The following is a 69,287-nucleotide window of genomic DNA, read 5'->3' as shown; positions in this document are numbered from 1 at the left end:
GTGCGTGCACATCTGTGCACATGTGTGTGCACACGTGTGCATGTGAGGCTGAGATACAGTTATCCGTCTCTCCATCTATCCATAATCCAGCCTGGCCATGATGTCAGCATGAATTAAGATGTTTACAGAAATGAAAAAAAAATGCTTAGAAGTTAATCTCTATATGGGGGGTGTCCAGCTTCAGAAGGTTAATATCTTGATTTTTTTAAAATCCCTTTTCTGTTTTTTCAAAGAGGATTTGGTGTTCTCAGTCACAGCTGGGAGCTTAAGAAAATAGAACAGCATTTCTCCCTGCTGCCTTTCCCTGCAGCCCTAGGCCTCTCTTGCTGCAACTGGGGACAGAGATGCTTGGATCCTGGCCTTGGCTCAGGCCAGCTCGGTGCCTCAGTTTCCCTCTGTATACAGATGCATGGGGCTTCCCTCTCTGTATCCCTCTCCCCGCTCTTAGGGAAAAGGTTGGTCCAGCCAGAGAGCAAAAGGGCTCAGACACAGGAGGTGAGAAGTGGGACTTACAAGTGAAGGAGCTCAGGGGACCTGGCCTGGCAGCTGAGGAGAACCACAGGCCCCGAGGGAGGCTCTGGAGGTGTGTGCAGAGAGAGGAGGAAGATGCACGAGCTGCAGTGTGTTGTGGGGAACAACCCAAGAGTCCTCTCTCCCGCCTTTACTGTCTGGGTGGACCTTGGAGCATCCTTCTTCCTGGAAAAATGGAGATGACAATGGGACCACACATGCACTGGAGGTGCTCTTAAAACTGAGTCTTAGGGCAAACAGGACAGTGTATTTTGGGGGTCACCTTTGGTGAGTGGACAGAGGCCTTGGTGTGGCCATTTGTATCCCTCAGTCAAAGCCCTGGAGGTCAGGTACCTCCTGGAGTCCCAGCACATCAGACCCCATAGCTCCCTGGCCCAAAACTATGGGGAGAGAAGCCCCCTCTGCAGAAGGCTGGGCCCTCAGGGTAGCAAGAGGTGAGCTGCAGCCCCACGCAGGGCTAGGATTCTCAACAATTTTGACTACAATAAAAAAGCAGGTTCCAGTTTCTTCAGATTCCAAAGGTCAACACAAGTACCTCTGCTCAAGTGTGGTGCCCTGGCTGTTGCCTAGACCCCAGCATCTCTTTGCTAGGCCGAGATTTTTCTTATTAGGAAACTGCACAATGGGTTTCAGACTCAACTGAGACCCAAGTGCTGTCATCACGTTGCATGCCCTTGGTCCTTCCCCTCTCTGGGCTTCTGTTTCCTCACCTAAGTGGGAATTTAGACCAGATGACCTCCCCGCCACTACACACACACACACACAAGTTCCCTTTGGCACTCATTTTGAGACTCTAAATTTCTACTGAATCTCTGCTGAGTGTCTTGCCTGTCTCTAATTAGCTCAGTCCTTCCAGGGACCTCCCACCCTAGGCCAGACACCTACCCCCACCCAACCCCCACCCCCCTTATCCAGGAAGGAGGGAACAGAGGGAAGGGAAGGAAGCACTTCCCGTATCACATGATCCTCCCAACCATCTTAGGAAGGTAGGTTATGAAGCCGGGCAGGGGCAGGACCCACTCAGGGATGCCAACCCCAGAACCTACGCTCTTTCCTCTGCCTCACAGCTGCCTCCTTAGATCCGCTCAGTTGAAACAGGCAGAGTTCTTGGCCAGGAGGTTTGTCTGACTCAATTCATCAAGTCTTTATTAATAGACAAGAAAGCCTTGCTTGGCAAGGTAGTAGGGAACAGAGAAGGTCCACGGAGCCTATGGGGTAATTCCCTTCTGGCCTCTGGGCTGGGGCTCACTCCCTCCCCCGGGCCAATGTCAGGCCATCATCAGACACCCCTGCGCCTCTGGCAGGCGTTTTCTCATTTGTCCTTTTGGATCCAGCAAGTTACAGCTCATTCCTTTGGCCACATTGTTCCTTGACGACATCACTTTTTCCATCTCCCTGACGGCTCCTTCCGCCTGAGCACTGCCTCCCAGCTGATCTCCATCTCCCTGACACGCTGTGGGTTCCATGATCACCGGACTGCGCCATCTCTGGGTCATCGAGATCTGCGCAGTGCAGAGTCCAGGTACCCAACTGTGCCTCCCCATGGTGACTCAGTGCCAGAACCAACCCTCTTCAGTGTGGTTGGAGGATCCCTTCCCCTTCAGATCACTTGGTGCGCTGGAGACACTGTCCTTCTCCCAGGCACCCAGCTCAAAGCGTCAAAGGCATCCCTCAATCTGTGCACAGCTGTGGGGACCCCTCTGAGTTCCTGCCTGGGCTGGGTGACTGGAGGCCATGCTGGGTCTAGGCCCTGAGCAACTTGGCCTCCTCCCTCATCTCCACCTCGATGGGTCTCCAAGTCCAGCTAGTTCATGACAGTCCTATCTTCCATCCCCTTTGCCAGCTGGAGTCACTTGGCCTCACCCACAGTTCTGCCACGTTTCCTACTCAAAGTCGAGCATCTGTTCCTCCTGTGGCAAGCGCAGGTGCTCGGTCCTGGGCCCTCCTACAGCCTTCCTCTCTGAGCTGCTCATCCATTCACACAACCAGTATTTTTTAAGCTCTAATTATGTGCCAGGTCCTGTATCGATGGCACCTTCTGTTCTGTTCCCCTATTGCTGCCTAGCTCTGCCCTCAATCATTTTCTAGCTAGGGATTGAGGCAGAAGAGTGAAAGCAAAGACTCTGGAGTCAAACTGATCTGGTTTGAATCCTGGATCTGTTTATTTACCTGTAAGAGCTTAGACAAGTTGCTTCCCTGTGAGCCTCAATTTTATCATCTGTAAAGTAGGAATGCTGCCATTGCCAGGGCTGTTGGGAGCACTAAGTACAATTATATATGTACCTGGCATAATGTCATTTCTGGCAGAAAGACAAGAAAGAGCCTGGAGCATTTGGAGGAACTACAAAGAATACAGAATGGCTAGTGCAAACAGCCCTAAGCGGAGCAAGGGGGATAAGGCCAAAGAGGCAGGCTGGGCAGATCGTGTAGACAGGAGGCCATGCCAGGAATGCAGGGCTGGCTCTGGGGGCCGTGATCTCCTCGTGGAATAGCTCTGCCCAAGCACCTTTCAGGTCCCTCCGCTACCTCCACGTAGCAGTGCAGGTTTCTTAGACTGGCACTTCAGGCTTTCCAACAGCCTCCCGGTCCAGCCTTCTCTCTCACCACTCCAGGAATAATATGGGGAATCAAGTGGCTTCTTCCTCATAGCCTCTCTCCTGGCAAATGATTAATGTGAGGTGCTGGGAGGCAATCCAGGCCTGCTTGGTGCTTCCCCTCTGCACACACCCTAGCCTGCCTCCCTCCTTCTCTTCCCTGCCAACCTGATCCAGGGGAATCAGCTCCCCTCAACCCCAGCATCTGAATCCAGATTGCTTCTCCTCCCCCCTACAAATGCCCAAAGGTTGTGCATGGCCTAGCAAGGCCGCTGGCTGCCAATCAGCACCAGGGCTCCTCTTTGAGGACAGACCAAGGCTTTGGTCTAATTACATGGGCTCCAGCCATCTGAGATCACCAAGGCCAGGGACAGCTGAAGTCAGGTGGCCTCCACGGTCTGCTCCAGCAAGGCCATCCTGCTTTCAAAGCTACAATCATGAAAATCAAAACAGAGAGAAGGGCTGGGTTGGAAAGGGAGACCTGGGTCTCAGCTATCAACAATAACGTTCTCATTTTTGGAGGGGGCATACAACTGATGTAACGTTGTATTAGTTTTAGGTACACAACATAGTGATTTGATATATGCATATATTACAAAATGATCACCACAATAAGTTTAGTTGATATCCATTACCAGACAGAGTGACCAATTTTTTTCTTATTATAAGAATTTTTAAAATCTACAGTATTGTTAAATACAGTCACCATGCTGTACATTATATCCCCAGGACTTAATTATCTTATAACTAGAAGTTTATACCTTCTGACTACCTTTACCCATTTCACCTCTTCCTTACCCCACCACCCTACCTCTGGCAACCACGAATCTGTTCTCTATATCTGCAAGTTTAGTTTTTTTAAGAGTCCACATATAAGTGAGATCATACAGTATTTATCTTTCTCTGTCTGATTTATTTCACTTAGCTTAATGCCCTCAAGGTCCATCCATGTTGCAAATGGCAGGATTTCCTTCTTTTTTATGTCTTGGCTATTGTAAATAATGCTGCAATGAACATGGGGGGGTGCTGATATCTCTCAAGATAGTGATTTTGTTTCCTTCAGATAAATACCCAAAAGTGGAATTGCTGGACCATATGGTAGTTCTATTTTTAATGTTTTGGGGAACCTCCATATAGTTTTCCATAGTGGCTGCACCAATTTACGTTCCTACCAACAGTGTTCAAAAGTTCCCTTTTCTGCACATCCTTGCCAGCACTTGTTATCTCTTGTCTTTTTGATAATAGCTATTCTAACAGGTATGGGGCAATTTCTCATTGTGGTTTTGATTTGCATTTCTCTGGTAATTAGTAATGTTGAGTGCCTTTTCATATTCTGTTGGCCATTTGTATGTCTTCTTTGGAAAAATGTCTATTCAAATCCTTTGCCCATTTTTTAATTGGATTGTTTGGTTTTTTCCTATTGAGTCGTATGAATTCTTTATATATTTTGGATGTTAACTCCTTATCAGATATATGATTTGCAAGTATTTTCTCCTGTCCTATAGCTTGCCTTTTCATTTTGTTAGTTTTCTTTGCTGTACAGAAGGTTTCTAGTTTACATTCTCACCTTTTAATACAATTAGTTAGTCTTAGTTTCACCTTCATCTCACTCGGAGTCCCCCAACCACTGTGTGAGGGAGGCTATATGGAGATTGCTGTCCTCATTTTCTCACAGTTCAGAGGTGGACACTGAGGCTCACGAAGGGCTATGGCTTGCCTGGTTCTCATAGCTGGTCACTGCAGAGGTCTCCTGCCTGCTGGTCCCTTCCACTAGGCTGCCTGTCTGGTGAGTTGGGGTCACGTCAGTTGCTTGGTACCAACTCAGAATCATAGAGTTTCAGTGCTGGAAGGGAATTTTTTTGAAATGCCTCCTCAGCATCCTGACAGTGTCCACAAATCTTTCAGGGAGTTCCTCCTCTGGGAGAGGAGCAGCACAGATAGAACAGACACTGTTGTGGCCCAGGGTCTCATCTGTCTCCATCTTGCTCATCACCTCCTCATTTCCAGGAACATCCTCTCCTATTTCTTCCTACTCTAACATAACTTCTCGGAAAATCTGGGACTCAGAAGCCACTAAATCATGGTTAAAAAAAAATCATGGCTGGTTTTGGGGGAACACACGTTTCGTTTAATTTCTAGAGGAAAAAAAAATACCAGGAGGACATTCATAATTTTAAAAAATATGTTATTTCAGTTATTTTTTAAAGCATAGACTGAATAATTAGATTCTGCAGCATGTATTTCCATCTTTGAGTATTTCAAACAGGTTCTTCTGTAGCTGGTCAGCTCAGTTTAGCCTAGACTAGAATCCAAACCAGATGAACCAGAGGGACTAGCATTTCCGTTTTTTGGTTTTTTTAAATTAAACCACATTATTGATGTATGATTGACATACAAAAAACTGTACATATTTAATGTATACAACTTGATGAGTTTGAAGATATGTGTCTGTGAAACCATCACCAAAATCTGTGTCATAAACATATCCATCACCTCCAAAAGTTTCTTTCTGTGCTCTTTATTTATTATTATTGTTATTACTTTTTATAAGAACGTAACATAAGATCTTTCCTCTTAGGAAATTTTTAAGTACGCAATATTGGGATGGACTAGAGTTTCAAACTTGGCATGGATACTCTCTAGTCCATCCTACTCATTTGACAGATAGGGAAACTGAGGCTTCGTTCAGAGAAGTGCTCTCCCCAACAAATTTGGCTCCTTAGTGGTACAGCCAAGTCTCATCCCAGATCTTGGAATCCCCATTCGGTGCTGCATCCACCATGCTGCAGCCCCGCTGTGGCCTGAGATCTGGGCAGCCTGGGGAAGGGGCCAGGTGACCCCTGAGCAGCTCCTGGTCCCAGACAGCCTGCCCAGGCCTGCTCAGGCTGCTTTGATACTCCAACTCACGCATGTGTCTGGCTCAAACGGTCGTCCCTTTGGACTGCTGCAAGGGGCTGATTAGATGTAATTGCTTTGCCTAGAGCGAGCTATCTGCTTAATAGAATCAGCTCCCAGTAATTAGCCTGCCAGAGGCCCATTTCCCTTGCTGGAGTCCTTGGGCCTCCAGGCCCTTACTCCAACCTGTGATTGTTGAGCCTCTGCAGGCAGCAAGGTGTAGGATAAAGGAAGTGGTGGGGGCAGGGACTTTGGGCAGGGTTGGGTGGGGAGCTGGGAGAAAGCCATGCTGGGAAGGCTCAGCAAGGACTCCAGGTGCAGCCTTCCCTGGGGAGAGGGGATTGTAGCATTTCAGCGTTGGAGGGACAAAGACCTTGGCACAGAGGGACTGCTCCATAGATGTTGAACTGAGCCCAACTGAACCACAAAGGGGATCTAGTCCCGCCCAAAACTCAGTACATTCAGTGCTCAAGTCAAAAGGCATTTCTTGCAGACCTACTATGTGCCCAGCACTGTGCTAACTCCTTAGATCCTTCTAAAACGGCCTCAATCCAAGGGGTCAACCAGGCTGTTCTTACATACCTCCACTTATTACACCCTGGACAGCCCATTTCTTCTTCAGAGGCATGGAGAACGTTCCATCTATTTTGAGCTGAAAGCTCTTTCACTGTAGCATCTCTCCATAGATCACTGGCCCCTCCTAGACCACCCAGAGCAAAGCCAATCCCTCCTCTCTGTGACAGCTCACATGTCCCCTGTATCTTTTCTCCAGGCTGAACATCCAAAGTTCCCTTGGTTGTGTTATGAACATCATTTTGGTGAGGCCCCTCATTAATCTGGTTGATAGGCCTGGAACCTGCTCTGTTCATCTATTCCTCTCTCCCAACACGGTCAGGAGTCCAGCAGCCAGACCAGAGGGGTCAGGATTCCTCTCCCAATAGAAGGAACTGCAGGCCTCGCCAGATAAGGACACTACCCAAGGAGTGCCGTGGTGGCAACCCAGCCCCTCCACTGAGGGAACGACACCCAAAATCTGCTCATTCGGAGTAAAGCATCACCTCTTTTGCCCTCTCCCCAGCCCTGACACCCTGACACACACACACACACTCACACCGCCATGCACGCTCACAGGCACCACTCGATACTCGTTGGCTGATTAATTACTGCAAGTGTTATTATTATTATTGTGTTTGGTGCTGAGCACAGACTGCCTTTGCTTGCTTCTCAGAAGCCATAAACCAGCAAAGAAGGATTTCAAGATTTGTGAGGCTGTTGACTAGATCGCCAGGCTCACTGTTTTCCTTAGCAGCAACACATTTGTCAGGGAATACAAGTCATGGCCACTCCCGAATCTCCGCAGAGCACAGGCTTATGGGACTGAATTCTTGCAATGGGAGGGGGGCAAGTTTAGGGAACTTATCTTGTAGCCAAAGGTTTGGAAGGCAGGGTAGCTGAGCTCAAGTCCCAGCTCTGATGCTCACTCCCCTTGCCGAGCCTCAGTTTCCTCATGGGTCCTGGGTAGTCTAAGGTTTCTTCCAGGTTTAATTATTCTTTCAGCCTTAGCCAAATACAGAGAAGAACGTGTGTGGAGGAGAAAATAAGAAGGACTGGGAGTTAGAAGAAGGAGAAAAGAGGAGACTGAGACTAAAGCCTCCTACGCACACACATGCACACGCACTTGCACACACACACACTTCCCCCGGCCTGAAGAACAGTGGCTGGTTTTCTCCAGATCTTGCTCTCTCATCACCTGCTGGCCTGCCTGAGACCCCAGCAATGGGTGGATCTGTCCACTGCCCCTGCCCCAAGTGTGGGGAAAGGGAAGGTGATGAAGAGGGAAGGGAAAAGGAAAGAAGGGGAAAATAAGCAGAAAAGAGGAAGACATGCAAATGGCGAAAATAGAAAAGTAACTCCTCCCAGTGTCGGTGAGGGCCAAGCGGGCAACCTCGTGCACTGTTGGGGAGAGTGAAAACCAAGACAGTCACACCGAGAACAGCCAGCAGGGTTTAGTGCCATGCAGTGGGCACATGCACTATGACACTTCTGGGTATGTGCCCCAGTGAAAATTGCCTGCAAGTCCCTAAGGACACACATAGGAGGATGCTCATCTCAGCATGTATTCAGGATCAGAGGTGGAGGCCCCCGAGGAGGCCCTCTCTGGAGTAAGGGATCTGTCAAATGTGGTGGCTGCAGACTTTGGACAAGGGCATTCTGCTGACGACTGGAGCAAGCCTGACCCCCACAGCAACTCCTTGAAGACCGATGGTTCTCACTGTCACTAGTAGGAGCCGCGAGTCTGTCTCCCCGGATGGTCACCCAGCTCATTTAGGGCAGGACAAAGAACACAGCCAGGTGTCCACCTCCCAGCGCCGTGCTCTCTCCTCAACAGCTCCCAGAGCCTCTCCTTTGTGAACAGCTGCCTTTTGTGTTTGGTTTGGGCTTGAGATGTTAAACAAATAGTGTCTCTTGACAAATGCAAGCCGGCTGCACTGGGACCGGGTATGTTCTCTAAATCCAGACTAATCCTCCATGTCTCTCCCCACAGAGATGCACCAAGAAACACCTCAGTCGTACCCTCAGCACCTGGAGTCCCATCAACCAGCCTTCAGAGGCCACGGTCCCTGGTGTAGCTCTTTGTGTCAGCCACTTCCCCATCTTTCTGCTGCAGCTCCTGGGCTTACTAGGCCCCTCCCCTTCTCCGGCCTGCCCAGGGCTTGATGTTGGGAGGGCTCTGGACACTCCTTCCTACAGAGAACCATGGGCTCCAGGCTGTGTCAACCCTCCTAGCTCAGCCAGGCCTCCTGGAGTGGATGGAGGAGGGTTCACACAGTGCCTTCTGTCCCAGGTGCTGTACCAAGGGCTGTGGGGCACGGACATGAGTAAGGCCCTATTCCTGCCCTGCAGGAGCTTATGGTCTGCTCTAGACAGTATGGACCAAAGTTTCACATGAGGCTCTGGTCCAGCTAGTAATGGATACCGTCGGGTCTGAATCCTGGCTAGTCTGACTCAGGGTCGGCTCTTTCATTCCCTATGTCACTGCCTCCTGCCCCCATCCTCCAGCCAAACTGGCCAATAAAGGGGACCAGAAAGCAATGGAGAGAGAAGGCTCTGGGCCCCTCATCCTTCAGACCACATTCTTGGCCATTGTACAATGAGTATTGCTGGTCACTGGACCAGGTCTGTCATTAACATCAAAGAATGTCAGAGCAGGAAGGAACTTTTCAAGATAGTCAACCCTTTCACCCTGTAGGAAAGGAAACTGAGGCAACCTATAGAAAAAGAAAGAGATGCCACATGACTCTTGCAAGTCTACCCAGCTAGTTGGGAGTTGGCGGCAGCACGGGGACTCAGCTCCAGGTGTCCCAACTCCGAGTTCAACGCCCCCTCCACATGCTTCCTCAGGCCTTCGGACACTCACATCTGTCTTTTTCCTCCCCCGCTAAACTAGGAAGGGCTTGCTCCAGCTTTAGAAGGGTCTGTCTGCAAAGAGTCACAGAAGCCAATTGCCAGGGTTTTCCTGCCTGCAGACTCTGTGGTCGTCTGTACCACTGTGCCCACTGACACTGCTGGTGTCTAACCCAGCAGGTGTAGGACACTTTAAGGCCTTCACTTGTGCACTGAAGACACAAGGAAATGTGTAGAGCAACTCTGACGAGCAAAGCACTGTGCTGCCCACTGCAGGAGGCATAGCATGAGTAAGAACGGTCTCCACCCTGGAGAAGATAGTGAGCCAGTGCAGAAGACAAATGTTAAAGAGCCAACTAATTTACTGGGCAGGAGGAATATCTACTGAACTGAAGCTTAGACAGGGTGCTGTGGAAGCACAAGGGAGCCCATGGTTCTGATTGGAGGCAACTGAGGAACGCTTCATGGAGGGAGTGTCCTTTGAGTTGAATCTTGAAGCCTGATTAGGACAGAAAATGGAGGAGTCAAGGAGCTACAGGCACCCCAGCTTAAGGGAGCCACATGAGCCAGGAATGAAGCATGATAGTACTTGGATGTGTTTAGAGCTTAGAGGGGAATGGAGTGGAAGATTATAAAATAGTATGTGTATAATGTTTAGTGCATAATAATATGCAGCAACTAATGATAATTAAACTCTGTGCCATCTTTCCTAACTCTGATTGTGTCCTTTTCCTCACAAACTAAAGTCTTAAAAGCAGCGGCTAGACCCTCTTTTCAACTGATTCTTGGAAGAACCATGGAAGCAGAAGCAGGCCAGGAAGCTCATGGGATGTTGTAAACGAAGGTAGCATAGACATGCCCTGGTCCAAACTCCTCCATTTATGGATGTGCGAACCAAGGCCCAGGAAGAAGGAGTGACTGGCCCCAAGTCCCTCAGCAAGCAGGCAGCAGAGATAAGACCCCAGCTGGGTCTCCTACCTCTCCACCCTGTGCTCTCTGTAGTGGACAGGATTTCAGAAAATCATCACACAGAAGGCTGACAGGATAACGATTTGAGGGATGTAAAAATCTCTCTCTACCTGGCCCAAAGCTTCCCTCCACTGGAGTCACCCAAGGATTCAAAAAAATAGAAGAACAAGGAGAAGCCACAGCTGAGCAGTTTTTATCATTTCTAACAGACAGGATTGACAGAGATGCTTTCGGACACTTGGCCCCAGGCAGAGGGTAGGGCATCCCCATCAGGGGATGGGGAGATACAGGCAGGTCCCAGGAGTCCCGGATGGAGGGGAGAGGGATAGGCTTTGAGGCCTTTGGTATAATCCCACCCAGGTCAAGGTTGGGCCGGTGGGACTCCTGCCTGCGGGTCTCAGGGGCTACTCAGAAACCTCGATTGGTTTCCCCCGACCAGTCCTCCCTTCTTAAAAGAAAGGAGGGAGGAATGGCAAGAGGAGGAGACCCAGGCTGCCCTCCCGGGTTCCAAGGGCACTGTGGCTGTGCTGTGCTCCCCCACTGGCAAGTGTCCTGATCTCATACATAATGGGGGCTGCAGGAAAGACCCCAGCTACGGAACAAGAGTCCTGGCCCCTCCTCACTCACTATGTGACCTTGGGCATTCCCCTTCCTACCCTCTGGGCCTCAGTTTCCTCTTCTGTAAAGTGAGAGGGTTGGGCTAGATGATCTCCACAGGTCCTTCCAGTTCTGAGTGCTGTGAGAACTAGCTTCGTCATAATTAACAATAAATGCCCTACCCCTAAAGAGAGCTTTTTCGCTTTTCCGAAGCTCATTCACCTTTCATCTGCACAGCAGCCTGGCCTGCAGCCAGAAGTGAGCAGACCTTGGACACACAGCCTTCCATGCTAAAAACCAGGTGTAGCGAACCACTCACTCATCTAGACCAGCTTTGGGAGTATTGGCTTCTGAGGTTGTTGGGGCCAGAAGAACAGAACCTAATTGTACCCCCAGCCCTGAGAAGCCAAGAAAGGCAGCGCTTTTCTTCCAGAGAGCCAGAAGATGCCAAAGGGGAAAGCCTGCAATAGCATGTGTTCATGGCCAAAGGAAAGGGCCGGAAAGTGTGTGTCAGATCAAAGAATCTGACAAGATCAGAAGATCTTCGGGGAGGTAGGGACAAGATGCCATGAATCAAGGCCTGCCCATCAGGCTCTGGTCAGAGACCTGAGTCCCAGGAGGGAAGAACTCATTATAGAGCCTCGTAGTGCCGGATTTGCACATGTGTGATCTCCTTTGATCCCTTACAACGATCTGTTCAAGAGCTAGTATCATTAGCTATCCCATTTACAGATGAAAAGAAATCGAAGCTCGAGGAGTCACTATGGAGAAGAGCGTGGGTTTGGGAGGCAGACCGAAGTCTCTTTCCAGCTGAATGAACTTGGGCAATTCTCTGCACTGCCTTGAGCCTCAGTTTCCCCATCTATAAAATGAACATAAACATACCTACCTTTCAAGATTGTGGTAAGGACTAGAGATAATGAATGTAACATGCCTAACCTGTTACACAGCACATGCTTGATATGTACTTGTTGAATGAATGGTTGAAGGAAGGAATGGGTGGACGGCACTCCTGGGAGAAGCAGCATAGTGTCCAGCAATGACAGGTCAGTGCAGGATGTGGGCAGATGGAGCTCCCACTTCTGGCTGGCTGCCTTCTGAGCCTACTCTCAGTCAGGGACCTTGGGGCCTCTTCCACGTCTCTCCGCGTGGCCATTCCAGGGTCCCGTGAAAGACTTTTTGACCCTCCTTGGCAGTGGGATTTACATTCCGATCATTCTGCTCACTCAGCCCATCCAAGTCTGGAGTTGTTTGGAGCTAAGCGAGGCCTGTGGGATCATCTGCCATGGCACCTCATCGGGGAGATAAGGAAGTGAGACTCTGAGAGGGGCAGTGACGCCTCGCCTGAGGTCCCACAGCCTGCCTCTCCTCCCCACCACTGCCACCATGTTTACAAATGAAGAAACTGAGGCAGAGGGAGGCCTTCGGTTTCCTTCAGTCTGTCAGCCAGCCTCCTGCTCTGGGCCTCATCTGACCTATTTCAGCTGGATCCTAGTTCTGTTGGGGTGCCCCGTGATGGTGTCTGGTGCTGTCTCTGGCAGCCCAGCCTGGCCCACTTGTGCAGGACTGGGGCCATGGATGTCAAGACAGCTTGATAGCCCCTGGGGAGCAGAGTGGAAGACCCTGGGACTGGTGCTCTTGGCCTCAGCTACCAGCCTGTGCCTTCTCAGCCAGTTCCAGGGCTTTCCCTTGGGCGTTGGCCACAGGTCCACAGCTGTGCCCTCCTGTTTCTAAGGCAGCCGGAGGGGTGTGGCCTGGGAGGAGGGAAAGCTTGGCTGAGTCCTAGTGCTGGCACTAACTCACTGTGTGCCTTTGCATGTCACTTAACCTCTCTGTGCCTCAGTTTCCTCATCCACATAATAAAGGGCAGGACAGCAAGGCCCGAGGTCCTTCCAGTTATGGAGTGCTGTGACTGTGGTGGAGGGATGCAGGGGGCGTGGGAGTCGCTCTTGTTCCTTTTCCCTTCCTGGCTTTTCATGTCGTCGTTTTATCTCCAGCTATCCAGGTCTCCAGTCTCATTCTGCCGCTCTTTCTGTCTCCATCTTTCACTCTCTGCCTCTCTCGCTCTGTATTTCTCTGCCTGCCTCTTCTTTTTCTGTGTCTGAGTCTACCTCTGGTTTTATCTCCTTGTCTGTCACACCCCCCCTCTACCTCTTTTTCTCTCTCTTCCTCTGTAGTTATGTGCGTTTCTCTGTCTTGTTATCTCTTTCTCCGGGTCTCTCTCTCTCCGTCCTGCCCGGTCTCTCCGCAGCTCTCCCGCTCGCTCCCCCACCCCTCCCCCTCCGCCAGCCCCCCTCCTCCCTCCCTCAGCGCGTCTCCCCAGTCCTTATTTGGCTGGGCGGGAGGGCTGGCGGGAGGAGGCGGCCGGCGGCGGGGGGCGGGGGGCGGGAGCGGGGCCGGGCGGAGGAGGGCGGTGGGTGGTGCTGAAGGGACAGCTCCGCGGCGGCGGCGGCGGCGGCATTGGAGGCGGCGGCCCCGGGGCGCGGAGCGAGAGCCCGGCGCGGGGAGCAGCGAGCGCAGCCATGCCCCAGGCCGCCTCCGGGGCAGCAGCAGCGGCGGCCGGGGCCGGGGCGCTGGCCGGGGGCGCCGGGGGGCCGGCGGCGGCCCGGGCGGGACGATGAAGCGGCAGAACGTGCGCACGCTGGCGCTCATCGTGTGCACCTTCACCTACCTGCTGGTGGGCGCCGCGGTCTTCGACGCGCTGGAGTCGGAGCCCGAGATGATCGAGCGGCAGCGGCTGGAGCTGCGGCAGCAGGAGCTGCGGGCGCGCTACAACCTCAGCCAAGGCGGCTACGAGGAGCTCGAGCGCGTCGTGCTGCGCCTCAAGCCACACAAGGCCGGCGTGCAGTGGCGCTTCGCCGGCTCTTTCTACTTCGCCATCACCGTCATCACCACCATCGGTAACTACTCGCCAGGCGGGGGGCGGGCACCCGGGGGCTGGGCGCCGGGTCCCGGGGTGGCCCGGAGCCGACCAGGGCTGGGGGGTTCCGCCGGAAGGGGTCTAGGCGCCCAACCCTGCGCTCCCAGAAACCCGAGTTCAGCCTGCCGTGTCTGCTCCGCAGGGACAGGACTCGGGGGAGGCGTCGATTCCTGGCTCCGGACCTGACTCTCCCGGAGGGCCAGCCCTAACTTGTCCCTGCCAGGCTGCGCGAAGGCCCCAAGGGACTCTGAAGTGTGTGAGAGGGGCAGGAACGACCGAGGAGGCTGGGGAGGAGGGGTGTGGCCCGGCCAGGCCCTGGAGCAGGGCGCTGAGTGTGAGCGGCGGGGAGCGCGCGATTCCTCCGTGTCCCTGAAGATGGGCTTCCGCACTTGTCGTGTCTACACCGGCTAGGGCTCCTGGGAGATGTATAGGTGCAGGTACTCGGCACTCCACGGCGCTCCGGGCCACTCTGGGTGCCTGAAACACCCTGAAACTGGGACTGTGAGTGCCGCTTGGGGTGTGTGTGTGTCCAGCTTGGGGAGTTTGGGCATCGCCAGCCAGTGACTTTAATTTTCTTACGGCAGCAGAGCTGGTACTGGAAACCAGAGCCAGTCCTGTCCGCTGCCTTCTCTGCTGTCCCAGGAAAACAGTCACCTCACAGGAATGGCTCCAGTTCTTTTCTCCAAGCCAGAGCAGACTACAGTGCAGGAGGCCACACACACTCAGACTCTCTTGCAAGCTAGGCACAGGCACACACACACAGGTGCACACACCAGCACACACAGGGCATACATGGGCACACACACAGAAGAGACACAAACTGTTGTCCAGGAAAGGAATCTCCAGTGAGGTCCTTGATGTGCTATCAAACTGTCCAAAGAGGAGTAAACAGCTTACCCGTTCCCAAGATCCTGTGATTCCAGCCCAGTTCCATCTCTTCTCCCGCTGTATGACCTTGGGCAAGTCCCTCCCCCTACCTGGGTCTCAGGCTCACCTCCAGAAGATGAGGGGTGGTGGAAGTGATCTCAAGGGCTCTTCCCAGTCCTGACATGCTCAGATTCCCAGATTGGAAGCCCACCTTTACCCAGAGCCCATTGGGATGCCTCCAGGAGATGTTTCCTCCATCTTTCCCATTCTTTCTCTTCTCCCTGGTCGCCCTCCTTGCCTTGGCTGAGCTCCCAGGGCCTGGGTGCTATTTGGCATAGCCCATGACAAGATGGCAGTGTTTTCCTGGGAGTCAACAGGAGTTGAGGGCGTAAAAGGCAGGACTGAATGCTTTCCCTGAAGTCTGTCCCCTGCAGGACTCCATTCCCCAGGCTCCACTGTTCTCTGGGGACCACAGGGAGCTATGCTATGTCGTTTCTGCATTCCTCTCTTACAAGAGGAAGTAAAGGGCCCCAGGAGTGAATGTGGCTCAAGTAGGGGCACCTCTGGGTCCTGCTGACCCTGTGAGTTTAGGGCCAGATGGTCAGACTCAGGCCTGCTCAAAGAGAAGCCTGCTTTCCTGGGAAGGACCAGACCAGGTCTGGTCTGTGGTCTTCTCTCTTCTCCATCTCCCTACCGCCTGCCGGGGATTCAAGAGCACTGAATATCCTCAGGCCTTTCTTCTCCCTCTCCCCACGCATCATGCCCTTAGTTACATGCCTCCTGTCTTTCTCAGTCCCATGGTCCACAGTAACCTCCCAACTGATCTCCTTGTCTCTAACCTCGTTCCCCTCACAGGGCAAACTCCCCTGGACAATGCTGCCAGAAAGAATATCCCCAAAGCACAGCTCTGACCAACCCAAGACCCTTCTCAGCAACCCTCAATGGCTCCCCACTGTCTGTGAAATCTGGTCCATACTCCTTATCCCGAATTTTAAGGACCTTCATACCTGGCTCCAATCTCTATGTCTGCCTTCATTTCTCACTTCTTACTGACATGATCCCTCCACTGCAGCCAAACTGTCCCCTGAGAACACCTTAAGTGTAGCTGTTTGGCATGCCTTTCTCTCTATCTTCTAGTTATCCTGTCCAAGCCAACCTTCCAGGTCCAGCTCAAATCCCACCTCCTTCTTGAAGTCTCCCAGACCATCCCAGGCCAGAGCTCTGGCCAATTGCAGGATTACTGTCAGGATGACATGGGTGACACAGTGTAGGCTCTTTCGCATGGTTATTTACATTTTGGGGGATGTGTTTTGTCTCTTTCACTACACTGTAATTAACCTCCATGTGCACAGGGCCCCGTGGTTCCCATCTCCAGGCTCCCAGTGTTGGCACAGTACCCAGCGGCCCACACGAGCACTCAGAGGAGGCTAGTGATGGGTTTAAGGTGTGCAGAAATGAGAGGGCATTGTCCTCCCCTCCATCCCTGCTGTTTTCCACAGTGCTTGTAGTCCTCACAAGAGAGACACTAAAAGCTGGGGGTAGAGGCAGACAGAGTGCGGTTCTGGTGATTATTTATTCATAAAGTGCTGGGCAAGAGGAAAGACAGCATCAAAGCACCACCCTTGTTCTGGGGGAGGGGGCCCAGGCTGGCACAGCCCACCCCCTGCCCCACCCAACCATCCCGGGCTTTTTGTCACCTCTCACACCGGCTGGAAGCTGTCCAAGGGAGCTCTACTCTAAGAAAAACCTCTTTGGGCTGTGATCAGATGGCTGAAAGGGGCCCTATATTTGACTGATCTTGACCCCAAACCCAAAGGCAACAGCCTCTGTCCACCTCACCCCTTTGGGGACCCAAGTGGGTCTCCTGAGGCACTGGGAGTCCCATCAGGATAGAATAGTGACAGAACTTCCCATTCATTCAGTACTTTAGTGATCACAATGCACTTTCATCTCATCTCTCGAGTCTCAGCCTTCATAGCTCAGGGATGTTGCCAGGGCAGGTGTTGTTAGCTCCGTTGCACAGATGAAGGCATGGAGGCTCGGGAAAGGGAAGGGACTCCCCTGAAGTCGTGCAGCTGGTGAGCAGCAGAGTTAGAGCAAGAAGCTGGGTCTTTTGACTCCAAGCCCAGTGCTCTTTCCCCTGCTGGTCTCTTGGCTGCTTCCTCTACCTCCATATGCTGTGAAGCCCAGAGCCAGCCGGGACTGGCATGGCCAAGATGTGTTCAGTGATGCCAGCTTGCAGAGCGCTCACAGGCAGCCCTGATTGGTTGAGGGTCGGTAGGGTCTGAGTTAGTCATTCACCTGGTTAGTCACTGGCTGCCAGGATTCCTCCAGCTCCCTCATCCCTGGCCTGCCAGCCAGGAAACCCTTCCTTTGTGGGCCCTAAGTTCATCAAATACAAACAGAGACTCTTTTCTGGGAAAGCTTAACCTTTCTAGCTGTTGAGTCATTAAACTCCTCCGGGGCCCCAGCCCCATCTATTCATATCCTGGAGGCTGTCAGAGCAGGAAGGAGCCTCAAGATCAGTGGGTGCCGCCCCTTCCTCTTACAGAGAAGAAACCAGAGAGGTATGGGAGTCACACAGCCAGAGGGTAGCAAAACCTAACTTCCAGGTCCCCATCTATTATTATTATTAACAACAGCAACAGCAACAATAATAATAGCAGCCACCATTCATTATTTACTTTTTGGCAGGCTCTACACAAGACACTTCATTTGTATCCCCTTCTTTAATTCTCTCACCAACCCTTCAAGGTGGGCATTCTTAGCCCCATTTTTCAGCAGAGGAAACTAAGGCTCGAGTGTAAATGACTCACCCGTGACTTGAAAGTATGGCGCCTGTCCAGATTCAGTTGAACCTCTCTGACTCCCATGCCCTGGATTTTTTCCCAGTTCCTTCTCCACTTGAAGAACCCAGCCCAGATCCTTGTATCTCGAGGGCATCAAGTAGCCAAGGCTTGTCTTTTCCCCTGGCAAGTCCTCCCAAGAAGGAGAGGCCTCTTTCTCCAGCACACTACAGCCAGCCTGCTACTCCCCCACACCCGGCCCCTGCCCAGCCCAGACCATGTGCCAGAGCTGTGCCCAGCACCTAGCCCTACCTGAGACTGCCACGGGCTCACAGGTGCCCGTTCTCCCACTGTAGGTCCCCAGAATCCCTGTGGCTCTAAGGGAACAAGAGAGGAGGTGATTGATTAGCTGGTCGAGCTGGGGCGGAAAACCTTCTGTTCTGCTCTTTCCTCATTGTCCAGCCTGTTCTCTGCTGAGCACGGCCTCCAATCACCCGCCACGCGGCCTGGGAACCCTCAGACTGTGAACTCAAGCAGGCGGCTCATGAAGGAACCTGTACTTTTTACATCTTTCCGAGAAGAAGGAAAGTACAGAAGTGACTGGCCACCCCCAAAATCCCAGAGTCCTCAAATAAAAGAGTGACAGGAGACATTAGCAATCATTCAAATACCCAGAGAGGTGAGTGACTTGCCCGAAGTCACACAGCAAGTTGCAGATAAAACCCTGATTAGAACTCAGCCTTTGGGAACCCAGACTGGAGTTCTCTCCATCACCCAGACTGTTCCCCTCATGACTCACTGTCTCTGTTAGCCCCAGGCCTCGGGCTGCTTATCACTCCACTGTTCCCAGTCCTCTCTTGACTACTTGGGGGAATAGAGGGGCAGCCCAGCCTGGAACAGTCTCACTGCCCACTCTCAGTCAGCATCTCCTTCCTCCCTGCCCACAAGCCAACCCTCTGCTTCAACCACATAAGCCTTTTCTGCAAGATTGTGTAGGGTCATGGGTATTGGCTTAGAAGCCAGAGTGTCTGGGTTCGTCTTTACACTCACCCACCACCACCCCCACTAGCTGTATGACTCTGGACAAGTTACTTAGTCTCTCTGAGCTCAATTTGTCATTTACAAAATGGGGAGAATAATATCTGCCTCATGGATTAAATGGAATAATATAAAGAAAGTACCTGGTACAGAGTAGGCACTTTATAGAGTATCTGCAATTATTAGTGTTATTAATTATCATTCATGTATTATTACTGTCCCCACAGAAGGGAACTGCTCTCCCAGGGGTTACCATGGCCACTGCCACCTCTGCTCCTTTTTAAAAGGTGAGGACAGTGGGGTTGGGGACCATGGGCTGCCACATTCCTTCCCTTTATCCTCCCAATTCCACTACCCCACACCAGATTTCCCAGCTCCTCATCCATGCCTGGAGTCTGCCTAACATCCAGGCTTGGGGGTCAATGCTCTGTGCTCTGAGCAGGCAGGCCCTGCAGAAAGCCAGTCAGGGAGAATGAACGGCATAGTGGTAGGAGAGCCTACCCTGGATTGAAGCAGGAGGCAAAAGTTCCAGTTCCACTGAGCTTAACTGCTGGTTCTCTACAACCCTCAGTTTCCCCATCTACAGACTGGGTGCATTTGACCAGAGGTCCTTCTGACTGTGCCATGCCTCTGCCTACATGTCCAGTTCCCACACATCCCAGCTGGGAACTAGAGACATGGAGGGAGTGGGGGCGAGACTAGAACAGAAGTGGAAGACACATGCCTGGCCACAGTGGGGACAGGACAAACACAATAAGTATTTTCAAAGAAAACATAAACAAGCACAGATGAATGTAGTGCAAATCACCACCATAAACAGCGTTCAGCTGGCAGCACAAATGGTGAATCTGTGAGTTGATTTTGTAGTAAAAAAAAAAAAAAACATAAAAATGATTTCCCTGCAGTCAGCCAGCAGCAAGGGAAGAGACCCAGCTCTGACTGAGACCACTATCGGTTTAGGCAAACCTCAGCAGAGACCCAGGATAGGCATTCCCTCATGCCCCACTCCGGCCTTCGATGCAGGGAACTGACATGTGTCAATAACACGTCAGGCACCATCAGAGGCACTTCTCACCACCTGCATTCCCACAGCTGCCCTGGGAGGGCAGGCACTGGCATCCTGGTGGGTCAAGGAAAGGGAACTCGGAGAAGTTTGGAGGTTGGCCCAGGACCCTACAGATAGAAAATGACAGTGCTGAGGCTTGTACCCAGGGCTGTAGGGGGCACCTGTTCACAGAGCGGTGTAGCCCCTGTCCCCCATGGAGCCTCTGCAGTCCGTTCTGTATGACCGTCACGAATGACGAGGATGGGTGCCAGGGTCTGCACCGCGACTCAGCTGTGGCCTCAGCTACAGAATCTCTAGCTTTCAGGACTATGGACAAAGTGTTTAGCCCAAAGAGAAATCAGAACTTGAGTGCCAATCCTCTTGTTTTTACAGTGTGGAAACTAAAATTCAGATTGGAGAAGGGGCTTGCTGAAGGCCACGCTTACAGGTATCCTCAGAGCTGGCCTTAGGGCTGTGTTGACTGATGCCTCACTCCCTGCTCTTGGGCCCCCCACAGGCTCTTAGAGAAGAGAGCAAGCTGCCAGCCAGCCTGTTCTGCTTGCCATGGTCCTCTCCCTGACCCCTCTGTTAGCCTCTGGTCCTCAGAAAGCCACGTGACGAATGCATTTCACGGCAATGGAGAGAGCAGTCAACGTCTATACTTTCTCATTGTCCAGGACTGCCCTTGCTAAGGCAGATCCCAGGTGGCTCCAGAAGACCTGCCCCTCACCTGGAGCCACCCCACCCCAAACTGCTGCCACAGTCACATCTTCACTTTCCCATTCTCTAGAGCCGCCTCAGCTGCGGCCTAGAGCAAACAGCTCTGGTTCTCCTGGCCTGTGGCCTCTCTGGGGCTAGGCTCCCTGCCAAGCTGGGGCCAGCCCCCCAACACACCCTTCACAAAAGCCGGCTCCTTACTACCCCTGTTTCCCATCCTGCTTCCTCCAGGGACACACAAGGACCCCTTTGTGAGGAGGGCGCTGGCTGCTGGGAAGATGAGGCACAGCCTGGCCCCAGAGCTGGAAACTGGGCTCTTTCTCCCTCCTGAGAGGCCTTAGACAAATGGTTCCCACTCTCTGCTGCCCTCGTACTCATGAGAGGAGCAGACACTTCTCTGGTGTGCCTCAGTCTTGCCGCCTGTACAGAGGAGATGTTCCTCAGGGGGCACTGAAGAAGGCTGGCTCAGCAATGCGGGATTCTCTACCTTAATGCTTCTCAAGTGGTTAAGTGCAGGGGGAAGACCTGGTTGATCTGTTTAAATGCAGATTCTGAATCAGGAGTTCTGGGCGGGGTCTGAGACTGCATTTCTAGCAAGCCCCCGAGGGACGCTGATACTGTTAATCTATGGTGCATACTTTGAGTAGCAAGGGTCTAAATAACCTGGAGACCTGACTTCTGGGAATAAACATGTGGACTGTGGTTTTAAGAAGGTTTAAAGCTGAAAAAATCCTTAGGAATCTAGTTGTGGGCTGTCAGAGACAATGGCTTCAGAGCTGGCAGACCCTTCTGTGAGGCCAGAGTGGGGCTGTGGCTTGCCCCATAGGAGCCGGCTACGGAGCCGGGGTGGGGTCATGCGCTGTACCGTCACTGTGGTGGGGGAAAGGGAAGTGGAGAGGGTGGATAGACAGGGAAGAGAGCAGTAGAGAAGGGCTTGTCTCAGGCCGAAACCTGCAAATAGGAGTCCACTGGTCGTCAGCTGTCTTCCTTTCCTCCCCGTCTGCCAAGGAAGCTCATCAGATCCAAGGAGAATGGGTGCCCGGTAGATTAAACCTCAAAGTGGGAAACTGGCTTCTCCCTCGTGGCAGCTACCCAAAGTCCGTGCGGGCAGTATGGCCTCCAGCCCCCATTAAAAGAAGAGGCTCAGGCTCTTTCCTTCTTTCAAGAAAGGACTCTGGCTTCCCATGAGCTGGGATCCAGACAGCAAAGGCCCACAAAGGTCCCCAGGCCCATGGTCCTATGACAACCAGACACACTCACTCTATTGCAGGCTACAGTGTAGAATACAGGTGGCAGGACAAGGCCTGCTCTCTTCTAGACCTGTCAGGCCACAAGTGTCTGCAAACTTTAAGAGAGACATCGACAACTGGGGAATAGTCAAAGGAGGGGAGCAGTGTGTCAAATGAGGGACACTTGGCAGGGACAGGTGTGGAGAGTGTGAGTGCTGCCTTTGAATATGTGCTGGGCTACTACAGGGTAAAAGGGCCAACCCTGGGCTAATTGGGCACGAGGAGCTGAAGCAGCACCAGTGGGTAGAGTCCACAGAAAGACTGAATTAGTTCCAATACAAGGCAGAACTTGTCAGAGTGGAAGCTGATCAAAGATGGATTATGTTGCCCTGAGAGGTGGGAGCTCCCCATCACAGGAAGCATACAAAAAGACACTGGATAGCTGTACTGCAGAGGTCACCAGTATCAATCAGGGTTCAACCAGAGAAGCAGAACTATTAGGAGATAGATATTAAGAGATGTATTATGGGGAATTGGTTTATGAGACAGCAGTGACTGGCGAGGCAAGTCCAAAATCCATAGAGCAGGCCATCAGGAAGGGTGGCCGGAACTCTCTCCAGCCTGAGCTGCAGCTGCTGTCCACGGGCAGAATTTCTTCTTCAGGGAAGCCTCAGCCCTGCTCTTAGGGCCTTTCGACTGATTAAATCAGGTCTGCCCAGATCATCTAGGATAATCTCCCTTACTTTAAGACACCGGTTATGGACTTCAATCACATCTACCAAATACCTTCACAGCAACCCCTAGATTAGTGTTTGATTCAGTAACTAGGGGCTTTAGCCTAGCCAAGTTGACACATCAAAAAGATCATCACACTGCCCATGTGTCAGACTGCGGCCTGAAATCAATGTTTTTTAAGATTCTTCCCAACCCTGAGCTGTTTCGATTTCTTAATCCTCAAGGGGGCAGCCTAGAGAGTTAGAGTACCCAGAGTGGCTCTCAACAGTGTGCTGGGACCCCAGACCCTCCAGGTCACCTTCCAAACAGAACGGGCTTTAGCTTTCATTTCAGTTCAGTTTACCAAAAATCACTGAGATCTCCCGAGATCTCCTTAGTGTCAGGCACTGAGAGAATAGAAAACTAAGACCCAGATCCTTCTCCAAGGAGCCTCTGGTCCAGTTGAATCCTGAAGCCACAAGTTGAATGGTATATATGCTAAATCCTAGTGAAGTGACTCAAAATAGGGATCTGAGAAGGCTTCCTGGAGTGGGTGGTACTTAAGGGAAGCTTTAAGGAAGAGAGAGGACTTTAGTAGGTAAAGACTGGCAGTGAGAGCTTTCTGGGATGAGGGAACAGCATTAGACAGGCTGAGGGGCATGAGTGTGCCCAAGGAAAGGTGGCAGGAGCAGACCCGGATGGGCTGGATTTGACAGGCACTGGAGAGGGCAGTACGGACCCAATCTGTGTTCTCCTGCCAGGATCCTGACCAGGGGGTGCCCTCGTCACCTCAATTAAACCACTAGGTGCCTCATGACTCCTGCTGAGCCACTGGGGGCCTCCATGACCCCAGCTGAACCAGTCAGTGAGTGCCCTCATCACCTCAGTTGAGCTAGTGAGTGCCCCCGTGACTCCAGTTGAGCCAGAAGGTAAGGGCAACCTGGACCCTGACTGCCTCCCTTTGCCCTCTCCTGGTCACCCAGCGGACCTCAGCTGGCCCCCACAGAGTGCTTTCATTCCCTCTGCCCTCCACAGTTCCTTTTCTGGCCAAACCACTCTGAAGCCCAGATCAAACCCAGTCTTATGGGTGGTGTGCAGGAGCGCCTGGGACAGTGCTGACAGAGTTGATACTATGTGCATGTTTTCTGCGCGGACAACCCCAGGCCCCTGCTCTCAGATCCCCTTCATCTCTGCTCAAGGCTCCACCACTTGGCGGGGACTTGGTGTCCCTCTCCAGGAATGCGCAGGGCCTCTCCTGACCACAGCTCCAGCACAGACATAACCATCTCAGAAACATCCGGAGAGGCACATTCCAGCCCGCCTGCCACAGGACCACCGGGGGGCTCTCTCCAGAGACCCAGACTGTCAAGGCCCAGCAAAGCGGCCTGGAGAGATTGGCACCAGGCTCTCAGACAGGAGGCAGCTTCTCCTCGACGACGGGTCCATTCCTCCCGCCAGTGCAGGGGAGCTCCCTGGGACCTTGAGGGGCAGCGGGGGCAGGTGGTTCCAAGCAGGATTGATGCAACAGAAGGGCCTTCCCTGGGCTGTTCCATCCAGATCTTAGACCTCGCTGTGAAGCAGCCACTCCCTATGGAGCCTCAGGTTCCATGGTTGTGAACCAAGGCTGCCATTGACTGGGAGGCTCTCTGGGCTGAGCCCACTATGTGTATTACCTCTTGGAAGGCTCGCAGCCCCCCCTCTGTGCGCAGCACCATTATAATCCCCATTTTACAGGGGAGGACACTCAGGCGCAGAGAGGTTAGGGAATCCACCTAAAGTCACACTGCTGGCCAGGAGCAGAGCACAGATGTGTAGGGCACACACAGTGCTTGGCTTATAAAGCACTTGGTCACACAGTCTCTCTTTTGAGCCTTGTGACAACCCAGAGCGGTAGGCATCATTATTCCCACTTTGCCAATGAAGAAACTAGACTTGAGAACATAAGGTCACTTCCTGCACTCCAGAGCCAGGAAAGTGGAGGCAAAGGTCCAAGGTAGACCTTCCAACACTGAAACCAAGCTCTGCCCCTGGAAGAGGAGTGCGCTCGCCCTGGACAGTGGCTGAAGGTGGGTCATTCCCTTGGTATGGATGTCAGCCTATGGAAGGCAAAAAGGGCAGTGTTGCAGGAGACAGTTGTCACTGAGTGGCCTTATTTCATGCATTCATCAACACCATCCTTCTGAACAGGACGGGAACCTGAGACTAGAAATGAGAACAGAGTGACGGTTCTTAAGAGTGGCCAGTAAGTGAGAGAAGGGGCCTTGCTGGGGCCGACTTGGGTAACACCTGCTCACAGGTGCATGGGGAGAGGGCAGGGAAAGTGGCCCCCGTGTGATGAGTAGGAAGCTTGTCCCAGGAGCAGCAGTTGCTTGGGGCTGAGCCATGGGTGTCAGGGCCCAGCCCCTGGGAGTTATTTCAGTAGGCCTGTGCTAAGCCAGGAAGGCTGTGCGTTTTCACACTCCCCTGGTGAAGGGAATCTGCAGCCAGGTCTGGGAAGCGCAGGAGAGAAGGGGGCTTATGAGGCTCAGCCTCTGTAGCTGGGAGGCTGGGTCACTCGCTAGCCAGCCACTAGCATTTTCTCTCTGGGTTTCCTTGGTACTTAAGAAACATTCAAGGGGCAGCTGAGGAAGAATCTTTGGAGCCCACAAGCCAAAGCTCCTGGGGTGAGCCAGGTGTCAGAGACATCAGGAGTCAGTGGGTGGCCCCAGGAGAAGGGCAAGTCCACCTCCCCTCAGAGGAGCCGGGGACTGAGAGAGTCTCAGTGGGGGTCCTGGGGACAGGCTGTCTCCTTCACGGCTTTAGCTCTCAGCCTGCTCCCAAAAACCCCAGCAAAGGGGGTCAGCCCAGGGGAGGCCCCTCAGCTGTGTGAGTGCAACTCACCTGAGGGCAAACTGGGGGGCTCTAGCCAGGCTGAGCCAGCATGACCCACTCTGCAGCATAGACTTCCCACCACGAGGGTTGCACAGAGTAAGGTCCCCTGGGGTTGCTCTTGGTCCTCTGTCCACCTCCAGACGGGGCCAGAGAGAGGGAAACCTGGACCCAGACTCAGTGGCAGCCTCTTCCCTTGGGTGCCACGCCCAGCTCAATGCCCCAGAGTCCTAAGCATTCATTTTCCCTAGGCACCAAAGAAGCCTCAATGTTTCCTGCCTGCCCCTCAGCATCGTCCACTGGATGCACAGAGGCGGGCTGCACGTGCTTTCTCAGAGCCGTGACTGATGATTTAGTGCAGCAGAGCTAAGGAAAGTGGGGGACTCAGTCCCCTCCACTGTTTCTCCGCTCCTAACTGGCTGTGGGTCACATCCCACTCTCGCCTGACCTGGGAGACATTGGGCTGCTGGTGTCTGAGCCCCTCACAGCTCACACGGTCTCTGTTGGACCAACTCCCAGCCTCCACTTCCAGCCCCTCCTGAGAAGCACACCACCCAGGACTGTGCTCTTGTCCCCACTTCACCCCATGCTGGCTGAGCCCTGGAGGGACATCCTCTGTGTCCATTCCCAAGAATAGAGCTCTGCCAGGACCTCCAAGTCACCCCTTTCTGGAAAGAGAGCATTTCTGACTGTGGTTGAGGCTCCACTTATCAACAGAGCGAGTCCACTGCCCCAGCCCCTGGGACAACTGGAATGCAGGAGCCTCCCACCCAGAAAGGACAGCCGGCTCATGGCTGGCAGCTCCCACAGTAGACCGTGGATGGGGTGTGGGAGGGAGCATTGGTGCTGAGAGCAGGCTGACCCCAGCCAGTGCTTTCTGATGAGGAAATAGCCAGGAGAGCACTGTAGACAGAGTCTTTCTTCCCAGATTGCCTCTAGACCTGAGCCAGCCCAGGGTGAGCGCACTGATGACCAGTCCTGCAAACCAGGGCCCTGGGAGCTAAAGTCCTGCTCGTGGACCAGCCTTTGACATCCCACCTAGACCAACGACCTGCTAGATCTCTGAAGGGTCAGGGTTAGCCCCTTGGATCTTCACGATGGTTTGATATCTCAAAATGTTTACAGGACATTACATGATTATCCATTCAGAGCATTCACAGGCCAACTGAAGGGCACATCTAGCCTCTTCCTCATCCTTTGGCTGAAACAGGCTCAGTTCGGGGGGCTCACATTGGCATGCTCATGCAGAAAAAGGGCTCGGCTTGGCAGTGCATGGCATTAAAGCAATTCCTGGGGTTCTTCAGATTCTTTGAGAATCACTGATTCAGTCCAACCCATGTGTCTCCTAGGTGAGGAGGCTGAGACCCAGGGTGAGCTTCAGGGCAGACATGGGGGAACAACCTGCCCCAGCCACCAACAGTTCAGTCACAGAGCTCGGTCTCAGACCCAGGCCTCCTGACCCTGTCTACTCCCTCGGGCACCCACACAGTCATTCCTCCAGTCCCTTTGTTTTTCTCAGCATCTTCCACCTGTCTGCGCCCCAGGGACTCAGCCCCTGTCCTCTTGGTGCTTACATTTCAGAGGAAGTAGGTAGTCAACAAACTAATTTATGTGGTCGCAAATAAACAAGATCATCTCGATGGTAGCAAGTGCTAGGAGACGGTAGAACAAGAAGATGTGATAGAGAGTGGTGGAGACACAGGTGGGTGTCTGGGAAAGTCTTCCAAGGAGGGGGCTTGTGGAATGCAAGCATCCAGGGAAGAGCTTTCCAGTGGAACAGCAAATGCAAGGATCCCAGGTAGCCAGGGTTTGGCATGTCTGAGGAGCAGGAGCAGACAGAGCGGTGTGGCTGCAGCAAACTGAGGAAGAGGTGGAGATACAGAAGGGCTGAATCCTGCAGACATGGAGGCCTCGCTCAAGAGTTTGGATTTCACTCCAATGTGATGGAAGTCACTGGAAGGTTTTAAACAAGCTTGTGAGGTGATGTGACTTAAAGTTTTACCAGATCCCTCTGGCTGTTCTGTGGAAGTCAGATGGTTGTAGCACAAGAGGGAAACTGGGAGACCAGCCAGGCTGCCGGTCAGTGACTTGAAAGAGAGAATGATGGTAGGTTGGACCCGGGCGATGACAGTGGAAGTGGAGAGCATGGGTGGACTGAGGGTGTGTTTTCAAGACAGAGCTGGTCCGGCCTGCTGATGGATAGGATGCATGTGTTGGGGGAGAGGAGAGAGAGAGGGCTGTGGGAACCAGGGAAAGAGAATGATCAAGGATAGCCTTTGACTTGAGCAACTAGGAGGAGAGTAAGCATTTTCTGAGATGGGAAATAAACCCTGGAGAGTAAAGGTAGAGAGATGAGATTCAAGACTTCCATTTTAGACATACGGGTTAATATGAGATGCTTATTACAAATCCCTGAAGGCAGTTAGATAGACAAGTCTGCAGCTCAAGGGAGAGGTCAAGGCTGAGATATAAATTTGGGAGTTATCAGATGGAAATATTATTTAAAGTCATGCGACTAGATGAAATCAGCTAGGGAGAGAGGAGAGTCTAGAGAAGAACCCAGAGCCAGCCCCTCCTGCAACACCAGGCAGTGGAGCCAGGAAGGGGGCCTGCCAGCAGACTGGAGGGAACGTGGGGAGTTCGGTGTCTGGGAGGGCGGGAGGAGTGTTTCAGGAGACAGGGGACTGTCAACTGTCAATTGTGCCACTGCTAGGAGATCAAGTCAGATAACCACAGAGAACAGCCAGTGGGTTTGGGAACGTGGTAGCCCTTGGAGATACTGACCACGACAACACAGTGTAATAGTCCACAGCTTGTTCCAGGAGCCTAGGATGGGGAGCATGGGAAGGGGTTCTTTTGGATTTGTTGAGCCTGAGGTGGAGCAGAGGGACCAGATTCCAGGAAAGACAAGGGAGAGAATGAACAATATCACAGCTCCCCGTTTTCAGGCCTTTTCATACACAACCCTCCTCCTGCAGAGGCCCATGAGGTAGTTATCATTATGTCCATTATGCAAATGAGGCCCAAGGCTCAGCATGATGATCTGGACCCGAGTCCAGGCCTGTCTGCCCCCAAAGCCCCTGCACATCATGCAGTAGCTCCCACCCCGCACTGGCAGCTGTGCCTGCCTGCCCTTGCTGCATCTTCCCACATCCCCCTCCTCTCCATGCATCCCTGTCCTTTGATCATTTCTGTCAGCTTCCAGCAGTCTTGGCCTCTGCCTCCCTCCTCCGGGAGAGCTCTGCTTTTTCTCTTTGATCCTGCATGTCTGTCCTCGGCTGCATCCTCAGCTGGGCCCTGTGTCCCCCGCTCCCTGTTGCTGCAGGATGTCCTTTCACCCTCTGCCCAAGGTGGGGGATCTGCAAGAGTTTCTGAGAGCCTTGGGGAGTTTGGGCCTGTGGGATGGGAGTGGGCTCCTGCCTCCCTGACTGGGAAAGAGCCTGCAGGCTCCTCAGGCCTGGCCAGGATGCAATCCAGGCCCTGCTTGGCACCAAGGGTCCAGAGACACAAGCTCACAGGCCACAGATGCCTGAGGAGGCAGCCAGGAGTGGGCAGCCAGAGGGCCATGCCCTCTTACCCCAATGGGGCAAGATGGGCTGCAAGGTCTTCTCAAGAGAATGATGCAGATGAGAAGTGGTGGTCAGGAGTCCTAAATGGGGAGCTGTAATTGGCAAAACCAGCCACCTGGCTGCCACCACTACCACATGCACTTTAGAGAAGAGGAGCTTCAGGACCCCAAAGTCCCTTTTGGAGCCAGGATGATTCCAGTGGGTAGTCGTGGGTGAGGCCCAGGAACAAGTGAGGTAAAGAGAAGCCCTGGCAGGAGCTAGGGCGTGGAGCTCTGTGCCTGGCCTGGGTGCTCCCCTCCCCTCTGCCTCCCCATCCTGGTCAAGATGAGGAAGGCCACCCAGGATGCCCAGAGCTGCCTCTAGTTTCTGTCTTCAGATTCCGAGGCCCCGTCTGCCCCTGGCTGCACTGGGAGGGTTTGGTACCCGGCTCCCAGCTAGAAGAGACAAACAGAGGGGACCCAACACACAGATGCCACAGGCCCCACCACACTCCTCAAAGCCCTGACAGTGATGAGCTCCTCACACATCCCCGGGGTTATTTTTCAGCCTCGTTCTTCCCTGGTTTATTTTTAATGGAACACCAGGCACGTGGCTGGCCAGCTGCCCTTCCCAGGTGCTGTGCCAATTTGGGCCAGGAACAGAGCAGGGCAAGATGCGGTTCCTCCCCCAGGACCCCCCACCGAGTGCCCCTCACTGGATGACAAGCGAGGTTCCTACTGCTCTGAAAGCCTGGGTCCAGCCTGGGGCGGGCAGGGGGTCCAGCGGCGGGAGAACCCCGGGAACCTTCCACATCTCCGTCCTGCCTCTGATACACGTATTGCCTGACCTTGACCAAGTCATCTCTCCTGCCCCAGCCTCTGCTCCCTTATTTTTCGGTGGGGTGAATGGTAGTGACACCTTCCTCACCAACTGCCAAATACTCGAAAGTGAGCGATAAAATAAAATGCTACACAGACATAAAAGAATATTGGGATTAACTCCCCATAGAACATACTGGCCCACTCTCCCTCGAAACCCCTCCCAGCCATGCCTTTCTCCCTGAGTGAGTGACTCCCAGTCTGAGGCTCCTCTGTTCCCTTCATCCCTTACCCACCTGCCCTGAGCCCTGCCTTCCACATTTTCAGCCGGCTGAACTTGAATCCAGGGTGCCTGGGGTGAAGGACAGCTGTCAGGCTGCTGGTGGTAGCCATTGAAAGGCTTCAAGTTGGCATGGGGAGTGAGGGCAGAGCCCAGCACCTCCCCCCACCCACCTCCTCCCTGGCAGCCTTCCAGAAAGCTTAGCTATGGAAAAGCACTGCCAAGTTAGCTCTGAAACCCCTTCCTCGGGTACAAAGCAGTAGCTAAGCCTGGAGAGGTATGATGTATGGTAGAGGACGTTGAAAGGCAGGTTGAAAGTTTGGACCTCTTTCCCTGTAGGCAATGGGGAGTCAGGGAAGGTTTTTGAGCAGAGGAGTGACATGTGCAGACTGGAGTGTAATCTGAAAGTCGGGGTGGGAAGATAGGGGAGAAGGGACTGGAAACTACCAGGGAATGACAGCTAGGAGCCACTGCCCACGTCCAGCCTGGAAAGGGTGAGGGCTGAGACTATGGTGGTGGCTGAAGGAACAGAAAGAAAGGGCAGGACTAGGAAAGGAGGAACAGCTGTGACCAGGTAGGGGGAAGAAGAGGAGGAGAAGGGAAGATGTTCAACCTGGCTGACTGAGGAATGAGGATAATAACAGGAATCGGGCAGTACAGAGACAGCCAGCATGGGGGTAATGGTACGTTCAGTGGCCAAGGCAGGTTTCAATGTCATGCTTCAGCCAGGTGACGATGGGTGGAGACACAGCGTGGAGCAGAGCTGGAGGCCAGGCCGTGGTAGCGTCCCCTGGGCCAGCATCACAGCAGCCCAGGTGGAGCCGTGGTCCACTTTTACAATCAGGGTGCAGGAGAAGGAGGCAGAGGCAGCAGGACCAGTGAGAAGCAGGAGGGTGGAGTGTCCAGAGAGAAGTCAGAGACGGACCAGCCATCAGAGCTGAGTGTGGCCAGAATATGAAGGAAAAGGAGGATGCCAACATCCAAGAGTACCATGTGTGACTGTCCAGGTTGTGCACTGTCCAAAAGAATCCAGCTGAGGGGCTTGGAGAGCTGAAGTCCAGCCTGCTCACCAATCTATGGACTCCCAGGGGCTGCATCCACCCAGAGGGGCCCATGTTTTTCTAATTTGTCCTAAGTGCCACTTAGCTGGGGCAGCGCTGCCCACAGGACACTGGGTCTGGTACTCGGGAAATTCACGATGCTCTTGGCGAGAGTAGTCTTAGTGGGTGAAGTGGGGGCAGCCTGACGGGTAAGGAGGGAAATAATAGGTGTGAACCCTCAGGGGAAGTAGGACCAGGGAAAGGTCATGGTGGGCCTGCCCCCCACCCCCATCTCCCTTTCTTCCTTTTTTTAAAGACTTGAGGCCAATAGTGATAAGCTAGCAGAAGACCGTTTGAAAATACCCTCAAACCGGGAGGAGCAAAGCCAAGAGGAAAATCCCAAGGCCAGGGAGTGTGGTTCAGGGGTCAGCCTTGGGAAGGGAGCCCCACCTCCTCCGAAATGGGAGAAGGGGGAAGGGAGCACCCCCCACAGAGAGAGTATGGGGAGGCCTCGCTCTGCCATGTACTTGCTGTATGACCTTGAGCAAGTCGCTTAACCTCTCTCTGGCTCAGTTCTTGTATCTTTAAATGGGGATAATAACAGTACCTACCGAATAGGGCTGTTTGAGGATTAAAGGGAGGAGCATGTATCAGCTGGCTTAGAGCAGTGCGGCATGTAGTAAGCGCTATATAAAGGTCGTCTAGTATTGTTTTGAACTGGGGAGGAGGGAACAGCGACAGAAGCACTTAGTCATTTGAATAAAGTCGAGTGCAGAGACAGTCAGCTTGCCCAGATTCCACTCTGGGGTTGGGGGATGGGGGAGGCACAGCAGAACTGTGAGCAGTAGCTGGAGAGAGCTGGGTCCTGGGGTGATGGCCTGGGCCCTGGGGACACCGCCCAGCTTGGAGCTCCTGGCCCCATAAAAAGCAAGCTCAGGACACTAATGCATAAATGGGCAGCGTCTATGGCCACAGGAGCCATGAAGGCGCTCCCGCGTTGTGCCCTGGCCAGCCAGGCTCGTCTGATTCTGGGCTGTGCACAGCGGTGCAGATGCAGGGCCTGGAAGGGGGGTGGGGTAACAAGGATAGTTGAAAAGGCTGGGAAATCGGAGGTCAGAAGAGAGGTGGAAGCCCGGGGTGAGTCAGGCAGCAGGAGGCAGGCTGGGGGCTGAGCCTCTGCCTCCATGTCTCTGTGTGAAGGGCAGTGTCCCCAAGGATGGGGACAGCTGCTTGCTATCTCCACTGAGGACAAGCTGACAGGGAATGGCCTGAGCCTCGGTCGTTTCATTCCGCCTGAGGAGCATTTCCGACAGGGCGTAGGGTTGAGTGAAGTGTGTTTCCATGGAGAGTGGTGGAATCTTAGCCTCTGAGAAGAGTCTCTCTCATCCCCCGTCGGGGCCTGCGAGGGGGAGGGGCTGGATTTGGTGACTTCTTTAGATCCCTAATGGCCTGGAGCTTGAAGGACCAGCAGGGTTCAGAGGCCGGACCATGTGGGGGGGCTCCCTCTCCTTTATACCGAGGTGCAGACTTTCCTGCTTCCCTGGGTGCGTCCACCCCATAGCCCATCTGGTTCTTCCTCTCTCTGCCCTGGTCGGTAGGGGACATGTGGAGTGTTAGAGTGAGTGTATGTGTATGTATGTGCATGGGCACACACACATGTGTGAGTGGTGGGGGTGGGGTCACCACATCTGCAGGCTGGCTCAGAGGGAGAGAAGGTCCTGGCAGCTGCCTCCAGGCTGAAGTCCCTGTTGCCTGGAGTCCCTCTCCTCCTGGGCACTATGCCAACCTCCACCAACTGAGCTCCTGAGCCCTGGGGAGGGTGCCGAGCCTAAGAAAAGCCTCCTTCACATCTCCTGGCATCTGCTCCCAAATTCCCTGCCAGCCCAGAGCTGTCTGGGCCACTCGCCATGACCAGAAAGGAGAGCAGGGAAGCAGGTGATGGAGACACGGCCCATAGGGGCCACGCTCGCTGCAAGGCCTCCCCACGGAACTCAGCCCAACCATCAAAACCGGCTTCATGCATCCACTGAGAATTCACGTGGATGGTGGTGGGCAAGGTGGGCCAGTGAGAGAGGGACCCACCTCCATGCAAAGCCTGATACCTGGCAGAGAGTGGCGAGCACAGAAGAAGACACCGCATTTTCAGCTGGGGGACAGGGGAAGGTGTGCCAGAGGAGACAGCCCTGGAGCTGTCTTCCTTGGAGGGCAGAAGAGAAGAGGAAGGATACTCCAGGCAGCCATACAGCATGAGGGCGTGCTCACAGGGGAAGCATGGGACAGGTGCAGGGAACCCTTGGGACAGAGGGGACCAGAAGTTTTGGGGGGTCAGGAGAGAGCAGGCCGGGTAGGGGGTGGTCAACTTGGGGATGGACAGCCTACGCGGTGGACCAGGAATCCCTCAGACGGCACTGTGTGCATTTGGGGAACTAAGGAAGGCTTCTGAGGGGTGAGAGGCAGCTCAGAGCTGTGCTTAAAAAAAGGATAATATTAATAAGAGCTCCTGAGTCCTGAGACACTCCACGTGCCAGGTCCTGTACCAGGCACTTTTCACACTGTATTTCTAACCCCAAGGTCACCCAGCTTCCTGCTAAGAGAGGGATCAGAGAGGCAGCGCAGATTGTGGGAGAAGCAAGAGGCCTGGGTCCCAGGTCCAGCTCTGGAACTGAACCTTGGGCTAGACACCAACCTTTCCAGGCTTCACTGTGCCCACCTGTCGAATGGAGACCACCCCTGCCTGATGGGCTGCTTGGGGTGGCTGTGAGGATCAACAGGAATGCTCCTAAACACTGTAGAGTGCTGTGCCCACATGGGTCTCCTGAAACCTAGCCAGGGCCCTTCTGCTGTGCTGCTCACCTTGCTGGGCACAGCTGGGATGCAGTGCTTGGGAGCCAGGCGCCTCCATCTGGAGGGGCTGGAGCTTAGCCAGGGCATGGTGCTCCTTCGGGCAACTAAAAGGGACTTCTGAGAGGAAACAGCACCACTTAGCCAGAGCAAAGGCCAGCAGGCAGAGCCCAGGCCTCTCCCACCCTCTTTCAGCCACACCATTCCTGTCTCTGCTATTCCCCATCACTCGCTTCTTTTCTCCTGTAACTCAGACTTGCTTGTGACTTTGGCTCACCCTGGTCCCAGCTAGGACCCAACTCTTTGTAACCCTGCAGCTCAGCTCCCCAAAGCTGACCAGCCCCTCATCACAGTCTATGGGAGAAACTACCTGGGTGGCTCAGCCAATAGCTGGGTCCTCTTGGATCAGGTGTTCATCACTGGTCCAATCCACTGTGGCCTAGGCCAGGGTCACATGACACAAAGGGGCTGCCTAGGCTCACTCTTTTTTTTTTTTTTAAAGATTTTAGTTTTTTCTTTTTCTCCCCAAAACCCCCTGGTACATGGTTGTATAGTCTTCGTTGTGGGTCCTTCTAGTTGTGGCATGTGGGACGCTGCCTCAGCGTGGCTTGATGAGCGATGCCATGTCTGCACCCAGGATTCGAACTGACGAAACACTGGGCCTCCTGCAGCAGAGCGCGCGAACTTAACCGCTCGGCCACGGGGCCAGCCCCTAGGCTCACTCTTGACTGGAGTTGTTACAGGAAGGACAGCGTCAGAGAGGCAGAAAGGGGGCAGGCACCCCAGACATGTCCACACAGATGGCCTCCCAAGGGGCCATGCCCTCCTGTCCTCCAGCTTCCCTATCCCACCTGGTGCTCTGTCTGGCTCAGGGCCAGACTGAAGCATCCCAAGAATCTCTGAAAAGACCTCCAAGGGGCGGCTCCCTGGGACAGAAAGGCCTGGCCATTCAACCTGTATGTCCATCGTCCTGGCAGGAAGCTGGAGAGAGGCTGAGGAGAGAGGGTCTTTGGAGGGGTGACGTCTCCCTCCTCACAGAGTTTGAACACCCACTTGGCAGAGCGCCAAGACTCTAAGACCCACATTCTGCCCTGAGGGGCTTAGGGGAATGTTTCTGCCCTGAGTGGTCTTAGGAGGATGGCCTGCTCAACAGGTTTTCCATGCTCTACTAACAAAGTGGATGGTGCCAAGGACACCTGAAAGTGCTTGGACTTTGAAGGCCAAAAGATCTGGGTTGAATCCTAGCTTTGCCAGTTTTTATCCATATGACCTTGGGCAAGTAGTCTTTAGCCTCCCTGAGCCTCGGTTTCCTCATCAAAATGGAGTTAATAATGCCCACCTTGAAGGTCATGGTAAGGATTAGAGATAATTAATGTAAGGACATCTGGGTGACCTGATTGCCATTATTAGTAGAGGCACTAGGAGCAGAGAAGCACAGGCTCTGTTCTGGCCTCCCTTCCTCTCCCCTTCCTTCTTCTTACACTCCATCCCCTCCCTTTCCCCCTTGCCACCCCAGACCCAGTCGCACAGAAGGGAGGCCAGGCCAAGAGGTGAGTCCTTACCCAGGGGTCTGGGCCCTGACTGCCTCTCTAAAGCCTCGTCCAGTGCCCAGCACCACCCCAGACCAGCCAGTCCCCCTTCCCCTGTTCTGTGCAGACAGACTTGACTAAAAGTAGCTTCGCTCACAGAGGCATCACTGTGCATAAGGAGATGGGTAAATATGCCAGCCAGCATCTGCCAAGGGAGGCCGAGTGAGTGGCAGAGATGGATGCTGTGTGGAGAGCTGCGAGAAGGGGACGCTCGCGGGGCCAGAGCAGGAGGACGGCTGCTTGGGAGAAGGCAGCGGGCTTGGGGGCGGGGACACAGCAGGCAGCAATACATCAGCATGGGGGAGGTGGTGAGCGTTTTAAAAAAGAAGAAAGGTCTTCACAATAATTCTGTAAATCTAAAATTGTTCTGAAATTAACTTTAATTTAATGGTAAAAAAAAAAAAAAGGAAGAAGAAGAAAGAAGTGGGAAAAAAGAGAGAATGATCCAATTTCTAGCGACAACCAGGACCAAGCAACTCTGTGCACCAGTCACATGTTCACACCTGCCCTGAACAATGCTTCCCGGTGTCCAGGGACAGCTTTGCAGGTCATCGAGAACAGGCCATGCCATGCTCCCAATTGCAGGATGGTTGGCAAGATTGCTGGGCCTTCTGATTCCCTTCCGGTTTCTGGGTGTCCACAGTCCCCCCCGTCACGGAATGGCCCCTCTGGCACAGACTCAGCACATCCTGGGGCAAGTCTTTACTTAAGGGACAGTCTTGTCTCACCTCCCCACTGCTTGTCTCTGTTCCCAGAGGGCAAGACCGAGCCATCCTTGTCTCTGCATCCTCTCCCAGCGCCTAGACTAGTGCCTGGTTCAAAGTAGTAGGTGCTTAAGAAACGTTTGCTCAGTTAATTAACTAAGACAAGCTAAGAAGGAATGAAGCCATTTTTGCCTCACTGACTTTCCAGCTGATATTCTTGAGACCAGCCCAGTGCTGCAGCCTCCCTAGGGCCCCTGCTGCCCGCTCAGCCTCCCCAGGTGCCACATGCCCCTCTTCCAGGGCTGGCTCTGAGCTCCCCGACCACCTCCTGCTGTCTGGCTCAGGGCATCTTCTGTGGAGACCCAGTGCACTCTCAGCCCAGCCTCTTGGGAGGGGGCCTGGCTGGGAAGGAGGAAGAACTGTAGCTGGAGAGAGCACCTGCTTTGACAGACATGGGATGAAATGCCCACCCACCCTCTCCACACCATGACTTTCCTGGACCAACCTTAAGAAGAACAGTTCAAGTCTACTCCAATGAGCTATGGACGCCGAGCCCTGAGCCCAGTCCAGAGGCCCTGGAGGCCACTGAGATGTGGAAGAATGACAGCAGGCCTCGGCCTAGGAAGGCCTGGCTCTGCCACGTACCTGTGTGGCCTCGTCCAAGTCACCCAGCCACTCAGCTCAGCCTCCTCAACTGGAAAACCAGGGCGCCTGCCTTCCAGAATGCGCATCCAATCAACTAACACTGGCTAGGCTGTACAAGGCAACAGGCTTGAGTCTGAACCCTGACTCAACCACTCCCTCACTGTATGGTCTTGAATGAGTCACAGAAACTTTCTGTGCCTCAATTCTCTCATCTGTAAAATGGAGATAAAACCTATCTCATAACGTTTTTGTGACCATTAAATGAAATCATGTGTGTGCAGCACTTAATACAGCGCCTGGCACACAAATGCTCAGTGAAGATGAGCTTTATGATTTACCAGTATTATTACCACGTTACTGCCGCCACTGCCAGCGCCACCACCACTCCCGTTAATATTAGCTGCTGTGTGCAAGGCACTGAATTACTGAGAAGTACAAGACACGATCCCTGTCCTCAGAGTCCAGAGGGAGACTGAAAGGACAAAATAAGATGAGAGGGAAGAGGAGAAGAGAAGGAAGAAGGAAGGAAGAAGCAGCTAGAGAAGCCAAGACTCAAGGCCCCCAGAGACCCGTCTCCAGGGCTGGATGGGGGTGGGGTTGGGCCCCCTGAGGGCTCAACAGACAGTGCGGAGAAGCTGGGGACCAACAAGTCTTCCTGAATGCCCTGGCCGGTCTTGGCCCTGGGAGACCCAGGCAGGGACATGCAGCCATCTCCTCCCTCACTCCATGTGGCCTCGTGTGCTGGGAGGCTATCTGGGGGCAGGGTGGGGGCACACAATTTTGTGTCTCCAAAGAGTCGACTCTGGCGGCCCCTCTCCTTCAACTAGGGGGATGTTGCCTAGAGCAGTGCTGACCAGGCCAGCCCAGCTCCGGCCCTCCCCACCAGGACAGCCCAAGGCTTATCACCGTATCTACAGTATCTGCTCAGTGCCAACTGGACAGCTCTGCAAAGACACGTGGGCCCCAGGAACTGTGGGTCTAATGTGCACCCAAAGGCTCAGTGCCATTGCTCTGGGGACCCAGTGGTCCCACTGAAACCACTGCTTTCTCCACTGTGTGGGGGAGGGAACATGGCCCCCCTGAAGGCCCAGAATCTTAAAATATCTCCTCTAGCCTCTTCATTTCCCAGAGGAGGGACTCCAGGCCCAGAGAAGGGGAGGGTCTTGCCTGTGATCACATAGTAACCCCAGGTCTTCTGACTTCTATCCCTGTGGAAGAGTCCTGGGGCAGCCAAGTACAATGGAAAGAGAACTGACTTTGAATTTCAAGTTTGGTTCCAGTATTTATTGCCTGAGATGAAATACTTTATCTCTGTCAGCCTCAGTTTCCACATCTGTAAAACAGGAATAATAATAATAACACCTTCTCTACAGGATTGCTGTGCGAGCTCAAACAATAGAACGTATAGAAATTGCTTGGTAAATAACACAGGCTGGGACAAGTGAAACACAGGAATTGTTATTATTCTAGAACTTAGAGCACTGCAAATATTAAGGACTCAAAAATGTCTGCTGGTGTAATGGATGAATGTTTGAGGCATGGTGAGTGATGACAGGGACCTCCAGGAGCACTGATTTGTTTAGGTGGGTTGGATCAGGGAAGGCTTCACAGAGGGGGTGACTTTTGAGATGACCTTTGGTGGAGGAGTAGAAGCCCATCGGGAATGAAAAGGAGCATGAGAGTGTCCAGAAATGTGGAAATGCAGCCGTGACCTTCCAAAGAGCTGTGGATCCCAATTCCACATGCAAGCTTGGGCTCCAGACTCTGCTCAAAACTTACTCCTCCCCTCCTGGCCTGTGCATGCTACCTGGAACAGGAGGAGCTAGCAATTTATTAAATCCTAAAACATACCTTTTCAGAGAAGAAATAACCTTCTAATCTAACCTTCCCATTTGAAAGGTAAGAAAACTGAGGCTCAGGGAGCTGACATTCCTTAACAAAGGCCCTACAGCAGGCTCAGCAAACTAGGCTCCATGGGCTGAATTTGGCCTACCACCTGTTTTTATAAATAAAGTTTTATTGGTACACAGTCATGCCCATTCATTTACCTACTGTCTATGGCTGCTTCCTTGATACAATGGCAGAGCTGAGTAGTTGCAAGAGACCATATGGACTGTGAAAGCTCCACCATGTACTATCTGACCCTTTGCAGAAAAAAAGTTTGCCAACTCCTGTCCTATAGCAGGGTATTGGCAGAGTTGCACGGGGAGCCAGGCCTCTGACTCCTGGTTGGGTGTTCTTTAACTGTATGTACACTTGTCCCTCTGGGTCCCCCCGCCTGACCCCCCAACACTGCCTGCAGGGTGAGATTTCAGGCAGCCAAACTCTGGGCAGGCTGAACTCTGGGACACATGGTGCAGCCAACAGGGAACACCTGGGCTGACCACTGTTGCCCCATGACCCAAGAGTGCTTCTTGCTGGGAGCAGTTCAGCCCCTTTTGGGGGAGTCTGACAGGGAGGTGCCAACACACGCCTGCTTCTCCTCCATGGACAAAACAGAATGAGCCACAGAGTGTAAGTGTAGGACTCAGGCCAGCCAGATGCCAGAGTTACAGACACAGCCTTTCAAGAAGCACACGAGGAAGGAGTGGCATCTCCAGCCACCTGCTGAGATGGCCAAGTCCACTCTAACTTGTGCTGTAGAATTCCTTTCCCAATGCCAGGCTGTCCCTGGTGGATTCTTTAATTAAAACCCCACCACATCTAATCCGTTAGAAGTTCTGAGCTCACACATGCCTTGTCCAGCTAGTCATAAGAACGAGACAGGTCACGGGCCTGGGCCATGGCTACGTGGTGCCATGCCTGGCCTAGTACAGACCCTACAGGCCTCGGGTTGGTGCCCTTCCCAGGACACCTGGAGTTGCTGCCCTGTTGTGTGAGACTGCCTGCTCTGGGCCTCATGCTTGTCCATCCCTCAGGCTCATCTTTGATGCCTCCGTTCCTTAATTCACTCATGCAACAGAGATTTATTAAATGCCAGCTTCACGCCAAGCACTCTTCTAGGTGTGGGGAATGTCGTTGTAACAAAGGAGACAAAAATCCGCTCCTGCCCTCATGGAGCTTACAGTGTCAACTCACAAATGCAGGAGCCTCTCCCACACTGGGCATCTCCTCTGTCTTCCGCCCCCTCATCCTTTCTCCTCTCTTCCTCCTCTCCCCTCTCTCCTCCTGAAGCCAATTTATGCCTGAGCGCTTGACAGTGGGACCATGCAGAGGCCTCCTAATGAATCCTCCTGCCTGCCATCTCCCACTGCCCTCTGCACGCTCAGGGATGCCAGGAAAACCCCTCATGATGCCCCTTTGGCAGGTCCCTCCCCTGCTCAGGAGCCGTCAGTGGCTCCTCATTGCCTTCAAGTTAAGACGTGAGTTCTTTCACTTCCCCCTCAAAGCTCGTTACCTTTCAGCTCTCACCCACCTTCCAACCTTCACCACACGAGGGAACTTTCTGCTCCAAGAAACTCAGAATTTTTGTGGTTGTTAGGTTTATGATGTTCATCGCTTTCTACTTACAAAAGTAATAGATTTTTGTAGGAAATATATTCAAAGATAATGATTCAAAGATAAACTCTCTGAGCTTTTTAGTTTATTTCCTCCAAGCTTCTCTTTCTATGTGCATGTGTGTATATAGATACATTTTTTATATTTATGTGCTTAGTGTGGGATCCCATTATACATAAAGCGTTGTATCCTAACATTTTTATTTAACATTCTTTAGTGGTTTTCTATATAATTAAGAGACTCCTCAAGGACAGCACTTTAATGGCTGCACAATATTCCACCACATAAATATACCTTAATATGTTTAACCAAACCCTATTGGTGAGCATTTGGACTGTTTACAATTTTTCACAATGAAAATGTTGCTATAAACATCCATGTTCATAAATCTTTGTTCCGATCTCTGGTTATTTTCCCGGCAGAGATTCCTAGAAGCGGCACTGCAGGGTCACGGGGCAGATGCACTTCTAAGGGTTTTGATGCATATCATGAAGCTGCCTCCCTGAGAGAGTCTGTCGGTCACCCCTGCCCCCCATTTGTGGCAATGCCCACCGACCTCAGACAGGTCTATTTCCTCTGCCGCTAACACGCCACGTGTCTTCCTAGCATCGTGTCTTCACTTCAGCAGCTCCCCTCTGTCAGAATCTTGTGTTTCCCATCCATCCTTCAGAGCTCAGGGCAAAGGCCACCTCCTCCATGAAGCCCATCCTGATACCCCAACTGAAATTCTCCACCTCTATCTAGGCCTCCTGCAGCCCCTGTCTTAAGTTCTTCCTGAAACATTTCCTATTATTGCCACACATTTTAATAATTTGTCTAATAATAACCTCTTCTTTGTACGGGACATTGAAGTTTTCAAAGTGCTTCCTCTGAGATGTTTCATCTGATTCATTTTCAGATGGAAAGTGTATTGAGGTCAAAGACTGTGGCTTGGTCATCTAGGTCTGCTTACCTTTGCTCCATCACCCACCTCAAGCTAGTCCTCAATTTGATGGAAGTTCAGGACAAACTTCACTATCCCGTGGCCTACAGAACAGACTTTAGGATGCTACCCTCCACAGTGAGGACAGAACTAGGACAGAGGGCCCTGGATTCCAGTCCTGGCTCTGTCACTGACTAACTATGACCTAGGGCTGGTCCCTGCCCCTCTCTGGGCCTCGGTTTACCCATCTATAAAATGAGCCAGTTGAACTACATAGTCCTCCACACTCCAGGACTGATTGCCCCTGCAGCCACTGGCCCCAGCACCCAGAGCAGCCCTGGGGTGCCCCTGAGGGCCCCTGTGCAAGGCTGGCCTCCAGGATAGGCCAGAGGGAGCTGGCCAGGGAGGCAGGCCTGGCTGCAGGCCAGGCTGTGTCTGCAAACACTGACCTTGGCTGCCGCAGGGATTTTCCATGACACCAGCACCCTCCCCCTCAGCTCCCCCTAATCCCACGTGGGCCTGGGGAGGCTGGGGGATGGGAGCGGTGGGGGCTGTCCTACACCAGAAGACCCTGAATCAGAGTAATAGGGGCACCTGTGGATGGGAGAGAGCTGAAAGGGAGAGAGGGGAGCCCAGTGGGCCTACAGGCGGAAAGTCTGGGAGGAAGCAGGGTGGGAGAGAACCTGCTGGTGAGGAGTGGGGAGAAGAGCTGAAAGAGGAGCAGGGAAGATGGCAAGAGGCCTTGGAAAGGGGCAGGGCAGAGGGAGGGGGCTGTGCTTCCCAGCTGTCCTTCCCAGGAGCTCTGGCCTGGAGAGGGACAAACTCCAGACCCTAGTTCTGCACATGGGTCCCTCCCCCAAAGCCAGGTCCGTGAGGCCCTGTGGTTTCCCAGGCCTTTCAGGCCTTGGCCAGGCCCGGGGCAGCAGGGATTCCTTCCGAGGCCCTGAAGCTGACCTCATTTTGCCGGGGCCTGGGGGCCACAGGGAGGGCAGGAGGTATGGTTTCACTGAAGGCCCTCCTGCCAAGGCTGCCTCCCCTCCCCCTGCTGGGTGTGTGAGGGGAGGTTGCTCTTGTCCGCATCCCAGGCTTCAGGGCTGTCTGGGCTGAACAGCATTTTCTGAGCAGCTGCTCCCCCAGGCCTTGTGCTGAGGACAACTTGACACTGAGGAGAACTGCTGGCCCTCCAGAAACTCAGAGCCCCGCAGAACTCCTCTGCAGATGGGAGCGCACACACATAGGGCATTTGAACGAGGCAGACGGAGAGGCCCCTCTAGCTCTGGGAAGGATCCCAGAAGGTTCTTGGAAAACTTGGTGCCTGAGCCGGATCCTAAAGGATGGAGGAGAAGGCCTGCGCTCTCCTCCCATCTCCACCAAGCTGGCAGCCTCCTCCCGCCCTCTCAAGGGCCTGGGCATGCACTGCCAGCTTCCTTCCACCTCATCTCCCTTAACACACCAATTAGGCTCCTGTGGAGCCTCCGGTCCCACTTCCTGGCTCCACACTGCTGCCATCTCCAGACCAAAGGGGCAGTTCCCCGTCTGTACCTCAGGCCCCTGAGGAGGCAGAGTCCTGGTTGGGCCCTTCTGCAGTGACCCTCAGCTCAGGCCCAACTAACCTCTGCAGGCCTAGCGAGAAAGCCTGATCCCGCTCTGGGGGTGCTGTGTCTCACAGCCAGTCCTCTGGAGCTGCCTCTGTCTCCCTGGAGCCCTCACTCCTCTCTGGCTGCCCCATCAGGCCCAGGCGGCACCCAAGGTCAGGCCCCCTCCCCACGTCCAGCTTCCCATCAGTCTAGCTCGCCCAGAGTTCACAGCCCTCCCGCCTCAGGCCACAGGTCACTAATCCAGCTTCCCTCAGGGCAAACATCAGCCTCGCCAGTGCTGTATTTACATTAGATAAGTGGGTCTGCAGGGAACCAGGGAAACAGGTTGCAGCCAGGCATTGCCAAGGGTCACGTGTTTCTAATCTACAGAAGGGCTGGGCCACCCAAAGATGGGACATCAGAGGATCTCAAAGTCAGAGACCTGGAAGAAAGGCCTTAGAGTTCTTGATGCTAAGAGGAGCATTTTCCAAACCGATCCAAGGAACTCTTGTCCAGCAACGTGAGAAAAGTGTTTGAAGGTGAGCTACGTGGGAGGAGCTAGCACATCCTCCCAACTTTGACTGCCCTTCCGCACAAACACGTGTGTGGCTCTGACAAAGCCTACACTTAAATCAAATGACAACAGACCCTGTTAAATTCAGCATTCCTCCAATTTAATTTAACCGAACAACTCTTTTCTCACCCAAAAGTTATTAACAGTCCATGGAACTGGTATTCCAGGAAATTAACTTTGGGATATACTGATCATAGAATGTTGATGCTAAAAGGAACTTTAAAGACCGTCTAATCTTGATGTTCCTCAAAATATTCATAGTAATAATGAATATTTATTGATCCCAATGTCCTAGTATTTTATCTAACTCACCAAGTCCACAGTAACTCTATGAGGTAAGTACATCATTTTCCCCATTTTACGGATGAGGAAACAGAGGCACTTAGAAGATTAAGTGACTTGGCCAGAGTTGAAAGCTGTTTGGCGCCAGAGGCTGTGCTCTCATCTATGCCACTACACTGCAGAGATCACCTGCAGAAAATAGAAATATCTGTTTTCAGTTTTTCAAAAGCATAACAATAACTTAATTCAGTCTCATAGGATCAGAAGTTCTGATTGGCAGATGTGTTCTTAATTAATTTTGAAGGGACAATGATTACTTGCTGCTTTCACGGTGATCTATTCGGTGCCTGTTCTGTGCAGTAGCTACACTGCACTGATCAACACACTGTACTTCATGAATAACATCTTTCAGATTCAAACTCTGTGAATGGGTGAGCGGACAGAAAAAAATAATACAAGGCATCCATAGCAGGGAAAAATGGTGGGAACCTTTGATCTCGTCCTATCCTCCCGCGCCGCAGATGAGGAAAATTGAGGCCCAGAGAGGGACAAGGACTTGCCCAAGACACAAAGCTGGTTATGGTCAGGGCCAGGTCAGACCCCCAGATCTCCTGCACCCTACACTCATGCTCTTTCCCCCACCCTAGGCTGTGGCCAGTGTTCTGGTTTTGCAGCCAGCTAGGCCAGGGGTAGGAGGTCAGGCTGGGGCTGGCTTGCATGTGAGGTCAGCGGGCAGCAGGCAGCTGAGCCCAGTCCAGCCAAGGCCACTACCAAGGGCTCAGCTTGGTTAGCTGTGCTTTGACTAGATGGAAATAGGCCACAGGGAAAGAAAGTCCAGTAAGAGGGAGGGCCAGACCCCCAACCCTCTGCATCTCCCCAGAGACAGAGCTTCAGCCAGTTTCTAAGCTCCTTGGTGATGCTAAGACGAAAACAGAAGAACTGAGGCTGGGGGTTCCCGTCCCGCCTCTCATTGTCCCTGCTGCTCCAAAATATTCATAATTAGTATTTATATCCAGCCACATAATCAATTTTTATGTCTGGCCACCTGGCTTCCTCAGGTGAATTCTGTGCCTCCAGCCAGGCTCCAAGGCCATCTCTTAGCTGAGTTGCTCACACATAGGGGCTGCTGAATGAAGAGGTCAACCTTGGTCATACTGAGCCAGAGGGCAGAGGACAGAACACCGAGTTTGGAACTGAGTATCCTGGGTTATAGTCCTGGCTCTGCCATTCACTAGCTGTGTGACCTTGAGCAGGTCACTTTGCCTCTCGGGGCCTCCATTTCCTCATCTGGGCCATGTGATCGCTAAAGGCTTTTCTGGCTCTGAGTACCTTTAAGTCTATGGTGGCAGATTCAGGAAGGGTGGCTGGGAGAGGAGGGGGCGGGGACAGCCCCAGTCAGTGCTCTGAGAGGAAGTGGCTAGAATCTCACGGTTGGGGCATGAGTTCTGGCTGGTCAGTCCATCAGGCACTGTGAGGGAGGGTCCTCAGAGAATCAGCTCTGGAGCGCAGCCCCTGTGCGTGTCGGTGACACACAAGGACAGATGGAATCCCTCACCCAGAGACTCGCCCCTCTGTCCCTCGTAAACCCAAGCCTGATGTGGGTAAGGACCAGGCCGGCGGCGGGCCTGCTGGCAGGCAGACAGGCCTTGCCAAACTCCCAGTTACTTCCCAGAAGTTCCAGGGCCTCTTGGGAGTGGCTCCACCCCGGCTGGCGCCCCTCCAAGCTGGGCACCCACGTCAGCAGGTCCTCGCAGTTCCCTTGCCCTTTCACCCAGTGACAATAGAACAGGCGAAGGGGCGGGGGCACGCTGACCCTGGGCCGGATCCTTGGAGAGGCATCTGATTCCCTGGGCGTCGCACTCCTGTTGCCACTTCTGTCATGGCCAGCTCAGGACAGTGCCCGAGGATGAGTCTTCAAGTAGAACCCTCTCTTTTTGGGGCCTCAGTTTCCCATCCTGGTCACCCTTCCTGGGAGATAAATTAGCTCTGAAGCGCTGGAATGAGCGATGAATTAGGAAGTCCTGGTGGCCCTGGCCGACTCGCGAGGCCCCTCCAGCCTTCACTACTCTAACTATAATATGGACATAGCTGTAGTAATGACCTTGTAGGAAGTTTTTGAGGATTAAAGTTAAAAATGTATCTGAAAGATAAGACCATAAACCTCAGCCTGTGGTAGTCAGTGAGGGTGGGCCCTGAGAGGCATCTGACCCCAGGGGTGAGGCATGTCCCCTCCGGGCTGGACTGTGGCTGTGGTGGGGCGTGCGGCTCTGGCCTGATAAGAGCCTTCAGTTTAGCCTGGATGTGCCACTTACTTTGAAAATGGCTAAACTCAGCAGGAGGTAGGCAGGGCCAGGAGTCGTCACTTCTGGCTGGGAGATGGGGAAAGCAGGAGGGCCCTCAGGATCCGGCAGGCAGGGGCAGCAGGGGGACGGCGAGAGGGAAGCACTGGCGGCAGAAGGTGGCCAGATGCCTGCTGGGACGTGGGCTGTCTTCAGACCGGCAAGGGCCTCCCTGAAGCTGGGGGCTTTGTGGGCAGCCTGCAATGGGCAGTGAGGCTGCCAGCTGCGGGCACTGGGTTTTGCTACAGGATGGCGGACCAGGAGAAGTCACAGCCTATGAACAAGCACGGGGCGAGGTGGCTTGTGGTGGTAACTCCTGACGGCAGCTCTGGCCAGCTGCCAGGGTGGAGATTAACAGCTCTAGCTCCATCCCCCAGAGGGTAGACAAGGCCAGAGAGGGGAAGGGATTTGCCTAAGGTCACACAGCCAGCATGTGGTCAAGCTGGAGCTGGGCCCACGCTACCCAATACCTGTCCAGCCCCATCCATAGTGTCATGCCCTCCCCCCAACACCCTGTACCGGTGCTGCCCTGGGCGACAGGGAAGGACAGGATGAGAAGCAGCTCTGGCTCGGGGCCTGCCCAGCTGTCGAGGTGAGTTGTGGTCTGACTGCTGTGGCCAAGCTGGCAGGCACAATCTGTTCTCACCCTGCCGGGGCGCGGACAGGCCTGGCATGGCGGCCCAACAGCTCAGCTGTCCAGGCCCCTGGCAAAGGGGGACAGTCACCAGCTGGATGCTGTGGTGCGGGCCGGAGGAGCCCATTCTAAGGGCAAGCCCACAGCTTCATACACCCCAAGCTGCTGTCCCCAGACCTCCCTGAGCTTTAAGATTCAAATGGCCTTGGGCTGCCAGCTTTGCTGGAACTGAGCTGCTCCCCAGCCCAGGTGCTCTCTTGGAGATGTGAGGGGAACCTGGCACTTCATCGATTATTCATCATAGTGAGCCGTTATTGAGCACGTGATAGGGACCAGGCTCTAGGATAAGTGCATCGTACACGTTATCTCACTGATTTCTCTCCAAAACCCTGTGAAGCAGGTGCTACTTATTAGCCCCATTTTACAGATGTAGAAACTAAGGCTGTGAGAGATTTAAAAAAAAAAACAGATACACACCATCCATGGCAGAGTCAGGATTTGAGCTCAGATCAGATGCCAAAGCACATGGTATCCTGCCCAGCTATTCACTCATCAGACATATTGTGGGCATACCCCAGGGGCATGGCTGGTAATATAGAGAGGGAAGCTGGCAGGAACATGACCAGGTCCAGCAGCGCCCACCCCACCACCCCAAGTTAGTGTTTAGCTGTGCATAGTAGTTGGGGACCCTGGAGGACAGAGGATGGTGGTAATATTGGCCTTGGAGTTTAAAGCTGAACATTCTCAGTGCCACTCAAAGCCGAGATCACTTCCAGCTGTGGGGAATCCGGGATGGCTGCATGGAAGAAGCATTTGGTTAAGTTCTGATAAGGCTTAGAAAGGAGGAAAAATCAGAAAGACTGCCATCATTATTTTATTATAATAATCCTGTTAATAAAAGTAATAAATATCTTAACAGCTCAGTGAAGGAAGCAGGGCCAGGACCAGTAGACCTTATTTTGCAAATAAGGAAACATGCTCAGAGAGGGGGAATAATTTGCCCAAGGTCACAAAGCCACTAGCGACAGGGCCAGAACTTGTGCCTAGGACTTCTGAATTTCCATCTAGGGTCCTTTCCCCTCCAGGTCTCCAGGAAGAACTCTGGACTTAAAGCCATTTGACGGTTGGCTTAATGGGAGGATTTGCCTCCACCTGGCTCCTGGCTCCGTGAGGGCCAGGTAGGGGGTGTGGGGTATGACAGGGGTTGGGGTTGTCTGGCTGGTGATAGTAACACCTGGAAGGACACCTACGGCTCCTGCTTTGACAAGGGCAATGCCACCTCCCCATGAAGACAGACCCTACTTTGGGGCCAGGCACAGAGGATGACCCCAGGCCCCAGAGAGGGGGCTGATGAGGACCCTGGAGCACGAATTCATGCACCTGTAACTGTGTGTTGTCTTCTCCTGGGCTAGAAGGATAGAGGCCAGATTCTGCAAGGTCGGGGAGGCGGAGGGGAGAGTAGGGGGAAGGGGCAGGGTTTCTGCAAGGGCAGCCTCACAGCGTGTGCTTTCTCTCCTCTTCCCCTACTTTCCCGCAGGCTATGGCCACGCAGCTCCCAGCACGGATGGCGGCAAGGTGTTCTGCATGTTCTACGCGCTGCTGGGCATCCCGCTCACGCTCGTCATGTTCCAGAGCCTGGGCGAGCGCATCAACACCTTCGTGAAGTACCTGCTGCACCGCGCCAAGAGGGGGCTGGGCATGCGGCGCGCCGACGTGTCCATGGCCAACATGGTGCTCATCGGCTTCTTCTCGTGCATCAGCACGCTGTGCATCGGCGCCGCCGCCTTCTCCTACTACGAGCACTGGACCTTCTTCCAGGCCTACTACTACTGCTTCATCACGCTCACCACCATCGGCTTCGGCGACTACGTGGCGCTGCAGAAGGACCAGGCGCTGCAAACGCAGCCGCAGTACGTGGCCTTCAGCTTCGTCTACATCCTCACCGGCCTCACGGTCATCGGCGCCTTCCTCAACCTCGTGGTGCTGCGCTTCATGACCATGAACGCCGAGGACGAGAAGCGCGACGCCGAGCACCGCGCGCTGCTCACGCGCAACGGGCAGGCGGGCGGGGCCTGCGGCGGCGGCGGCGGGGGTGGCGCGGGCGGCAGCGCGCACACCACGGACACCGCCTCGTCCACGGTGGCGGCCGGCGGCGGCGGCGGCGGCGGCTTCCGCAACGTCTATGCCGAGGTGCTGCACTTCCAGTCCATGTGCTCGTGCCTCTGGTACAAGAGCCGCGAGAAGCTGCAGTACTCCATCCCCATGATCATCCCGCGGGACCTCTCCACGTCCGACACATGCGTCGAGCAGAGCCACTCGTCGCCGGGAGGGGGCGGCCGCTACAGCGACACGCCCTCGCACCGCTGCCTCTGCAGCGGGGCGCAGCGCTCCGCCATCAGCTCGGTGTCCACGGGCCTGCACAGCCTGTCCACCTTCCGCGGCCTCATGAAGCGCAGGAGCTCCGTATGAAGGCCCCGCGGGGCCTGGAGCACCTGGGAGCGCGGGCCGGGGGCTCCTGCGGGGAGGAGCAGCTGGGTCGGGGAGGGAGCCGCCCCAGCCGCCTTCGGCCCGTGGGGCGCCCCCCACACCCCTCACCACCCTCTCCCAACCCCCATCTCCGACTGTGCCTGCTCGCACCAGCCGGCAGGAGCCTGGGCTCTGAGGACCCCTGGAGCCCCCATCTGCGCCCTGCAAATTCCGAGAAATGTGAAACTTGGGGGGGTCGGAGGGAGGGAAGGCAGAAGCTGGGAGCCTCCCATTTCTTTGGAAATCTAAGGAGCTCCTCAGTCCTCAGAGGCCGTGCTGGTACCAGACCACCCCCCCTCCTCCATCCCGAGGGGACTTCGTGTTCCGTGTACGTTTGCATCTCTATTTATACCTCTGTCCTGCCAGGTCTCCCACCTTCCCTTGGCTCCAAAAGCCAGGGTGTCTTTGTCCACGTTACCCACACTCAGTCCACTCCCCTTCCTCATCCCCGGGTGTCTCCCAACCTCCCACTACCTTCTGTGTTGTTTTGCATGGCTTTGCAGTTATGAAGAAAGTGGAAACCCAGCAGTCCCTGAAGCTAGTCCCCAGAGGGCAGGCAGTCAGAAGCCAGGACAGGCGGCAGGAGGTGCAGAGAGTCGGGGGGAGGCCGAGCCTCCAGTCTGCAGGATGGACCTGCCGGCAGTGAGAGCTGGCTGCCCTCCAGTTGCGTTCTCACAGGGGGCAGGGGGCGTCCAGCTGTTCAGGCACTGCCCTTGGAATCAAACAGAAAACTTCATACTTGCCTTCCTCAGCCACTGCTGATGATGACCAACTCCTCACTCTGCAGGAGTTTCAGCCTCTGGAAACTCTGTCCTGACTACTCGTTCATTTGATTTTCACAGCGCTCCAGCTAGGTCACCAGGGCCAGAGTTCTCATGCCCATTTTACAGATGACACTGAGATCCAGGCGGGTGAAGTGACTTGCCCAGGGTGACACAGATAGTAAAGGCAAAGGGGAACAAGAACCTGGGCTGCTCTTTCCTAGCCTGATTGCTCTTTCTCTCCAACTCCTCTGCCTGCTCTTGAAAGCAGAGCTTCTGCCGGCGCAGCCTGGCGTCTTGGAGCAGCTGGGGCTTGAAGCAGAACCAGAGCCCAGGACTGAGGCAGCGCTGGGGCTCAGCTTCTGTTCCGCTCAGCTACGAGGCAGGGTCTGGATGGGCCCCTGAGGCAAGGCAGGATCCCTCAGTCTCTGGACTGCCTGCTTACAGACAGGGGTGTCCTTGGACCAAAGTAAGCAGGGCTGGGCCTCACGAGGAAAAGGCCAGGATGTGGGGCTCTAGAAGATTGGAAATTGGGCAGAGGGGCCTAGAGAGTTGGCAGGCATATCCTACTGGGACACTGTCCCTGGCCCCACGGCCAGTGTTGGTGCCTGTGTTCCAGGTAGCTAGAGACAAGCTAAGGCTGCAGCCAGCAACACCCATCCCAGGTGAGGGGCTTGGACCTGGTGTGCCCACTGCCTGTCCCACCTGCAACCCAGAAGCTCAGATGGACAGCAGCAGAGGGAGGTGAGGCCCTAGGCTTCACTGTGGGGACCCACAGCTGGAGCTGGTACCGTAACTCAGGACAGCATCAAGGGGTAGGTGAGGGGGCTTTCCTCCCTCACCGTGCTGTTCCCATGCCAGCTCCCTAACACTGCTGAGCAAGGCCAGCCCTGGCATTCAGGGAAGCTGCAGTAGGGGGTCCACGGGCTGATCAGCCTCAGCCCCACCCCAGCCGTAGGCTCTGGCCTCTGAGAACCTTTGGGAGGGAAGAAGTCTGGCCTGGTCTGTGTGTGAGTCCTGTCTCCATGTGGAGGAGCTGGCTGCCCACGTGCCAAGGAGAGCAGGGCCCAGGACCCAGGGGTGCCCTCTGTGTTTATGTTGGGGTGAGGGGCAGTGCTGGCTGCGTCTGTCCTGTGTGTGACCCTGCCCTCGAGGGGTCTTGTCCTGTCAGTCCCGAGGGAGCCACAACCAAAGTTGCAGGGAGCTGGTGGGGAAGGAGGTGAATGGCCCTCAGCAGAGCGTGGCCGACTGCTCGGTCTCCAGCCGGGCCTTTCCTAGGGAACTGGAAGGCCAGTGTTGCTTCCCCTCACCCCCTCCCACTGCGGGCAGCCTTTCTGCTTCCCCAATGCCTTATGCCTGGGCACACTGCCACAGAATATGCAATACGTGTGGGTGACATGCCCCCACGCCCACACCCTCACCCCGGGCAGCTCCTGGACCCCAAAGGCTGCGGCTGCCACAGCCTCCCTTCAGCCCCTCCTGCCTATCTGTCTTCACACTGAGAATGGCGCCTAATAAATGCTGTCTATGGAGACCAGGCTCAGGCTCAGCTGTCTCTGTCATTGTATACCCTTGGTGCTGCCAGGGAGCAGCCATCCCCCCGCCGGGGTCTGCAGACATGCCTAGCTCATGCACCTTAGGCTGACTTGACTCTTTGCTTTGGGGGTCTTAGGGAGAAGCCTGGGTAAAACTGGCTTCTCTTTTGTGATTTCCTCCAAGATCCAGATTTTCTCAATGTCATCCCGGACCGACTATGAGAACAAGATAGGACCTTAGAAAAGAAATCACCAGGTCCAATCCTCCCCTTGATATGAGTAAAGTGAGGCCCAGAGAGGACAAGTCACTCACCCCGAGTCACGCAGCAGTGAGTGCCAGACCCGGGATTAGAAATAGAACTGGGGATTCCTAATCCAGTGCTCCCCTTCCTCACACAGCCTGAAAAGTCCAACTGGACACACCCTAGCTAACAGTGACACCTGCCTGTCAGCCAAGATTGGGGATGCCCTTCTTCTCCAGCAGGGGCTCCCAGATTCAGTGGCCTGATTGACACAAAAATGTCCCTTTCAGAGGGAGACGCATCATGAGCACCTTTCTTCAGGGGACACTTTCCTTTGGGTGTGGAGGGATAATTCGGCCTGGGACGGGGCCCCAGAGCCCAGGACAGACCCAGGGAACAGGTGCACCCTGCCCAGCTGGTACCAGCCCCCAGAGCCAGCTAGCCAGCGGCTTCCAGCTGTCATTGAGTAGAACCCACAGTAATGCCTTTTACACCACACCCTCATGTCTCTCTCTCTCTACATGCCTATCTACCTACCTACCTTTCTTTCATGAAACAATACTTAACCCCTAGTACAGCCAATGGCTTCTAATATTTTCTGTTCTAGTTCATGTTATAAAATGCTGGTCACAGCCCACTAAATTGATTTCTCTCCCCACTCATTATTGGTTTGCCCCCTGCAGATTGAAATACACTAGAGAAATAAAGGGGGTGGGGAAAAGGGCACTTTCTCTCAGTCCTCCCACCCACCCACATTGGTCAATTGAAAAAGCAACCTATTTATGGGGGTTCAGGGATCAAAGAAAGAAATAGTGGCACCTGCACTTCCCCCAGGAGGCAGGACACAGCCAACTTTCATGTGACAGTGCTCCTGGCTGCTCCCTACAGCTGCAGGCAGCCTCCTGGGCCATGCCCCTCATTGGCCTGCAGCCCCCAGGGTGGCTGTGGCGGAGCTGGACCTTAGTTCTCGTGGGCTCACCGGCACCTGAGACCCCTTCATCAAAAGCTAGGGCTTCCTGCCCACAGCCCAGCTGCTTCTGTCTTTCTTAGAACGGCTAAGTTCAACAACAGCAGAGATGATGTCATTTCTAAGGTCAGCAGTGACCAGTACAAGGTTGCTCTTACTTTCTTAACCAGTTCCTGCAGGACATTAACCTGCTGATGCTTGGCCTCCTTTCTTCATCACCTGAGCGAGATAATCACAAACAGAACTAGAAGGAATCCCCAAGGGGCTGCGTTCATTACCGTCTTCCAAGGGGCGATCAGGTTCATGGCAGCGGTGAATGGCACCCCAGCCCTTGCCCACAGCTGTTGAGGTCTCAGAATTGCCTGTGGTCCTAGCCTGGGCTCTTTGTCTCCAGATGACGCCATCCCACCCTCCTCACTTCCACACAGCATTACGGCATCCTGCACTAAAAAATATATGTACAGCCAAACAAAAATAGAAAACCAGCACCACAGAGTGGGGGTGGGGGATAAATATACCAAGATCCCCGCTGATGCGCTGACTCCGCGTGAGCATCAGAGGGAGACAGAAGCTTCCCGGGACCCAAGAGAGAAAGAGACGTGCGACTCTTCCCAAAACGTGTCCCACGCATGGCATGCCTTGTGGACAAAGGGTGCCTTGGTCAAATGAATCTGGGGAAACGCTGCGCACGTCACTCACGCATGGACCTTCAGAAGCCATCTCAGCTTAGTAAAGGTTCTGGAAAGCCCTGCAGCAAGCACAGCGAGCGGTTTACTTTCACTTAAGCCGGCATTGCCCTAACTCGCTCCCAGCCCCAGCCCCTCTGTTCCCGCCACGTCTCCTCACGCCCTGTGTTCCACACAGCATGCTTTGGAAATGCTGATCTATCGAACTCTCATTGCCTGATGAAGAGAGAAGGCTGACCCTTCCCCCTCGATTAATTCTAAAAAGAGTCAGCTTATAAGTCCTTCTATAACTGAAGGCCATGATATTACAAAATACATATTTTATTCTCAATTATGTGTCAGCTCACACCGAGGCTCAGAGAAGCTCCCTTGCCAAGATCAGGCAGAGCTGGGATTTGAGCCCAGGCCAACGGCTCTGAAGCGTACGCTCTCACCCACCTCACTGTGTCCTGTCCCCAGGCTGGTCCATGTCTTTAGTGAAGATTTGGCAGAAGTCACAGAGCAGCTTAGGACATGTCATCTCCTATTCAGAACCTTGGTGATAGTGGAGGCCATAACCTAAAAATGTCACCCTTCAAAGATGACAGATTCCGATGGAACTAGGAAATCCTCTTCCACTTCAGGTCCCCCCACATGTGGGACCATTTAGCTTCTCCTACAGGCTCAGCATTGCCCCCTAAGCCCAACAGCATTTCCACACCTTATCTCAGGACGCCAGGGGCGGGAGGGCTGTCCAGGCCAGGGAAGGACTTCTTCAGGACAGACCTATTACCGGAAGGGAGAGCCAATGCCCGTGTTGACCATGCCAGCCCCCCTGCCAATGGCATGCCTCGCCACCCCCATCAGCATGATGCTGATGCCCCTGTCACTCCAAAAACTGGGTTCAGACTATGAGGCTGAGAGATCTCGTTTCCTGAGGGGCCCCTGAAGGGCCCAGTCTATAGGGAAAATGGTCCCCTCCTCTTGCCCAGGCGGCAGTGGTGCTGGAACAACAGCCTCGGGCACTGCCATCACCTCCGTCAAAGATTCAAAGAAACACACCCACACCCACACCCACTCCTCTGGATCTTTGGCCCAGCACCTCTTTTTCAGAGGAAGGGATTTTGGTTCCCAGAGAGGAAGTGAGATGCTCAAGGTCATGAAGCAAGATAATGGTGTGGCCAGGATTAGTATCCAGAGAGCCTAACCCTGCCCCCCGCGCCCCGGAACACCCAGAGTAGGGCCCAGCCGTCTCTGACTCTGATTTCAAATGAAAGCTGCTGAGCTCTGGGGTTGAGTCATTCTGACGCTGGAAATTGTCCACATCTACATCTGGACAAACACCAGGAGACTCACACCCGTCCCCTCCGTCCTGCTGATGCGGGGTCGGTGAGCCGAGGAGTTGAAAGAAAGATTTCTTAGACTCTTAAGATCTGGCAGTAGTGCTCTTTTATTTAGAGAATAGTATAGAATAGCATGGGGACAGGACCCATGGGCAGTCAGAGCTTCTGCTGCTGCTTCTGCTGCCCCCGCTGGCATGGGGACAGGACCCACGGGCAGTCAGAGCTCCTGCTGCTCCTGCTGCTGCCCCGAGTTGAGGGTTAGGGCTAAATTTAAGGCATAGGTATGTGAGTTATCTCTTTACAAGACAAAGAATATGTAAAAAAGTTAAAATGGTATCAGTGCCCGTATGGTCTGGCCATTTGGCGGTCCCACAACTTATAGATAAGAATTAAACCGGATTGAGTAAATGGCAGAAGTCACCGCTTGAATTTTATCCTCGGCTAAAGACAAAGGAGGATTTGTGGGGGGGGGGGGGGGGGTCAGTTACATGAGGTTGCCAGACAGTAACCAACTTAAGTTCTTGCCTCTGACATTGATTAAGAGCTTCTAGAGATAAGACCATCCCCCCCTTCTTCCTGGCACAGAGAGGGAGGCATCTTCACAGATAGAGGTTTCCCTTAGAAATGTAAATGTTTCCCAGCAAAGGGGCAAACAAATTCCACTCCTTGGAGCCTGAATCTCATCTGTAGTTTTAAAACTAACCAGCCTAAAAGTCCTCATCATAAGCCATTTTAAAATTAAGCAGCCTAAAAATCCTCATCACTGCTACAGGGGATGGCCATGTGGCTGGCACCACCCCCTTAGGGCAGGGGCTGTCAGGGAATTAACCTCCACGATCTTCTCTGGCCATGAACTCCTCACGAATCCCCATTAACGGCATTTTCCATTGACGAAGCGCTCTCACTTCGTTCTCTCATTGAATGTTGGACATCTCTGTGACTTAGGGGAGGATTAGCACCCCCATTTTACAGCAGATGGAACTAAAGCTCGAAAGACCCAAGCCCTGAGGGCAGGGACTGTTCCACACTCCTCTCTGTGTCTGAGTGCTGGGCAGACCACCGGGCGTTTCCTTGGCGACTGATGTGCTGGGCCAGGACTGAGCTCAGCCCCCGTCACTCTGGGCCAGCGAGTGTCCCGCACAGCTCGCCGGGCTGGTTCCCATGGGTTGGAGAGGGCTCAGGTGGACATGGTTCACCCATTAGCAAAAGGAGACAAGGAGTTATGAATACTTTACCCACTTCACCAAACTCTGCCCGGAGCCCTGGCCTTTGGCCCAAGGGCAGCAGAAAATCCAGCCAACATCCCCTGCTCTTCAGCTGGAGGGGCCAGAGTTTCCGGGGAAAAGATCATGGCTTTGACCCAGGCCAGATCCCCCCATCAACGCTCTTCCACAGTTCTTGTTCCCTGAAGAGGGAGCATGTGACCAGCTCATCCCTGACTACGGAATATTCTGGTCTGTGTACTGGATCAGAGCTGCAAGAAAAGCCCACCTCCCTGGGTTGGAGAGGCACTGTCCTTCCAGATGGCACATGTCCAGCTGGGGAGACCAGGGGTGCTGCTGGGGCAGGGAGCCTGGCCTGAGCTGGGTTGTGCTCTGTCCTCACCTTTGTAGTAAAATCTCTCATTCTGCCCTCATTCCAGTCCAGAAAAAGGTCTAAGGAAACCTTGGGCTGCCAGGGGGTACTCTATAGCTAGTGCCAGCTTCTCTCTGAAGGTAAAGGAGACGCCAGGGAGTTAAGGGTATGTTCATTATTGAGCACCTACTATGCGCACAGACTTTACAAATCTCACAACCAGCCTGTGAGGCAGATGCTATATCCTCCTTTTGGTAGATGAGAAAGGTGAGACTCAGAGAGGTTAAGCAACTTGCCCAAGGTCACACAGCTAGTGACTGTCAAGGCCCCACCCAGGACCCTCTGACTCTAAAGCCCAGGCACTTTCCACTGCATGTCCATGCCTGAAGAGCATCTAGTCCAGCCTTCCACCAAAGCAAGAATCACCTCAGCTGCTTCCCTAACAGGTCATATAGTCCTGATTTACAAGACCCTCCCTCTCTGAGGCAGCGCCATGATTCATTGAGCAGTAGCTCTAATGACCATGAATGTCTTTCTTCTACTGAGATAAGAACTGCTTCCAGTCTGGCTGTGCCCTCTGGAGCCACATGAAGTAATTCCTCTGTTGTGGGCATCTAAAGGATTCAAGATGGCTCCCTGCTTGGACAGTGCCTCCCGGTCTTCTCCAGGTTGAATGCCCCGTTCTTTCAGCCACACCTCCTTTGACCATTGTGGGGACCTGGAAATGGCCACCCCAAGATATGTCTCTTTGGCATCAGGATTATTTGAGGCTGATTGCTTTTGATAAACTGGGACAGGGAAGGAGGCTCTGAGGAATGGAACTTGCCCTTTGTTAGGACACATTTACATCTGTGAGGTAAATCTCTATCTGTAAAATGTGCCTCCCTCTCTGTACCAGGAAGAAGAAAGGAGATGATGACCTTCTCTCTAGAAACTCTTAATCAATACCAAAGGCAAAGACTTAAAATCTGCATTTTATTGTGCTAGTCTGGTAACCTCCTGTAACTGACTTCCCTCCCCCTCCCAACGTTGGCATTTCTTAAGGTTTAAGCATCTTTCCTTGGGCTAGGAACTGATTGCTGCGCTCACCTGTGACCGCCCAGCTCCAGACAATCGACTTGCCTCCTGCTACGCCCTCTGAGACAGCAGACCACTACCTGCTGTGTCCATCAAGCACTGTGCTGACAGGGCAATCTTGTGACTATTGTGGGAGGGACATTTCAATCACATGTGAAACACCCTGTTTGGGGGTATATAACCACTCTGTGCACCCCACTTCTTCAGTGCCCTTTCTTCCTTTGGGAAGAAAGGCCCCGGGCCATGGCTCCTCATAAAGCTCTGTTTAATTTTCTCTTGCTATTCTGTCTCATGTGAATTTAATTTGTTCTCTGGCCATGTGAACCCCCATTTGGGGAGAGGAAACGTCTTCCTCCCCTACACCATGCATCTAGAGCCCTGGCCAGCCTCCCTCCCTTCTCTGGAAGAGCTTCAGCTTACTACTTCCCCAGGAGCTTCGCACACCATGTGTGGTCCAGCCAGCACAAAGTGGTGACCATCGCCTCACTTGCTCTGGACGCTGTTCTCCTATTAGGATTCCTAAGAGTGCATCTGACTTATAGGCAGTCACCTTACACTGAGCTTGCAGCCCATCAAACCACGCCCCCAACCACCAGTTTGTCATATGAACCACGGTGGCAGACCCTATTGGTTACCTAATCAAGAGCCATCCTTGCACCTTTCTGCCTTGATGGCAAATGGCTGACATTCCTCAGGTGCTCACCCTTCCCCAACCCCAGTTCCAGGTACTAAGCCAATCACAGTGACTTCAAGCATCTTTCCAAAAATTGATTAGCTATGAGTGTGTTCAATTCTGGTTAATGGGTTCTTTAGGGAAGTCTTCTGGGGCTACTGGGAAAAGCTTTCCTCCTCCTAAAAGAAATCACAGGGGAGGAAATGCCACTCGGCTTTGCCCGGACCTTGACAGGTCTATGTGTGATGCCTGGAACAGTGGCAGCCATCTTGTGACCACAAAAGAAGATGTCATGGATACGGTTAGGCTGGTAGGAGGAGATGGAGAGCTTACTTGTTGCTGTGACAGTGAGCGATCTCTGGAACCCTTGACCTCAGGACTTCTTGTCACAGGAGATAGAAAGTGAAAGACCCAGATGAATTTTCCATTATCAGCAGCTAAAAGCCCGGTAGCCCACAGGCTCCTGCAACAGGATTATTGTGTTGTCTGAACGTGGGCCACAAGGAAGAAATGGCTTTGATTTTCGTCCCTTCGCAGCCTCTAGCAACACTAAGTTGAGTCTCACATTCCTGTCTCTTAACAGCTGGGGCTAATCCCAGAGCTTTGTGGTCACTGTTGGGTAAAAGGAAGTCCCGTCCAGTCTAGTCCAGTTTAAAACGTTGATCTAAAATCCCTCTTAATGCTAATATTCTCCCTGCTCCGGGAATAGACCATCCTTTAGTGGGAGGGACTTAGAAAGCCCAGGAGGCATGTTCTTCTTCCCCACCCCCACCTTCTGTTTCTGGCTGTTCCACAGTCAGGCTGGAGAAGACAGACTGAAAAGACAATGGAAGGGACCGCCCAGTGGCCAAGTGGTTGAGTTCGCACGCTCCACCGAGCAGCGTTTCACAGGTTTGGATTCTGGGCACGGGTATGGTACCGCTCATCAGGCCATGCTGAGGCGGCGTCCCACATAGCACAACCAGAGGTACTCACAACTAGAATATACAACTATGTACTGGGGGGATTTGGGGAGAAGAAGAAGAAGAAGAAGAAAAAAGATTGGCAACAGATGTTAGCTCAGCTGTCAATCTTAAAAAAAACAAGACAATGGAAGCCCTCTGTGTGGCCTGGCTCCAAGGACTGGCTCTCCAGCTGACCCCACAGCCAGCCCTCTCGGGTGGAATACTGTAAAAATCTGAACGTGGCCCAGCCACCTTCCAGTGTGCACTTAGACAGGACACTCACACATCCTGACCGTGCCAGCAAGTGGAAGGACAGACAGTCCCCAGGAGCCCCTGCCTCCTCTCCCCAAGGCTCTTTACCCTTGTTGAAACAGCAGAGTTTAGAAATGAAACAGCAAGTTCATTTCTAAAGTGGACACGCAACCTGGGAAGACGCCGTCTCCCCTTCTTGTAGCTTCTGTGAGTGATCCCTGGGAGCCCACTGCCCCAACCTGGCGAGGCTGGGGGAGGGGAGAATGACGGCATTCTTCCCCCAGGCTGGCAACTCACAACTAACGTGATCCTCCCTCCTCTCTCTGATCTCCTTATCGATCCAGGCGGGGAGGCTGAGCACATCTCTTTGTCCTTGACTGTGCATTCTGGTAGCACCAGAAAAAGCCAGCGTCTGTTATGTACCTTTCGAGCCAGGCCTCTCCTGCGCTAAAGCTGAGCAGCTGCTCTTTTGAACTCGGTGCAAGAGCTCACAGACTCAGCACTGCTGCATCTCATCTGCTCGGTGCCAGGCTTTCAATAGTGTTCCAGGTGTTGAAGCCTGGATCCACTATTAAATCTACTTCCACTCTCTTCCAGCTCCATGTCACCCACAGATTTGATAATCCAGCTGTCTGTGCTATTATTCAAGCCTTTGATGAAAATATCAAAGCAAACAGGACCGAATAGAGGACCTTTAATTCAGGGTGACATTTATTCGGGCATGTTCCCGGAGAACTGTTGCTGGCTCCAGCTACTTACCACTTCCTTTTATCTGTGCTCTAAAATTGTCTGTTTAATCAAAGCTCACAGGTGGCTGGGCTCCAGTCCACATCTCCTCAGTCCCCTGGGATGTCAGCGACCCAGGCTGGGTATCTGAACTTGCTGAAAATAGGTGCACCCTGGCCCGGCTCAGCCTTTACTCCCTGCCCACCACCACCTCATTCGGGCTCTTCATTTAGCTGAGCTCTGCCCAGCCCACACCCCAGCCACAGCGCCTGATCCGAGCACTGCCCTTCTCTTCCCTCCCCGGCTCAGACAGCTCCTCTCTCAGGCAACTGGTCTGTCCCTAAGGGGAGGGGGTGGGAAGGCAGTCACTGGAGCACCCGGGATGGCCCCAAGAGTTGAGCTCTAACACAGGAAACTGCTGACGTCCAGGGCCCTTAGGTCAGTTAGGGCTGAGGTGGGTGGAGCCAAGGATGTTTATTAAGCATGCGCCTGGAGTTGGGCTGGGTGTGTTACCGGATCCTCATTGCAACCCTGCAGAAGTAGGCACAACTGTCTCCATCTCCTGGGTGAGGAAACTGGGGCTCAGGGAGGTCACATCACTTGCCCAGGGTCATCCAACCAGTAAGTGGCAGAACCAGGTTTGACCCTAGCTGTGGGCTCCCCGCTACACCCAGCCACTGCGCCCTCTGGCTCTCTGTGCCAGTTTTTTCCTCTTCCCAGGTTCCCCTCCCAGGCAACTGCTTCAGTGGCCTCTGAAGAAAGGTGAGTCTGAGCACAGCCCTCCCTGACACCCCCTCCCCACACCAGGAGGGAGCAGCAGGTTGGAGGGGTGACATCAGGCTGCAGAGAAACCACTCCAGTGTGCCTGAGACCTGAGCAACTGGGGATTAATCTTCCAGATCTAGTACCACAGACACAATATGAATCTGCTGCCACCCCACCCCCTCCAGCCCATTGAGGTGAACAGATGGGCAGACCCCTCCCCGGGGTCTAAGTAGGGCACTGCTGAGGCTGCTGGGAGACAGGGAGGGAGGCCAGCCAGCCGGGGAGGGAGAAGAGGGGCAGACCCAGCTCCACCTCACCCTGCCCGGGGCTCCCAGGGCATGTCTAATTGGAGCGTCAGCTCGCTGCTGCCAGTGGGGGATGGGGCTGCCACGCTCCTGTCCCTGGGTGCTCAAGCAGAGCCTGAACAAAGATAGCAGGGGATTGACACGTGAGTCAGGCAGTTCTTTCTAATTCCAAACTCCTTAGCCTAAGCCCACTGGAGCTGATGAGCGAGAAGGACTCCCTCCTCGGGGATCTGGAATAAGGTGTGGGCGGTGTGGTACCCAGAGCAGCCAGGTCCTGACCAGGCCCAGCCTCTGCCATCAGCCCTCGCCCTCATCAGGAGCCAGTGCGGTGCGGTGGGGCACGGGGTGCCAAGACAATGTGGAAGCATAAAGACAGCCAACTGTCAGAGCTGGAGGGACCTTAGGAACTGCGAGTCCAATGCTTTATGTTTCAGAAGAGAATACTGAGGCTCAAAGAGGGGAGGGGATGTGCACACAGCGAGTGGGTGACACAGCCAAGGGCTCCGGGCTCCTTGATTAGTGCTCCTTCCACATCCACACAAGCTGGAGAGCTCCATTTGCAACAACCAAACCCTGAAAACAACCCCAATGTCCACTGCAGGTAAATGGATAAACCAACTGAGTATATCCCTCCCGAGGACTACTTACTACTCAGCAACACAAAGAGATGAGCCAGTGATACAGGCAGCCTGGACAAGAGGCAAATCATCATGTGAGTGAAAGAAGGCAGACGAAAAAGTACCTACTGTAGGATCCCACTCATATAAAGTGCAGAGAGTGTCAACTAATCTAGAGGGCTAGAAAGAAGATTGATGGTTACAGGAGAACAAGGGGTAGTGCCCAGGGGGAGGGACTAAAAAGGGGCACATGGAAGGTTTGGGGTGTTGGGTCCATTCACTATCTTGACTATGCTGATGGTTTCACAGTTATATACATGTGTTGAAATTTATCAAATTCTACGCCTTAAATATGTGTGGTTTATTATATGTCAATGTTATCTCAAAAAAGCTGTTTATAAAAAAACAAGTTGCAGAGGCCTTGGACACAGCCCACCCAGGTGAGCCAAGTGCTTCCGCCCACACCTCATTGTGTCCTGGTGGCCAGGGTGGGGGTGTAAGTTCACCATGCCTCCTTACCAGAGGGTCAGCTTCTGCCCACCCCAACCCAGAAGGGCTGTAAGCATCATGTCACCAGTGTCACGTGAAGCCCGATCCATCTCATGGTGTATGGATGTGACAAGCAACCATGAGGCCCCTGTGGCATGTTGCTGCACAAGCCAGACATGAAACAAAGGTTGACAGGGTGGGGGTAACCTGAAACTTTGGGCCTCCACCTAGTGAAATGGGGTCTCCAGCCTTGGGGTAAATGGGAAGTCCCCAGAATCCACTAAACAGCATTTCTTTGGCTGTTTCTTAGCCTTTTAAAATCATCTTCTCAGCTCCTTCCAAGAGTCCAGAAGAGTCTCACACTGTCTAAGCCACTATGGCGTGGCCACCATTTACCTTCTCAGCTCCTGGGCTGGCTCCCACACCGGAGTGACAGACAAGGACTTGCCATTTGTGGCTAGAGCCACTCAAGATGGGGACCAGGAGCGACTCTTCTGCTTCCACAATAGTCAGGACAGGCAGGCCGTCCTGCTGCTCAGGCCGCAGGGTCCTCCCAATCAGGACAGTCCCCACACCCACCTGCCTGGTGCCACGCTGCGTTCTAGAAGCAACTTCACAGCATGCTGTCTGATGCGCCGATGTTTCATGGTGCTTTTAGCGAACCGTCATTCAGGTTTTTACTCCCAGCCCTCTCCTGTGACCCACCCCCTCTCCTGAGTTCATGAGGCCTGGGCTGAGCTCATGAGACCCTCATGGCCACATTCTCTTGGTATTTCCCTTGTGGGCTGGCTCCTTCCCTTCAGATGAGGCTGGCCAAGAAGTACCTTGGATCCTGATGCAAAATGACCCCTCAGGCTGCTCAGTCCAGCTAGCAAGGTCAACATTCCTGGATGAGTCCAACGTTGGCCCCATGGGGACGCTCATGCTGCACTCCAGCGCTAGGGGCCATTCCCACCCACCCACTAGAAGTGGGGTCACAGGGCTGACCAAGAAGAAAGAGGTGAAGCTTAGGGTGAAGGTGTGCAGGCTGAGCGCCAACTGCAACAGATGGGTCTCCAAAGCCAGGAGCGGGTGGAGGTGGGGTAGAGCTGGCCCTGACCGAGGCTTGAAGGAATGGTGGCATGTAGCAAATGGCAACAGCACTTCGGAGGCAGGAGCTTGAGCGAAGACTTAGACAGGGGAGTGTTCTCAGAGGCTTCTAGAACAGTGAGAAGAGCCCAGGGTCGCCTGGGGAAGGGAAGGCAGCGGAGCTGAGGAGGGAAGCTCTCTGTCGGTCTCTCTCATGATTACGTCTCTAGACCTCACAGGTCCCTAGACTTAACAGGCACCAGAAGATGGTTGTGGGAGGGAGGGAAGGAGGAAAATGGAAGGAGGCATCCATCAAGCTAGGATGTATGGGTACATTAGCCCAGAGGCAACAGGGAGCCAGGGAAGTCTCAGAGCAGAGGAACAACACGTATAATTTAAGATTTGCTTGGGAGCAAAGTGCAGGGACCTCTACTCACACCTGATGGGTGCCCTGACCTCTGGAAAGGAAGCTCCCTCTCCATACCAGCCTGGACAGGAGAATGGCAGGAGGGCACAAAGCAGGCCTTATCCAAGGCTGGGAGGGCCCAGGATGCCCCAGCTGCTGCTTCCAGAGCCAAGAACAAGCTACTCCCTCTGCCTGCCAGGGAGGTCAAGGAGGGCCTGTGGCATAGCCAGGAAGGGAGAAGATTTTTAAAACTCTATGATGGAATCTCTCTGGCTCTCCCTGGCCTCATGTTTCACAGGAGCTTCCAGCCGACAAGTCAGACTTCCTGGCGGTGGCAGCAGCAGCAGCAGCAGCCCCAGCAGGAGGGAGGAGGAGCAGAGGCCTGCAGGAGTGTGCTGAGGCAAAGGTGGCACAGGTACCACCTGTCCACTTGGCTCCTCCACCTCCCAACAGCTGAGGAACCTCAGAAGATCCAAGCCCCTCCTCCAGGACCCCGCCTCCCCCAGGGCTGGCTCCAGCCTCTAAGTGGAGGTGGGCAAGTGAATAGACTCCCAGGATGCTGGGGCCAGCTTTCTGCCCAGACCAGGCTGCTGTCATACTGCTCCCACTTCAAGCATCAAAAACGAACAGCAGCTGCCTTCACTCCATCCTGCTCTGGGTGTTAAGATGGACCCTGTATCTACCATACCTGGCCCCGCGTTTTACAGTCGATCCCTTCATCTGCATCCTGAACCTAAGAAGCAGTTAAAATCATGCCCACTCTACAAATGAGGGCTCCACACTTCAGCTAGGCCAGTGGGCTTGTCTAAATTCCCACAACTAAAATGCTCAGAGGAGGGAGCTTCGGCTTCTAAGCCAGGCTCAAGAAGGGCCCAGAAAGCGTGAGGGCTAGACGGATCTTCACAGGGAAATTAACAGACAGCTCAGCATAGGACCCAGCTGTCCCAGCCTCAATGGTCTGCCATTACTGAAATGCCTGACAGGGACCACATTGTCCTGCCCCTCTATTTGCGAATGAGGAGACTTGATGCAGAAAGCTGAAATAATGTGTCCAAAGTCACACAAGGAAAGTGGCAGCGCCTGGCTAGAGCCGAAAGGCCTCTCTGATTTTAACAATTGTGGAGAGCACTTCTCCCCTTCCTTCTTGTCAGTTCATGGTCAACAACCTGACCCTTATATGCAGACAATGCCCCATGTCACCGAGGACATACTGAGAGCCGCAGGCCCCAGGTCACGTCTGCAGCAGGACCTTGCAGGATCCGCGCTGTCTCGCCTTTCCCTGCTTTGGTCAGCACAGGGCAGAACTAATCATTCACAAAATCTGGCCAGTGCTAGAAGAAACCCCAAAGCCATCACAACCTGCCTCATTGCAGGAAACTGAGGCCTAATAAGGACCAAGGAGGTGATCGAGGGAGTCTGTGGTTTCAAGTGCTCTGAGTCGAGAGAGTAAGAATGAGGGAGAGGCCCAGACAGGTTGGCCAAGGGGACCCTTGGCAGGTGGAGGGGTGCGTGGGCAGTTTTGAGGGGCACAGGCTTAGCCCACCCCGTCCCCTGTTCTCAAGCACAGTCAGAAACTCAGAAGCCCAGGGGGCGCAGGCGCCAAGATAAAATTATCCAATGCAGGGAAGAGAACAGCTTCCGCTGTGGCGTACCCCCCCAGATGCCAGCACTGTGCAAGGCAGCAGCCACTCTCCCCAATTCACAGAGGAGGCCAAGTCTCAGGGAGGTTGAACGGCTTGCCCAAGGTCACACAGCGAAAAGGAGCAGAGCCGGGACGGAAAATGCAGGTCTTCCCACCCCACCTCATCCCCTCAGTGTGGGCTACTGCACTGCCATCTGCTTCAGGATGGAATCGCCCCACCTCCTCTGCTCAGCCAGCACCCCTGAGGCTGGGTCTCTGTGGTCCTCCAGTCGGCTCTTTCCAGCCCATGCCTCTGGGGTCACTCAGTGCTGTCCCCCCAGCCCCTGCCCCTGTGGCCCCCTCCACAGGGTTTCCCTCATCAGACAGCGCTGAGGCGGCCCAGTGCCTGCCAGGACCAACTCAGCATGTCCACCCTTTGAGAATCTCCAGGGAACCAACCTGGGAGTCTACATTTCAACAAGAACATTCTGGAAGCACTGTTGTGGAGAAAGAAAGTGAAAAGAAGACGGGAATCTGATGCTCTCTGTAAAGGCTTTGGTCCCTACGTGGGAGAAAGGAAAAGCAGTTTCCTCTCTACTGTCCCAGGGCTAAAGCAGCTGGTGTGTCCCCTTGGCGGAACTGAAAAGGAGCCCCTTCTGGGAAGCACCACCTCAGGTAGTGAGCAAGCAGCCCCTCTCTGGGGAAGAAAAGGACGGCCCTTCCTCCAGGTACACAGCCTGGGGAGCCGCCCAGCTGGGAAGGAGAGCAGGAGGTGTGGGCCTCCAGCTGATGCCCTTCCCACAAGGTCACTTCTCACTCAGAAGACTGTCCCTGATGCAGGTACCCTGGGAGGCAGCCACCGCTCCCCGCTGAAGACCATCTCTGCCGTGGAGAAAAGGTCGTTTTGCTCAGAGTCGCTAAAAAGTACACATTACCAGCCCTACTGATTTTCAGCAGTTTCGAATGCTGGCTTTGATCAAAAACTTCTTTAAAAGGCCATCCTCCCCTCTTATTCCATAGCGTTTACATTTTATAACATTTAAACAGAATCTCTTTTAAGCAAAGATATGCAGTACTTTCCTCACATGTCCCCATAAAAAGTAAAATCTGGGAACCACCGACATTGGATGGTCAGGGAATGCCTCTGAGCCCAGCGATGATCGGCTCCTGCAAAGTAGTTCACGATGGTGCTGCCTCGCTCCGGGGAACTCCTTCCTCCGAGAACCCCTCACGCCTCCCGTCCGGGCTCCGTGCCTGGATAGCAATCCCCAGGAGAAGGTGTCCTCTGCGGAGGCGGCTTCTCCACTCTTTGTATGCATGACAGCTACATTTACTGAGCAATTCTGATGTGTCAAGAGCAGAGACTACTATGAGAACTACATATAATATTCTATTTGCCAGATCACCCCTATAGGGTACATGTGACTATTTTATTCACTTTACAGATGCGAAACAGGCTCGAGAGGTCAGCAGACCTGCCCGCCCCTGATTGCACAGCCATGTCCTTCAAGGCTCTCTGCCCCAGCCAAGGCATCCCCAAACTGACAGGGAGTCTGAAACCTCAGGCCAGGCCTGGGGTCCTGCCAACCTCTTAAGCCAGCCTGCCCTGCCATCATGGTTGAGGACACTTGACTGCATCCTCCACCGTTTGACCCCTAGAGAAGCTGAGCCCTCAGCCCCTCTTTTCGTTATTCTGCATCTCCCTGAATCATTCACTCTACAGTGCCCAAGATACTACTGGGGGGGGGGGGTGGGGGGGGGGGGTGCTTTTTGATGTTAAAATTCCTTCAGGTGACTCACAATCAATTTTAAAAGTTGGATGGGCTCCAGCCACAGCTTCTCTCCTTTAGCAGCAGGGGCAGCACGCCATCTAGTGGCCATGTGGTGAGCCTCGAATTCGCAGACCTGCAGGAGCAGAGCCAGGGATCTGGGAGGTCCTTAGGTTGTCAGGTGATCCAGCTGAGGTTCAGAGAGGGGAAGTGACCAGCCTAAAGGCACACAGCAAGTTAGTGTACAGCCTGCAGGACCATAACCCAGCTTAGGAAGCAAGACCGGGCTTCCCAAACTTCCCTGGTGTTCTGGGGAAGCTGTGTGTCTGGAAGCAGCTCCCAATTCCTATAGTTGTGAGAGCGAAGGAAGGGTCCCATTCACAGGGTGCACCATCTTTCTGGTACTGCATCCTTTGTGCTGCTTATCATTTTTGAATAGGTAAAGGTACACATGGTATAAAATCCAGAAGCTACCAAAAGGGTATGTGGTGAAGAGTGAGTCTTCTATGCCAACTGTCCACCACCCAGTGCCCAACCACGGTGATCAGTTTCTACATGTCCATCCAGAGATTGTCTGTATATTTACAAGGATACATTTGTTTTAATTTATTACACAGATGGCAGCATTTCCTATACACAAGGAGCTTTAACAAGGTATCTTGGAGGTCACTGCACATCAGCTGGTAACGAGCATCCTTGTTCCTTTGTAAAGCCACACTGTATTCCTTGCGGGGGGGGGGGGGGGTGTATGGAGGTACCATCACTTATTTAATTACTTTCCTTTTGGTGGTCATTTCACTGGTTCCCAATCCGCCGCTATAACAAACACGTATGGGGAAACCGTGAGAATAAATTCCTGGAAGTGGAGTTGCTGGGATTATCAGTTATGACTCATTTTCGTCTCATATACCAGAAACAACGTAAGAGTTTCAATGCTTAAGGCCTCATTATCTCACGCAAAATGAGTCTAGAGGCAGACGGTCTCCAGGCACATGGCAGCTCCACGCTGGGGCAAAGGTTGTGCATGTGTGATCAGAGGTTGTACTGTCTTGATTTCCACTGTCGGTGCACAAAGTGTTTCCCCACTGCCTGGCCGACATCATCTCACTATACTTGGTTTAAAACGTCCCAATCGAGCAGGTGAAAATAGTATTCATTGTACTTTTAATTTATATTTCCCATATGAGTGAAGTTGAATCAAGTATTTCCTTTTCCAGGGAGTGTCTGGTTATATTCATTGTCCATTTTCCTTTTGTGTTTCTGGTCTTGTTTGTATTGAATTTTTGTTAAAACCTTTATTAAGATACAATTCACATACCATAAAATTCACCCACATAAAGTGGTTTTAGTCTGTTCACGGTGCTGCGCAATTATCACCACAAGCCAGTTTTAGAACATGTTGTCTCCCCCACCAAAAGAAACCCAGGGCCCGTTATTAGTCACTCACACACAACCGCCACCCCCCTGTGTCTAAGCAACCACTAGCCTACTTTCTCTATGGTTTTCCCTATTCTGCACGTTTCACATAAATGGAATCATATGAAATGTGGTCCTTTGTGGCTGACCTCTTTCATTTAACATAATGTTTTTGAGGTTTTTCCATTTTCTAGCAGGTATCAGGACTTCCTTCTTTTTTTGTGATTGACTAATATTCCATTGTGTGGATACACCTTCTTTTGTTTATCCATTCAACAGTTGATGGACATTTGGGTTGTTTCTACTTTTTGACTATCATGAATAGTGCTGCTATAAATATTCACGGACAGGTTTTTGGGTGGACGTAGGTTTTCATTTCTCCTCGGTAGATACCGCAGAGTGGATTGCTTGGTTTTATGGTAACTCTACGCGTAACCTTTTGAGGAACTGCCAAACTGTTTTCCAAAGCAGCTGCATCATTTTACATTCCCACCAGCAGTGTACAAGGGTTCCAATTTCTCTATATCCTCTTCAACACTTATTTTCCTTTTTTGTTTGATTACAGGACAGCCAGTCTAGTGGGTGTGAAGTAGTATCTCATTGTGGTTTTGATTTGCATTTCCCTGATGGCTAAGCATGGTTGAGCATCTTTTCATGTGCTTATCAGCTGTGTGTATACCCTCTTTGGAGAAATGTCTATCTTCTTTCTTTTTAAGAGCTTTATATGTCAAGGAAATTAGCCCTTTGTCTGTGACATGAGTTGCAAATATTTTTCACAGACTGTCATATATCTTTGATTTTATTTGGGTTTTTTCCCCCATGCAAGGTCTTGTATCATACTCAGGAAGACTTTTCCCACTCCAGAACTATTACAATGTTTTCAAATGGCTTTCCATGTTTTCTTCTAGCAATTTTATGGTTTAATTTTTTTCCAGTCAAATTTTTTATCAAACTGAACTTGTTTTGGTGTAAGGTGAGAGGTAGGAATCCAAATTTATTTTTTTCCAGATATATACCCTATTGTTCTGATACTGATGAGGATTTTTAGGCTGGTTACTTTTCAAACTACAGATAAGAAG

At 53.3% G+C, this 69,287-nt stretch overlaps 1 protein-coding gene across 1 annotated transcript; it reads left to right on the top strand.

The window, feature by feature from the left end:
• The first annotated feature begins 13,460 nt into the window (after positions 1-13,460).
• On the top strand, positions 13,461-49,066 carry KCNK3 (potassium two pore domain channel subfamily K member 3). The gene is made up of 2 exons (XM_046662772.1): positions 13,461-13,891; positions 48,004-49,066. Exons 1-2 carry the CDS (start codon positions 13,609-13,611, stop codon positions 48,933-48,935), a joined length of 1,215 nt encoding a protein of 404 aa, XP_046518728.1. The 5' UTR covers positions 13,461-13,608; the 3' UTR covers positions 48,936-49,066.
• The last annotated feature ends 20,221 nt before the right edge of the window (positions 49,067-69,287 follow it).

Source organism: Equus quagga, chromosome 5 (genome assembly GCF_021613505.1).
Source record: "Equus quagga isolate Etosha38 chromosome 5, UCLA_HA_Equagga_1.0, whole genome shotgun sequence".
Lineage (NCBI taxonomy): Eukaryota > Metazoa > Chordata > Mammalia > Perissodactyla > Equidae > Equus > Equus quagga.
The sequence above is the reverse complement of the archived record's forward strand: the minus strand, read 5'-3'. Positions and strand labels throughout refer to the sequence as shown.

Coding starts and splice junctions, on each gene's coding strand:
- KCNK3 (XM_046662772.1), top strand. CDS start 13,609: ATGAAGCGGCAGAACGTGCGCACGCTGGCGCTCATCGTGTGCACCTTC. Junction 13,892..48,003: donor CACCGTCATCACCACCATCG/GTAACTACTCGC, acceptor ACTTTCCCGCAG/GCTATGGCCACGCAGCTCCC.